Raw genomic sequence first — 65596 nt, 5'->3', positions numbered from 1 at the left:
ATTGTTTGAACCTCATAGGAGCTCTTCATTTATGTAGATGGACACTTATCTAAATTGTAATCCAATGTTTAAACAAACTATAGATTTATGCATGATTTATTCATTCTAATTAACATTTTATTTTTAAACTTTTCATTAACGCACATTACATACAACTTATATTTCATCACATGTATATCTTATTATTAGTAAATTTTGAGTTTTATTTGTTCAATACATTAATTGATAATGTATATAACATCTATGAAAGTTTTACACCAAAATTATGTGTTTCAATGCCTATATCTGTCATTTTTGTTGATTTGTTCACGATACCTAAAACGATAACGATATATCCTCCGAAATATCCGTAAATTGGAGGCCCGATATTATCTGCACGGCCAATATTTTAATCCTTGATTATCTATAGGTTTGGCTGCCCACAATCGCTAGTTACCGACAATGGCTCACAATTCATCGGTAAGCAGATCACCGCATTCTTCAAAAAGTATGGCATTAAGTAGCATTTCTCTACCCCGAGATATCCTCAGGGCAATGGCCAGGCCGAGACATCCAATAAAATAATATTGGACTGTCTAAAGAAGAGATTAGAAGGCGCCGAAGGAAAATGGGTAGATGAGCTCCCTAGAGTACTATGGGCTTATCACACCACCAAGCGAAGATCAACTGGCGAAACCTCGTTCTCCTACTTTGTGGAATGTAAGAGATCATTCCTCCTCACGCCACTGTCCCCTCTATAGACATTGAAGTAAGTATTGAGCAGAACTCCGAGCAGATGAGACTCAACCTTGACTTACTTGAAGGCGAACTCAAGAAGACCATTGTCCGAGTCGCCTCTTATCAATAGCGGTTGAAGTCTTACTACGACAAAAGAGCCAAGGTCAGACAGTTTCAACCAGGTGACCTTGTACTAAGAAAGACCTTCATCACTGCACAAAGACAAGGGTCTAAAAAGATGAAACCCAATTGGGAAGTGACAAGGCCCGTCCCGAAATTTCTCGGAATCTGGGACGGACCGCCTAATTACCGACATCAACCCGATGCCGGGCCCACTTACTAAAAGCGAGACTTTCTACCAAAATTTGGCGAGTCTCCCATAAATTGAACATTTCCAAATTTCAACCTGTTCAAAATTTCTGATTAATTACAACTAATCTGGCGAGATGCTTTACAAGCAATGAAATAATTTACAAACAAGGCCTCCAGGCCTCACAAAATTTAAACCCTCAACGGGCGATACAGAGCATATCTACTAATTCAAAATACAACCAAAGTACCATTTAATCGAAAGGAAAAGTACCAAGAGTCTCTACGAAGACTCAATTTATGATGCACCCGGTCCGGCTCAACTGCAAAGCTCGATCGGGTGGGCACAAAACAGAAAGTTGTGAGTGGACAAAAATCAATTTCAGTTTAAGTGAAAACAAAGTAGTATAACCCCCACCTTTATTAAAACATGCAATGAAACCATAACAAAACCATCAGAAACAGTATATAAACACGTACTAACGATATATATATCGGATCTCAAATCCGTAATCCGTGAATCATACTTCATGAAGCCCACCACTCAACTTAAGAGTTCCGAGAGGTTAGACTCTCATAAACATTCTCAAAGGTACGACCGGCGAGGAAGTATCCTTACCGAGAAATAGAACAAAAGAATATTCATATATATATATATATATATATATATATATATACATACTAATTATATGATATAACAGAATAATAATAATAATAATAATAATAATAATAATAATAATAATAATAATCATAGTATATAGATATAACCAATATTTAATTGTACCGGGGAAACAATCCAACCGAGGGACTGTTTGACTAGTCCACATGGCGAGCCATTCCTCAATTCACCATGTGTCTAGGGAACGAGCCGTCCAACGGGGACTAATCAAACGACTGATCCAATTTCAACTTTGGAATCCGGGTCGAAACTATTAAAACTGACACACAGTGATGTGGGTCATAAATGACCAAAATGACCAAAAGCGTTAACACAAACTCGGGCCCTAACTCGTGGCTGCGCTGTAATCGTAGGTGCCACGCACTTCTACCGAGGATCAAGCCACACGTAGTTCTCTCACCGCCGACACAGAATCTGGTTGATTCAGTAAACCTCGCTCTAGGGTGACATTCCCGGAGTAACCAGGACTCGCTTTACGATCATCAACTACCATACGATCTTGGAAATACCTGGTCAACATACCGACCTAACAACGATCCAACGGCTCAAACACGAACCCGGAACTCACATACTAGGCGAGATCCGTTCGGGTTCAAACGGTAATCAATTAGTATCCGCGCATTCCTACGCTTTCATGACGACCCAAGGATCACTCGAATCGAATGGGGTCTCGACCAATCCGCCACACGCGGCGCAGGTGTCCTAAGCGATAACGCCTCGCCAAAAAACTCAACAACTAGGCTCAAGACTCCTATCCTAGGTATAACATCCTATTTGGAGCCACTTTTGTTCTGGGACCTACCCCAAAAAGAGGTCGGAAGTGGCCGGAATAGTGCCCCGAAACTCTGTCAAAACCTAGGTTTCGAAATCGCTCTCCTACACGTGAAATCAACCAATTCCTATCCAACCACCAGCTATAGCAGGAAAAATAGCTAGAAATCCATACCTCATATGCTCGGATTGGTGGCCGCATGAGGGAGAAACCGCTCTCCAAAATTCTGTCAAAATCGGCCGGAAACCATGGTTTTTCCGACGGTTCGAGGCGGCGGCGGCGGGAGGATGATCGGGCTAGGTCGGCGGAGTGACGCCGGTGGTTCTAGGTTGGTCCGGTGGTCGGGGTGGCAGTGGGTCGGGAGGAGAGGACGGATCGGACTAAAACAGGGGAGATCGCAACGGGAGAGAGAAGCGAGGGTTTTAAAAAATCCTGATTTCCCAAAATTACCATTTTGCCCTTGAGCGTATTTTGACCGTATTTTCTTCGTTATAATTCCGATTCGAGCCTAATACGTGTCTATGGACTCGTTTCATCGCGCTCTACGCAGGTGTAAGTGAAACGGTCAAATTCTTTCTCGGTCAAAAGGTCAACCTTTTCCTCAATAAAATATTCTAAGGGCATTTTAGTCTTTTCCTCCAATAAATTAATAGTTAAATATTAATTTTAGGTTTGGGTTGTTACACTAACTCTCAGCCAGCACGTACATGACACATCAAAGCTTGTACGCTGAAATATCACCCCACGCGCAGACTACCCCAAATCCAGGGTCCACAGCAACATCCCCTCAAGGATGTTCTGAGTTCTAATAATTTCAAAAGTATTCAATATCCGTAACCAAATTCAGATCAGGGGAGGTACATGAATTAGTGCTTAACGCACTCCAATTAATAGATCAAACATTACCTTTCCATAGCTCATATTAACCACCACGTACCCCATGCATAGACACATGTAAATATAGCTTCTCAAAAGTCAAATATCATAATAAGTTTTATGAAAACCTCGAATTTCCATTCGAGCGTATATAAATCCTTGATAAACATAATAAAACTATATGTCATATTTCCACGAATGAAATCATACTGAGTTTCAAAAGAAAAGTCCACTCACAAGTAGTCTCACACAACTTGATCCTTAACAGGTCTACTGCTGCGTATGCCTTGGGTTGGAGTACTGATTGAATCTGAAAATACGATGAACGTCAAGCGCTTCAAAACATAACTTTAAAATAAAACCCTAGCTTCCCGGGAGTTCCTATAGGTTTTACGAGGTCTAGAATACGCGTCCTGTAAGTTTGGTCCGAAACGGACGGTTAGATCGCTCACGATCGCCGATTGGACGGTTACTAAAACCCTCACGCTAGGGTTGGCATTTCCAGAGTATCCGGGACTCCGTTTTACGATCTGTCGAATCCTACACGATCCTAAGGGTATCTAGAGGAACATACTTCACTTTGAAAACGATCCAACGGTCGGAACATATCAAACCCGAATAACGCACAATATGCGATAACCCGTTCGATAGTCAAACGACCTCGGAATCGAGATCCGCAAAATCCTACGCGCTCGTGACAATTTAAAGATCACATTGGAACAGTTTGCAGCTCCACCACACTTGCCCACGCGCCACCACACGAGCCGGCAGCAAGCGGGTGTGCAGTGAAATTCCGGCGACGGAAAATCTCCAAATCACAAGTCACCCTCCCGCTACAGGTCCTACTCAACTAGGGAGCACTTCATTCAATTACGGGCAAGCCCAAAACCACTGAACTGGCCGAATTTCAATTGAAAACCGGCCAAAACCTAATTCAAAATAACTTCCAAAACCTCAAAATCGTTTCCATCCTAAGCGATAGGCAGCTAGAACAGATAAAAGAAAGAGAAATCTCACCTTTAACACCGGAAAAGGACGGATCAAGCGGTGGTGCAACGATCGGAGAACCTCCGATTTGAACGATCGATGTCTGCCGACTATCCTCAAGTTTTCGGCGACGAAAACTAGTGGGTATTGACCAGACGCCAAGACGGCCAACGGAGCAGTCTGCGGCCCTTGTCGTGGCCTCGAGCCGAGAATCAGAGAGAGAGAGAGAGTCGGGTCGGGAGAGAGAAACCGAGGAAAGAGAGAGTGCGCGGGGAGAGAGAAAAGACGGGGAAAAAAATAAAAATGAACTAAAAATCTAATTTTTTAACAAATACCCTTTTTGAATTATTTACTGTTTTGCCATCGAAAGTAATTTGATCGCTAAAACTTCGTTATAATTCCGATTCAAACCTACCGCCTGTCCACGAATTCATCTCAGAACCACCTACGCAATCAAACCACTCATGGTCCCAAAATCCTTCCGGACAAGAAAACGACCAAAATATCCTACCCCAAGGGTAGTTTCGTAATTTCACAGTTAATTTAGTTTTACCCTTTTGCATTGGAAAATTAAATAGAGTCGGGGTGTTACAGGAAAGCCTTTACATAATCAGTTGGTCCGGGGGTAAAGAAAGCTATACGCTTGACACCATGGAAGGGAAGGAGATTCCACGACAATGGAATGCCTACCACCTCTAAAGATATTATCCATGACGCTTTCTCCAACCTGTTTAGTCCCCAGCAGATGATTGAGTACTGTATATTTCTGAAGAAGAGAAGCAACTACTACAAAATTCAGAATGTGCCACAACAAAAGACGATTGCCCATAAGCAGCGTCCTTTGGGAGACGCAGGGCGACAACTAGAAGTGTCCTTCGGGAGATGCAGCCCGCAAAGAAGTGTCTTAAGGAAGACGCAGGGTGCACCAGAAATTTCCTAAGGGAAGTATCCAGGTTCCTATTCGTTTCCTAAGAGGAGTAAGATAGTCATATAGTTGCCGATAAAAAGCATCCTAAGGGAGACGCAGGCGATTTACTGAAGCATCCTTCGGGAGACGCAACAAAGAAAGCAAATGTCTAAGGAAGACGCATGGTGCGCCAGAATTTCTTAAAAGGAGGTCACCATGCTTCTTGTGGGAAATATCCAGGTTCCTATCCATTTCCTAAGGAGGCAGGATAATTAAACAGATTGCCCATAAAAAGCATCCTAAAGGAGACGCAGGCAACAACGAAGCGTCCTTGGAGACGCAACCCGCAAAGGAGCATCCTAAGGAGCCGCAGGTGCGCCAGAATTTCCTAAGAGAGATATCCAGGTTTTTATCCGTTTCCTAAGGGGGTGATAATTATACATTGTCCATAAGAAGCGTCCTAAGGGAGACGCAAAGCAACGACCAAAAGCGTTTGAAGTGTTCTCTGGAAAATGCAGCTAATGCCCGGAGTCCTTCAAGGGGGACCCTGGTTTTTGCCAAAATCCTAAGGAAAATGTATAGCCAATACACTAGCCGATTACTCAAGCAGTTCACAAGACAACATGAAAATTGAAGTTGAAAAAATAACTGAAATTTCCATGGTAAAGTGACCAACCGGCCAAGTTCAACAAAAAGAAGATGGTCAAGCAAGACCAATTATTCTAAACAAATAGCAGACTACAAAAGTTGAAAAGAAATAAATGAGTCTTCATCAACTCCGAGACGCCAGCAGGAGATCCCGATCTGCGGACTCTTGACAAAGATTAGCCTAATCACCACACTCTCAGTAGCTCCACTTGCCTGATCCGCCACGTTTGCCACCACTTCTTTTTCGAAGAAGATGAAATGTTGCTTTCCCTTTGTTTTTCCTAAGAAAGACTTGAGAAAGTACCAAGATCGCCGGCCTAATGGATTTGATCAACCAACTCAACACAAGTGGATAGACTTAACATAAAGTTCATCTTGAGCATATCAGCCCTTGACATTGCAGAAGAGCCCTTCGCCGGGGCAAATGACTTTCTTGCTTTCCTAGCCTCTACCAACCTCGCTTCCAAAGGAATTGGTGACGACGAAGCCACTCCATGCTTCACTACTCGTGACTTAGTAATTGAAACATAATGGTTGGATGGATGAGCAGACCACCCAAATCAATTTCCACTCTTCGACTGATGCAGACAACTCGAACTTTGGAGATAAGCATCTGCACCTCTTTGCTTCTTAACGAGTGAGCTAGACTGCACACGGACTATTTAGCAGAGCAGATCATGATCTCCAAACTCATCAGCAAGAGGCTTAAGGGGAACATCCCTAACATTGCCCATACCGCCAATCTTCTTGCTATATACACCAACAAGATGTTTGACCCTGGCAGATGATGCGGGAATAGCTCCTACTTGGGTCTTCTCAGCCGAAGGGAGCTTTGGTTTCTTACTCAATGAAGACAAAGAAAAATTTACGTGCTCGACTTACTTTGGGATGCACGGTAACTCATCTCTTCGACAAGCAGTACAAATTCTCCAAGATCTTTCTCAAGCTAGAAAGTAGAGAAGTTAAGTTTGTGATGTGAGAAAGAGTGAAGAGAAGCCCTGTATTTATACAAGTTGGACAACCCGGGTCAAGAAGGAATCACAAGCTCATTCATACTGGGAATCCACCTCTAACAATAGTCAGAAGCCTACACCAATTGGGAATTCTATTTGCAAAAGGAGTCAAACTCACAGAATAAAGCCCAGACAAAGTTAGAGAGCTCAGAAAAAATAATTTCATCTTCTACATGCCACACAAACGCCAGTGTGGGGGCATTTATGGGAGCAAATATTTCCGTCTCCAATCACGGCACGCCACGTGGAAAAGAAGATTATCTCTTAAATTAATTAATTGAACCAGTTTATCTGGCCAATTAATTAATAGGGATAAATATATGAATTAATAGGATATTATCTTTATTTAATAAGATAATATCATAAATTCATATATTATCCTAATAAAGAGAAGATAATATCATTAATTTAGACATTATCTTCATAAAGAGAAGATAATTTCATTAAATTAGATATTATCTTCAATAAAGAGATATAATCAAGTCCGACTCGATCCCTACGAATTTGGTTAGAGAATAAACTCATCATATTCTCTACGAAACCCTAGCCTCGAGGCTCCTATAAATAGACGACTTCATTCATCATTCAAGGTACATCTAAACCTACTCCTAATACCCGAAAAAAATACCCAAAACTCTTTCCCTCTCCCTCTCCACTCTCCATATTTTTTCCACGCGGCCGGCCACCACGCACGGCTCCTGCCGCCCGGTTCACACCATACATATAACTCTGTACCCTTTGCTTAGCTATTGTTTTTCTACAAACACTTGAACTAACTTAGGCATCGGAGGGCCTTTGGCCAACACCCCCCGTGTGTGGTCTATTTACTCCAGTCTTTTTTACATGAATCGAGGAGGAGAGAGAAGGAAGATCGAAGGTTGAAGGATCTAGAAGCGAATATTCTCCCGTGAGATTATTTGCACAAACAGTGCCCTATGGGCCCAAACTAGGGCTTTCTTGGCCCAAGCTGCGGAGGTCTCGGCAAGCGAAGAGTGCAGGTTTAAGCAGCTAAGGCGTGGAGGTTGGGAGCGCTTAGGACATGATGCCATGGCCGTGCTCCCTGTCAACGACTACAAAGTCGTAGCCGAAGAGGCCGTCGATCTCGACGAGGGTTGGGGAGAAGGAGATGAGGTAGTTGTGGCGGTAGAGGTGTGGTCGAAAAAGGTGGTTGATTTGATAGGTGAGGAGGTGGCGGTGAGGTTTATGCCTGGGTACAGAGAACCCACCGCCATTGTTAGCATCCGATTGGGTCATAATGGCGGCTAGGAGGTGTTTGACAAAGAAGACACTCCACTTCTAGCCATACCTCACAAGCTCTCATCCCAATCCTTATACCTTTGGGGTTGTTTTCCATTTCAGCTGGGATTGAATTCGATTCCCACGCTGATCCATTTGGCCTCTTTGAGCATTTTCGCTGATTTGTTGATCTTGGAGCTATGGGGGTTGTGATGGTGGAGGATGTTATAATTTTACTGCAAAGTAGGCCAGCTCTACATGCTTTTGGAGGCTTCTCGATTTCTTCTGTGGTCTCGGTGTGGCTATTTTCTTCTATGGCCTAGTGTTGTGGCCTTCATTGCTTTATGGTATGGATCATTTGGAGCTCTTGGTTGCTTTGCTTTTGGTGAAAAGACCAAAGACATAATCACCTGCCAATTTTGGGCAAAGCTTGGTGAGCACTTTGGTGCAAATAGATCATTTCTAATTTTCTATGAATTTTAAACTATTTAAAAATAATAATTATTTCGTTAATTCACAAGGTGTTAATGCATTAGATATGTGGGCTCTACTTATATTCTATATCAGCAATCTAATATAATTTTTATTGAATTTTACTGCGGGACAATTTTGATGTGTGAGGTGTAACATAAAAGACTAATAATGTTATAAAAAATATAAATGACTAAAAGTGATAATTTGACAAACATAGGGATCATTTGTGATAAAAACCCACTCCTCCCACCATATTATGATATTGCCCAAATTTTAGGCTCAATCCGAATTCAATTGGTCATAGAAATTGGTCACCTCAAGTTCGTAGTTCATAATATAAATAGAGTGGTTGGAGCCTTGCATAGTTTTAGTGATTAAAATTTCACTCAAAACTCACCAAATGACTGAAATATTGAAGCAAATGTTCTCAAGGCTTATTGCTTGTATGCCGTCATACTCTTTCACTTTGACAGAATCCTGAGGTTTCTTAATAAATGTTTGCTTATTTTTATGAGATTTAAACTTGCTCCAACTATTCTTTCCTCCTCAATGCCAGCTTTTCCTATTATTTAGGCTCTAAGTTTTTCAATTTCTATTTTGCGTTTAGGTCTCTAACTTAGGTTGGGATCTGTGTGCAGGTTCTCTGTTTTATAAAATCTCGATAGACCAGCCATTTGCAAGCAAGGTGGGGATGTGATATTAGTTTTGTACTAGCTGCTGATTTCATTTAATTTTCAGTTTGACAGGTTGTGCTTTATTTCTCTTTTCAATTGGGATTGTGGGTCTGGATTTTGTATGTTGTCCGTTGGTTATTTTCTCTGATTTGGAGGTGCTCTTTGTGGTTATTTTCTCTCATACATAAACCCCTGAATTAAGGTACCTATCTGTAGTTACCAAAATCAATCGAAATTCAGTTCAATTGAATTCTGCTGTGAAACCCAGAAAGAGAGAAAGAAAGAGGGAAAGATTGCTAATCGGAATCACAATTGCAATGGCAATGTCAGTGGAAATCGGAGGAGGGACATTATCAGAGATATATCAGAGGGCCAAGAAGCTGTTGCTAAGAACAAGAGATGGCCTTGAGAAGCTGGAGAGATTGGAGAATGCAGGCGGCATCGACTCCCCGGACCTCTCCACGTCTGTCAAAAGAGACATTTCTCAGATCCAGTCCCTCTGCTCCGAGATGGACCGCCTCTGGCAATCTGTTGGCGCCAAATCTCAACGCGATCTCTGGAAAAGGTTGGTGAGTTGGTTTTTTTTTCTTCATTGATCCCTTGAACCGTTATTTGGGTTTGTCATTTTGCATTTAATTATATTTGGACTTGGTTTTTTGTTCATTAATTCCTTGAGCCTTGAATTGGTGTTGTGTCATTTTTGTATATTATAATTGTACTTGGAATAGTGTTTTTTTCCTCATCAATGCGTTGAGCATTGAGGTGGGGTTTTGTCATTTTTGTGTATTGTGGTTGTAATTGTAATTGGGTTTCTTTAACTGGATCATATTTTGCTTCTTGTAATGCAGAAAAGTAGAACAAATAGCGGAAGAGGCTCAGTCCTTGAAAGAAAGTCTGGATAAGTATAATTTGAGGAATCAGAAGAGGGCCCAAGAAGCCAGAGAGAGAGCGGAGCTGCTTGGAAGAGCTGTATGCAATTTTCAACCCATTTACTTTTTGTTTACTGCCTCATTTTGATGTATGCCTTTTGTTTTATGCCGTTGTCTAATGATGTAGAATGGGGAGGGTGCTTATGTTTTGAGAATCTTCGATGATGAGGCACAAGCAAGGGCGTCAGTTCGTAGTTCTTCTCGCATGCTTGAAGAAGCCAGTGCTACTGGGGAAAGTATTCTCAGGAAATATGCAGAACAAAGGGATTGGCTAAAGGTATCACCCATATTTGTGTTAACTGTTATGCACCTCACTCTGCACCAATTATTGAAACAAAAGGGATAGTGAAATTGCCATTTTTTGTTGAATATAGTTAAAACATTCATTAATAAGCTTACAGTTAATGGTAGCTCTTCTTTGATATTGCGCACAAGGAGTAGTTACTCAGGTTGCATACCAAATTCCAATTACTACGATAGGAGAGTTGTGGACTGTAAGAAAATTGGTTGAGTTCACGCTTGAGATTTTACTGTTTTCAATAGTCGAAAGGCAGGATATGATTCATAACTAGGGCAATCCTTTTAGATGAGTATGCGACGCAGGAAAAGAGAGAGAATAGCGAGGAAGTAGAGAGACTAGGGAACTAAAACAATGATCAAATTAGGATAACCGAAACCAATATTTTCTCTCTCTATGCATAACAGAAGTCTATCAGTCACCAACTATCATAAATACCCTGCAACTAAGTTCTACATGAAACACACACTGAAAACTACAATCTTACCACCCATCCATACAGAGAAAATACTTTGATATAATATAGCACTTCCCTGGTTGTAGGATTAAAGATATGATGTATTGTAACCAAAAGACCTCGGGTGGCTTGACCTTGAGCCCTTTGATACATTGATGATTATTGGAATCCTCAATTGCCTCAAAATAAAATTGAAAAAGAACTCTAACAATACTTTGATATACCAAGAGAATTCCAGTGGCTTAACTCACTGACCTCGGGCACTTCGCTGTATTGATGACATCTAACCTAATATTATATATTGTTTAAAGAAATGAGAAGGTTGGTCCACATCAAATCTTTAAATCCTTAATATTGTTACAATATTTGCACTTAATTTAATGAGTTTTTTTATTTTATTTTATACAATCGATTGAATTTTTAATCTTCTATCTGTCCATTTAGAATTAATTTTGTAGCAATTGGAAGTCAGGACATTGGAAATTGATTTGGGTAAAAAGAAAAAGAAATCCAAAAAGCCAATAGCTATAGAATTTGTTTGATACATAACAGTTAGTGATGCATTACATGTTTGTTGCTACTAATGCTTGTTGAAATGATGGTGAATCCTCTGTTGACTTGTTTCAGAGTGCACAACGAAAAGGACTGGATGTCCTGAACACAGTGGGTCTCTCTAACTCTGTATTGAAGCTCATTGAGAGGCGGAACCGTGTCGATCAGTCGATCAAGTATGCAGGCATGATTCTGACAGTTGTCATTGTTGTGTATCTCATATGGGGGTGGAGGTGATGATCTATGCTTGAGATGTTGCGAGCCTATTTTGTTTCTATTTTGTGGGAAGATGATGTAATTTTCTTTTGTAGTTTGGCCTCCCATTTGAACGAGGCTAACAAGCTTGGTCAAGGGCATCTTTTAGAAGACGAACTTGTGTAAATATGAATTTTACGCCCAGTGGTGGCATACCTTTTATTTCATTATTTTGTCTTGACGTGGATGGTTTAAATCTCGAGTCTGAGGCCAGCTGTTTGTTAGGACAAGTTGTTGTGTAATTTGTAGACCCACACTCTCATACACCACTGTATATATGGTCGTTCGGTTGAAGATGAAGTTGAAATATACATCTTTCGTTTCAATTGTCAAAATGATGTTCTTGCATTGTATAGATTTTATCTGTGTATGGTTGTCAAATTCAAATGGGCACTAACTTTTTATTTATTATTTTGGTAATAGTCTATGTAGCTATACTTTCATTTCATTAGATAAGGTCCTAAATTCGAATCCCTTGAATTAACAAGTTCCGAGTTGAAGCGTGGCAGCTATGTTAGATTGGATTTCTTTTATGCATTAATTCTGGTCGGGCTTTCATAGATTTGATAATAACCCAATATAAGAATGGCATAGACAGGAAGGGTTAGGTAAATTCAAATTATGTTATATAATTAAGGGAAAATTGTAGAGAGAATTGGAAAGTAGAGAAAGACAACTTCTATATCTATCCTGGTAAGACCTCTTTATTTATAGGTTTACAGTGATAAGAAGACATTAACAACTCATAAATTACTAGCCCATAACGGTGGTATTTAATGTATAGGTTGCATAGAATTACGAGTGAATGCTAAAAGGTATTGTGGTCATCCACCAACTCATGCATTTACAACACTCCCCCTTGGATGTCGGCCATACAATTGACATAGTTGCCTCATTAAAAACTTTGCTCGGAAAAACCAATGGGACAAAACCTAAGCAAAGGTAAAAAGAGTACAACATTCTTTTAGATCATTGATATGGTGTTGGACGCACTTATGTTGCCTCGTTAAAATCTTGATAGGAAAAACCTGGTGGGACAAAAACATAGTCGAAGGGAAAAGAGTACAACACGCATATTTCGTATATGTAGAAAATTGTTGAATCCTCCCCTTGATGAATTACTAGCTCTGATGATGACAAACTTAAATTATTTGCAGATACAACACAAATGATATTGGTATCTCATTTTCCTCATGCAGAGCAATTTTGGTAATGCTTTATATAAAAATTTCTTCAATATTGGAGGATGTATGTTTGTCATTCTTTTGAATCCTTGTTAAGGTTAGAGTAATACCAAAAATATCTAGACTATTTTTAAAAATTCTTTCACATTAACAATTCTTAAAATAACATCATATTCTATAGTATCATCAAAATAATAATATAAGCAAACTCATACGTTACCTTTATGAGGATAAGAGTATAAAATTGCATGATGTAATAAGTTATTCATATAAATTTTTGTATACTATGCTAGCATGTCATAGGCTCTTCAAGAGACTTAAATATTCTAATAACCTTTTTAAAAATTTGAATATGTTGCAACAATATTGAACTTGAATTCGAATTCATAACTCAATCAATACACTCACTTTAGGCAATTAGATCATTTTCATTTCATGAAAATTGAGTATAGACATTGAGCTTCAGGCTCCTTAACGTCTTAGAGATTTTCTTTCAATAATTTATACAATGTAGGACATTTTGCATCTCTCAAAATTTATTCCTATTTATTCTTCAAAAGATCGCTTCTGGCGATATGCTTAACTTCATAATATTTTTAGATTTTCATATAAATGAAAGTCTCCATAAATATACAGTGAACATGCTTCGTAAGAAGAAACATGGCTGGATCTACATAATATATTAAGAGAATATCATAAAAATTTCATGTCTTTACATGGATACATTTTGAAATATCAAGTGATTTTATTTCACTTCATCACAAACACCAATTTGTAAACTATATAATTTCATATCTTTTTGTGTTTGAAACCTAGGTCCATTTCTTCCACGTTTTCCAAAAATATTCAATTTTATTGGACTACCTCTTCCAGTTGGCTAATCTTTCTTTATATTGTCGACAATCATAATAAAACGTGGATCAATATCATCATAGCCCTTTATAACTTTAGTACGTACTATATATAAATAGTATAATTGATGATCATCAATTTATAAACCCACATTTCTCTTTATGCATGCATAAGATATAGACATTTTTATAGTCACTAGGTACCCATGCCTCTTCAAGGGCTTTCATTGTTTTCTAATGGACTTATGTCTTCTTATAAGACTGTATCTCTTCCGAGATCAAATATATAGGAAATGTGGATATTTCATGTAGTATTATATTATTTGGGCTGCATGAAACTTTTAATATAGTCTCATCTTCAACAAAACTAATTGTGGACTACTTAGGCACAAAACTAGATAAATCATTTGCCACCACTTTAGATTGCCTAATTAGGAAATCAATATTTTGATGTGATTTGTCACTTGTACTGTGTTTTTAAATGCTTCTAGCACTTGACTTGCAATCTTCTAGATTGCGGTTTCTTTTCTACCTTACTATTAGGTGACACAAAATTTTGATGAAACAATAATGAATGCATTTCATAGCAATTCACGTCGTTCTTGAGGAACAATCTTTTCTCCCCCTAACAACGGAAAATTGATCTCATCAAAATAATGCTATTTGATTGGAGTGGTAAGTGTTGTCCTTCAGGGACCAAATATAAATAATATAAAGATGATAACGTGAAGCAAAATCTCCAGGTTTGCTTAATATATAGTAGTAACATATATACCATGGTCTCCAAAACTATTCAATCAAAAAATAAAATTTTTACATCATAAAGTACAACAGATCAAAGAACTTCTTGTTCTTATCATAAAATGAGTTCATAAGAAGCAAATTATGATTAATATGCTTTTTGCACGAGACTATAAATATCAGTCATGTTTGTTCATAATTTCAACATTAACTCCATTGTGTGTATGTATGAAGCTATGTAAGTTTCTTCTGGAACTAAGTAATATCAAACATTGTAAGTATATAATTTGACCTGTCAATAGCTTTTGGTCAGGTTTGCAGAACCTAATATGACATTTACCAAAATGAGTCGTAATTAAACTCAAAAATAATTTTCAACTCAAATAGTTGTGTGTGTTATTTCACTAACAATAAATATCATAATTCTGAAGGCTTTGTCATACAACAGCCTCCCTTTATACTATTTAACTTCAAAAACATTTTACTTTTGGGATAATGTGTAAGTGACATTTTTTTCTGAAAATGATATAGAGCTTACATTCACTTCAGGAAATTATGTAATGCTTATATTTCTTCAGAAAATAATACATCCAATCATATGAAATTCGTGGATGCATAATAAAGACTTTTTATTTACCAACAATTGAAACACATCATATTTTCCATATTGCTACTGCTTGAAAGGATAAATTTATTCCTTTATGCTCTTCCACATTACAATCCTACTTGGATCTCTATTTTCTTTCTTATTTATATATATAAGGCAAGGACATTTTAAAAAATATCCACTTTTAGGATCCATGAAAAATAGAACCAAAAAAACCAAAAAACCAAAAAAAATTCATTGAACTTCTGGTTCATATAATATACTTAAAACATTCTTTGTGGACTTAAAATTTCAAAATCCATAACTTCTAGTTTGGAGATAACTTTTGGTTTAGAATACAAATTAAATACCCAAAACTTCAGGTTTTGATTAAAATGTATAATCAAAACTGCAGGTTTTGAATTAAGTGTGTCATTGCAAATAGTTCAGATTTATATAATCTCAAATTAAATTTTGTATTTCAAATATATATAATGAAACTTCTAATTTCAACTAATTACATAACATTGAACTTTTGGTCCAAATAAGATATAAATAAATAATTCACAAAGACAATAAAATAGTACTTCAAAAAAAACTTACAATAATAATAACACCGAGTTTTAAAAATAAAAATAAAAATGATTAAATATGAAACATAAAATAGAAGATAAAAACATGATATGCCAGATTGAGCATGATAAAGATAAAAGAAAAAACATCGTTTGATTCTGAACTTCAGGTTCAATTACCATTGTATATATGTTATGCCAGATTGAATAATATATATATTTCTTTTCAATCAATAAAAATAAATTTAAATCAGAGATCCAGATAATGAGCTTCAGGTTTAGATCTTTGTGTGGATTCAAAGCCCCCAATTCATTTATTCTTCAATTGAAGCATTGAATGTGTTTTTTTTTTCTTCATAGATTTAGAGAAATTTATGGAAAATAAGAAAGATGTAAGGGTCATGCTTTGGTCATCATCTTTGCCTCTCTTAACATTCTTTTTGATGTAATTAATTGCATAAGTTATTTTTGAACTATAATAAAACAAGTATGTACAGTATTGTGTATGTCAAATTCTCAAAGTTGGAATTGACAAATTCATTATTCTTAATTTGGGTTGGATTTCGATTTCTTGTTCTTTGCTTTCCTTATTTTAATTTTAGCATTTAAAATAGATGACATGGCATGTGACTTGAAAAGCCAAGATATCAGCCACATCAATTTGTGAACAAAAGTTGGTATATAAGTTGGTATCTATGACATTATTGTCTTGTAATCGCTAATTCAATAATAATGAGCAACTTTAATGGTCATCTGTCATATCCCCACTTTCTATCATAGCATTGCACCATACTCTCTTACCAAACTATGTTCTAAAGAGAGTCTGTTCTCTGGCAACATAGTCTGTTTTGAGCGCCCATAGATGTCGAACCTCTTGAACAATTTCCAATTAATAATTTAGAGGTCACTCGGGCTAGCCCGGATCCGTCTCAGACGCTTACAAAGAAGGAAAAGTCCCCGCTCACTCTACGGCTAAACCCGAAGCAAGCCTGAAACAGTGTAGCAAGACCTTCTATCCTTCCATTGAGGTCAAACCTCTCCATTTACCCGTTATTTGTCAGACTTGATTTTGTAGACAAGTGTCTGTCTACCATTTAACAAAGGAACTCAGCCTTCTCGTCACGCTTCCCGACAACCTGCTTTCTATCCCCCCACCATTCAGTGGAAGAAGAGGGATCAAGTCATGTAGTCTCCAATCCAATCCTTGCTCCCGCAGTAAGTCTTTGGTTGATCCCCATGTTTTGGTTTTACCTCATCTGATAATAGAAATACCTCTGCAAGGACTCCATCTCAACATCAATTCGCATTTGATGGCTATTTTACCTTAAAATTTTCATTAACGCCTTCCGCTTGTAGAGAAACAGAAAGCAGAAAGAGAGACCAAGGTGCTGACCCATAGCGGGGCAGGCTCGTCTATCCCGATTGGGATGATAAAGACTTGTCCTTACTTGAATTAACACTTGAATGAAGGAATTATTATCGCTTAGCGCTTGTGCTAAGGAGGGAAATGTCAATAAAAAGAGTACCGGTGCACTCTTCTTGCCCGGGCTTGGTTTTCAGACTTGAACCCTTCTTGTCGGAGTGAACGGGGTTGCCTCGTTTCATGGTTATCTTGTTGAATGTCCGTTGAATCGTATATAACATATTGTCTAACTAAAGAGGTTGGGAAAGAGCTCCATACCTACCGATCTTAGCACATAAATGCTTGTGTAAGAAAATGGGTCATTCTTGTATATGTCCACTAATTATGCATCCCCAAGGAACTCTTATTAGAAGGTCATATCCAAGTCCATAACTTATTTTTTTAATAGAGTATCCCTTTGACCACAAAGAAAGAAGTTTCCTCTTCTGTTTATTAGGAGGGCTTTAGCCCACCTATGTTAGCAGGACATTTCGTGCAAGAATTGGGTTTGAGTTAGTGCACTAACTAGGTCATTTTTTCTCCCCTAATGGCTATATCTTTGAGGCAACCCGGACTAATAGCAACCGATTCTAGTAAATAAGATATTATTTCATAAAATTGGTTGTTCTTTCTCTCTCTTTTATTCTAGAGGAATTGAGTCGTTCATTTCTGTCTAACTTCACATCGTCTCACTACGACAGCGTACTATCCTAGACCTTCGTCTATCCCGAATTGATATAAATTCATAGTTAGGTTAGCCAGCGTGGTAACCTCAACAAGTGGGAGGTTCTGCACTTTCCCTATCATATGATTCTGCCAGGCAATTCTATTTTATTCATTCTTCATTCAAAACCATCTACTCCGAGGACCCATAATCTGACGATTCTTTCATATGATTTTTTTTTTTCATGAAATTCGACATCAGTGATCTATGACCATCCTTTCTTCTTTCCATTCCAAAAAGGAATGGTTGGTATGCGGCCCGTCCTTAGAAATCCCAAGCGCGGTCCATCCTTAGAAATACCCCGGGAATCCCCCTTTTGCGATTGTTCCAAAGCGTGCTTCCGTTTCTTGTTCTTCGAGCTCAACCGGTCATGCTTCTTTCTCAGTTGCGCGATTCCTAGCTACTAGATCTGGATGTAGGTGAGTCTGATTGTTCTGACTTCTACTGTTATAAGTTGCCTTAAGGCGCCTTCCAGTTCTAGCCTAATAGGGGAACTTTCCGGTGAGGAGGATCTTCATTTAGAAGAAGAAAGAAAAACCTACGTATCTTTTCGCCTGGAGCTAGGGTCAAAGATCAATCCAAGCTAGGATAAGCTCTTGGAAATCAAACCTCTCCTTTGCAGCTAGGTCTGTTCGGGCTACGACCCTTCGAGTAGGGCAATTCATGAGCTGCTACCTCAGTCCAATATTGGGATGCATGTTATGTTTAGATCCAAGTTCACCGGAAATTGCTTTAAAGGGTAGATGTAAAGGGGATGAGAGTATGCATATTGGCCTGGAAGTTTAAAAAAAGAAGCACAATTGCATCTGATTTTGCATCCTAACTTGTGGGCCCTGCTTAGTAGTGCAAGAGGAGAGAAGGGAGAGGAAAGAGAAGTTAATAAAATCTGAGCATTTGCACAACACGCAAAGCTAGTATTCATCTAGGTGTACACAAAGCTAGACACGTGAGACCCAATGGCGGATCTATAGAGGCGTAAGGAGGTGCAGTTGCACCTCCCCTTGCTGGAAAAAGCCATGGTGGTGGCTAGGTTTGCTCCTTTGATTTGTGTTGATGGTGCCATTTAAAAAAAAATGACTAAAATGACATCGTTTTGGATCAGGCCTTAAAATAATAATAATAATACTAATAATAAGCCTAGTCTTTACTCCACGCCAAGCCACAAAACCTACAATCAAATTAATCCGTATACGAATACAATAGCATTCAAAGTTCAGCGGCTCAGAGTATTTAATCCTTGAGTTGAATTGCTTTTTTTGAAACTAGAAGATTTCTCTTTGTTTGTTGTAGATCCACAAGATGAACTCAAGCCACTTTGCTTCTTTTTAAAAAAATAATAAAAAATTCTTTTCTTATGGTTTTGTTTTCTTCTAGGTTTTTTTTTTAATCTTCGGTTAGTTTGTTCTTTTCTTTTTTGTAGTACAGTTTATGATTAATTTTTTTGCTGATTTGGCTCTCTATATATTCGTTTAATCAGTAGCAGACTCGAAAAGGCTGCACAACGTACAGCTTGAGGTATGCATTTTGATTTGTTTATTGAATTAATACTTTGATATGCATTTCGATTAGATTAAGTGATATTGATTTAAATAAAATTAATTGATGATTCAATATGAATTTTGGTATACTAATTATGTAATTGATATGCTGTATAGACTATAGTCAATTAGAAACAGAGCTAAGATCCTTATTTGTTTTAATTATACAATTATGGAACGGTACTTTAAGAGAAAGTATCTAAATCTTTATTTGAATAATTATGATAGTTCTAATCCTCCTTCAAATAATCCGGATAGCCTTTTAAAATTGTCCCTCTTGCAAAAATCCTGAATCTGCCATTGGTGAGACCATTGGAGGTTGAGTGGGCCTTTGATGTTAGGCCATTAAGTGAAATTTTTTTATATTTTTTTTTATATACAATTGATAATCTACTTTTATTAATCTGAACTACGATGAGAATTAACTCTGCAGTAGAGAAAGACATCAACTCTAAAGAAACTTGGTTAAGCTATATATGTCAATAATTTATATTAGATGAAATCATATCTTATCGGAATTTAAATTTTTTTACATCCATTTGTTTGGTTATAATAAAAATTTTAAAAAAAATTAAAAAAAATTATAAAAAAAAAAGCTAACACACACAAAAATAATTTAAAAAAATTAACACAAAAACAAATTAATACCTAAAATTGAATTTACATCTCCGATTGAATGTAAAACCACATTTACATCCCGTACATCCCCAAGTTTACATTCCCCGTTAAAGTTGCTTTGAGCCATCCATAAGTCAGTCAATTTAAGTCAAACACAAACAAAGGAGAACAAAGAAATCTCCCAAAGGAGAGTCGTTTTCCAGTGAAACGGAACCACACAGACAGTCCTATCCCATGTGGCATTATCACAACTAATCACGTAAACAAGACAAGGGTGAAAACCAGATGCCACGTGTCACATGTCCATTTAAACTCATAGATTTCATTGGATGAGATTATATCCGGTGTGAACCAATTGTAACTCCCACGCATCTTATCCGTCCACCCCTTTGTGGTGTCTCTAAAATCCTAGTATACAGAGACGGAGAGAGAGAGAGAGAGCTCACTTCCATTGCCAACATTCTGCTAAAACTTCAAACTTTGCTCCAAAAATGGCAGCAGAGATGGCTCTTGTAAAACCCAAGTTTACTCCAAAAATGGCAGTAGAGATGGCTCTTGTAAAACCCATCACCAATTTCAACAATGTGAGCCCAAAATTTGGAAGCAGCAGAGCTTGCTCATACAACAAGTTGAGCAGCACAATAAGAATGTCTGCAACTGCACAGCCCACAGCCAAAAAGTCCCCAAAGAAAGCCATCAAGGAGACCCTTTTGGCACCAAGGTTCTACACCACTGACTTTGATGAGATGGAGACCCTCTTCAACACTGAGATCAACAAGAACCTCAACCAGGCTGAGTTTGAGGCTCTGCTTCAGGAGTTCAAGACTGACTACAACCAGACCCACTTTGTGAGGAACAAGGAGTTCAAGGAGGCTGCTGATAAGCTCCAAGGCCCCCTCAGACAGATTTTTGTGGAGTTCTTGGAGAGGTCTTGCACTGCTGAGTTCTCTGGCTTCCTTCTTTACAAAGAGCTTGGAAGAAGGCTCAAGGTGAAATTCTGATTCAATTATCATCTCAATTTGCAGAGTCAGATGGGGTTTTCGGTTAATTTGCAAGTTGGGTTACTGTTTTTTTGTTTGTGGTAGTTAAATTTTAAGAGGATTTATGTTGCAGAAAACCAATCCAGTGGTGGCTGAGATATTCTCTCTCATGTCCAGGGACGAAGCCAGGCATGCTGGGTATGCAAGCATTTTGATTTTGTTACTCTTTAATCAATATTTATTAGAATGAATGACCATAGTTTCGTACTACTGCTGCAGGTTTTTGAACAAGGGCTTGTCTGATTTTAATTTGGCATTGGACTTGGGGTTTCTGACAAAGGCCAGGAAATACACATTTTTCAAGCCAAAGTTCATCTTCTATGCCACTTATTTATCTGAGAAGATTGGATACTGGAGATACATTACCATATACAGGCATCTCAAGGAGAACCCTGAGTACCAGTGCTATCCCATTTTCAAGTATTTTGAGAACTGGTGTCAGGATGAGAACAGGCATGGTGACTTCTTTTCTGCACTGATGAAGGCACAACCCCAATTCCTTAATGACTGGAAGGCAAAGTTGTGGTCTCGATTCTTCTGCTTATCGGTAACTTCTTGCTCTCAAGATAACAATTATTTCTTTAGCCATGTAATGTCACAGCTGCACATGTAAGAATACACTTTCTTGTTTGCAACCAAAACCAATATGTGTTCAGAACAAAATATTTTATGGGAAGTTGCCTACCCAAACAACTGAAATGGTTTAGCATCAAGTTACATAAGGTTGCTCAGCTATCCTTCAACTTCTGTTCCTTCATACTTGACAAATTTATGGTGCAGGTATATGTGACAATGTACCTAAATGATTGCCAACGCACAGCTTTCTATGAAGGCATTGGGCTCAACACAAAAGAATTTGATATGCATGTTATCATTGAGGTGAGCCTGTGGTTCCATAGTTCAAGATTACCAAACCTTGAGAGCAATTTTTTTATTGTAGTTCAAGATATTAATGTTTCTAATATGCCAGAAGCATCCTTCTTTCTCACAGCTATAATTTTCAAACTTTTTTTGAAGAAAGGTAAATCCTCTTAATTCCCTTCTTGGTTGCCAAGATGATGAGGTAGAAAGAGAAAAATCAGAATTTCCTTGTATACCTGAGTAGTTGCAATATCAAAGTTTGCACTCTTTTTCATTTACACTCTTGGCAACCAATATGGAGGTAAGAGGTGATATTTATCGTTTGTTAAACATCCAATCTCTTGTTAGAAGCATGCTAACATCTAGTCTTCGTTCTGGAAGATCATAAGACTGCCTTTACTTCCCTTAGCTAGTTGGACATGACAACTTTTGTGCCAAGGGTTCAATAGTGTATTTTCTGTTTACGCAGACAAATCGCACTACAGCCCGAATTTTCCCAGCTGTGCTTGATGTTGAGAACCCAGAATTCAAAAGGAAACTGGACCGCATGGTGGAGATTAACCAGAAGCTGATTGCTGTCGGGGAGAGCGAAGACATTCCCTTGGTGAAGAACTTAAAGAGGATACCTATGGTTGCTGCATTGGCCTCTGAGCTTCTGGCTGCATACCTTATGCCACCCATTGAGTCCGGATCGGTTGATTTTGCTGAGTTTGAAACCCAACTGGTGTACTGATTTTTTTGTAAGACTTCCCTCTTATCCCATATGATGTTAGCGCATAATTAGTATGCCTACAAAACCGAGAAGATGTTGTCAAGTTATCAACACTTGTTAACATACCCTTTGCTTCATAACATTTATTTTTTTAATGTAAAAATGGTTTCCCTTTGGCAATATTCTTGGTCATATGCTTCAAATTTCTAAGCCTAAACCCTAAAACATAACTTCCATTAATCCACGGTGATTTATTTTTTATGAAAATAATTTTGTCTATACAAAAAGGAAAATGCTAGAGGCACCAACTTTGGGCACCAAATCTCTAATAGAGCGTGGGTCCGGTGTATTGGCGGGCTCCACCTCTATTAAAGAGTTTGCCCAATGCCCAAAGTTGATGCTCTAGCACCACCCATACAAAAATACTTCGACCCGTTTAATTCATGGCTTAGACGTAATAAGTATGAGATTTCATTCCCATGTTCAGTAAAAAGATTCTTGGGAATGTGATACATGAGTACCCCCTTAAATCTAGCCAGGCATTTTAGTGCAATTTTTTTTATATAAATGATTAATGACTTTTTGTATTTATAAATGCATTTTAGTAAAATAAAAAATAAAAACTTATTGGGAATGTGATACATAAGTTACAAATACATTTTTTGTATTTTTTTTTTTTTTGGGTTCCTTTGTGTATTTCTCATTGTTCAGTGGAGAATTGAACAAATTTGATTCATATTATTACTACATAAAGCTAGGGGTGGTTGCGGTTCGGTAACCGCAATTTTACTCAAACCGCAAACCGACCGATTATTTTGCGGTTTGGTGATTTTGAAACCGCAAACCAACGCGTTTTGCGGTTTATCATGAAACCGCAAAATTCGTCGATTTAAATTAGCGGTTTAAAACCGCAAGTTCTCAAGCATTCACAAAAATATAAATTCACAACCTAAATAAATAAATACACAACCTCAATTTCTCAAACATATATAAATTCACAATCTTCTCAACTTCTCAAGCATTCACAACCTAAGAAAATTAAAGTTACAATTTCAAGCATTCCAATTAAAGTTAAACTTCTCAAGCATTCCAATTTCAAATTCTTTAAAGTTACAAACCAAAAGGAAAATGCAAAGCAAAATGAATTAAAGTTACAATCAAGAAGAAAAATCCAATTCAAAGTTAATTAAAGTTACAAATTAAAAGGAAAATGCAATGCACCAATGTTACAAACTAAAGTTACAAACTCAAGTGTTGGTGGTGAGTGGATTTGAAGAACCCCGTTGTGTTGTTTGAGCACCAATGTTATTTACAAATAAAACAACATAGTTTAGTACATTTTATTATAAGAAGAAGCATAAATAACATTAGCATAAATAAACCTAATTACTTACAAGTTGTCATATGTTCCATTTCCTTGTAGAATTCAACCTCATCATCCGTGCGGCTATACTTTGCGGTTTGCAGTAATCGCAAGTTTTGAAAATCAAATATCAGAACCAAGAATCGCAAATGCGGTTTGGTTTATCGCGATTGCGGTTTCATTCAGATAAATTATCGGTTGGTTTTTGCGGTTTTTCGATTTTTCGGTTTAAAATGCCACCCCTACATAAAGCAAATATGGGAATGAGATTACTATGTATTTCTCATTGTTTTTTTAGCGTGAGAATTGAACAAACTCGTACTTTTGGACCACCTATCATTAACAGAAGACGCTTTGTCAATCATTATAGAGCAAATGTCAATTTCAGCCCTAATACTTTAAACGATTGAGATCATATATCTTAAACTAAGGGATAAAATTGTAATTTCAATTAATATCTCTCATCTAATATTATTTCCCAGTAATTTATCTTCATAACATCCATCATGTTTCAACACACATTGTGTCAACCATCTGGTAAGTTCTAAATAATTGTCTTGAAAATGAAATTAATCTAATCTTTGCTTCCATGCAGCTCTCATAGCAGTATTGTTAAACAAATCAAACCCCAAATGAAAAGTTTACATTTAACTTAGCAAGTCTCAGCACCCCATCCAAAAACAAAACAGAAAAACAAAAAGCCTAAGTGCATATGAGATAAGTCGAAACACATGGTCGTAGCAGATGTTTTTTTTATTTAAATTTTTTTCTTTTGTCAAAGTTTGGAAGGGGGAGGCGAGATGTACCATTAGGGTTCAAACCTGAGATCTCTAATCTGCATGCAAATGCTCTTACCACTAAGCTATGGACCCATTCCCGGATGTAGCATAGGTTATATATACATTATTAAATATCATATAGCAAACCAGAAAGAATATTATCCAATGAAACTTGAAGCAAGTCAATCCAGATTTTCTTAAAACTATGGAAAAACCAGCAGTATGTAAGTCATCAAAAAGGCAAAATAAAATAAACACTACTGAACATTAAACCACTATTGAACACCATTCCTTGCAGATTTCTGCATTATTGTAAACACAGGAAGACATTTTACAACAATCATGAGTCAGAATTTTATCAAGGGACGCTGTAACTGTATGAACTCTCCTTTGCTTTCCAGCATCAAAGTGACCAACTACTGTAACTGTATTAAGAAAAACGTAACTGCTTACCTAGTTTCTGACTACCATAACTACTGAAACAAAAGATCCTTTGGAAACCGAAAAGAAAGATGCTTCATGAGCAAAAGCCCTAGAAGAGATCAGTTGCAGCCAAACCTGTCATTAAGGGACGAAGGTCAAGTAGAATACAGAATAAGAAGGATAATTCAGAAACGGGACAAGTAACACCAAAAATTATACTAAACATGACATGTACACAAAGCTGAGGGATGTTGAGGAATATCATAGGATTTCTTTTCCAATATGTTTTCTGTGGCATTTAAAAGAGTATTTCATATCACACTGCACTTAAAACTAGTATCAACAAGAACAAATTTTAAATTATCAAGGGTGATGAGTGTAAAACAGTTAAGACATGTTGTTTCCTATGCCAGTTGATTAAACCAAACAAGCAAACTAATAAAGATATAGTTTAGTATTTGTCCGCATTGCATTACTCTTCCATTAGATAATCATGTTTTCTCTCTTTCTTTTTGCTTGTTCTTTATGTTCAGAAAAGATGGAGCATATGATTAGAAAGCTCAAAAAATCTCTATTTTCGCTGCATATTTTTTTGTTATGTTATAGAAGAACCAGTTAACTGAAGATGCAAGTCAAAAACTCAAAATAACCATTTTTGACGCTGACATAACCCACTTAAGTGACTTACTAATATAAGGAACTAAAGTTTGAGGTCTGAAAGTATAAGAAACCTACATTTAAAAAATAGACAAAAAAAAAAAAACTCAAATGAAAATATGGAAATAAAATAAAGTTGAGAAACCTTTATGCTTAGAAAACAGGTGATGTGGTTTTAGGATGGTTATTTCCACAATCAGCTTCCTCATTTGCTCCATCCAAGGAAATGGTGCTCTGTACAGATGCTCTCAATTCATCTCTCGGATGTGAGCTTCCCACAGAATCTCTCACTGCATCCCTTGTAGTAACACTTTGCACAGATTCTGTAATTTTATCTCCATCTATTGAGTATTTCACAGATTCTTTTGCTTCTGTCTGAATGGGAAAGAAAGTGTCAAAAGCAGGTCCTCGTTGTTCCCCTGCATTCTTCAAATCATCCTCCAAATCATCATAGTCAAAATTCAGCAAAAGGTTGGGAATTGGAAAACCATTGTCCTCCGCAATGCCAGTTCCCATTTCAATATCAATTTTCTCCTTTGAGCCCATAATACCTTCATCAAGATTTGGAGTCACAGATCCTGCGATCATCTGTTCATCCATTTCAATGAATGATCGGAATCTATTCATTGAAGGAGGGATCTTAGAGAAAAAAACTTCTTTGATGTTCCACATCACTCCTTTGTTATATGGGTTCTCCTTCTTATCATATCGGTACCGGAAGTTTTCATATGTTGTCTGTAACAGAACAAGAATCAGAGAAATAATATTAGATGAGAATGTACATATCGTCTCTGTGTGTGTAGTAGGTGTTATATTCAAGACTATAATGCCCTACTTATTTAAACTGTCATTTATTTATTACAATAATATTATTTTAAGGATTAAGTATCTCTTCCTTTTTTTCACACTCTAGCTCCCTCTTTCATGTTCCTGTTATTTGTTTCTTCTATTGTTATAATCTCCATAAATAAAGCCTACTTCTGATTGGAACATATGATTCTTGTTCTGAAGAGAAAGCCTATCTTTAATAGCCCATCAGGAAAGCATTTTAACCAAATCTTTAATACTTTAATCAATACTATAAGCGAACGTTCTCCATTTCCTTAATCAATACGTTATCTGAAAGAAAATTATTATCACTTGATCAAATCAAGTAATTCTCAAAGATATATATAAAATATTCTTCTTAGTAATAAAATCACAATCTCTCAATATTCTTAACCACGCATAACTAATAACGATAATATTTCCTTGATGTATGTTTTAATTAGGTTTATGCATTATATACTTTATATTCTAAACAAGAGAATGATTTACTAACTAGCTCTTGGTCTAGTTGTATTCCTCTTCCCAATGGAGGAGGCCCCAAGTTCGAATCCCCTCCCTTCTTGATTTAAAAAACTATTAAATTATTTTATCATTTAAACCAAATGCAAGAATATGTCAATGTGCTAGTACAATAGATACAGGCTAGAAAATTAAGCTAAATGCATATCGTACTAGATTAACTACAACACTGCAGCTTCACCCATTCATTTTTTTGGGAGGCGAAGCCATTTGGCCCAAATGTCATCAGCTAAGATCTCCATAGACAAGATTCTTAGAGGGAGAGAAAACCAATCAGATTATATTATTTGCGTATTTAGTTTCAGTATATCATTGAGCAAGGTCACCTGGTTTGTGCATATCAAGTAGGAATGGAAGATTGTAAGGCCACCAACAAACCAGATAGCGATGAAGCAGTACACTAAAAGGAAATCTGAGAGGATATCTTTCGACACAGCTTTTGGAATACCGCCTTCTTTAACTACATTTATCCAAGAGAAGACAAAAACATATATGCACAGGATGGTTGAGGTTGATATGAACATGAAGAAGAACCTATAGTTACGCTGCAACCAAGCATATAAGAGGACAGTTAGTTTATGAGTAGACTGTACAATGAACAATTATGCAAAGATTTGGACACCAAATAAATTGCAACCATATACTTGATATTCAAAACAAGTTGATTCAATTATAGTTGTCTGACAACAAAACTACATGCGGTTCACGTGTGTGCAGTTTCCAGCTAAACTTTAGATGACTTAGTTACAGAGCCCAAAAGGGTGTCAAGAGAAATGGGGTAGTACTGTATAGCTGGTGAGATTACATGGAAATAAATCAGGACTATCAATGTAGACTCTCCTTTCAAACTAGTGTGAAAAAGTTTAAACACGCTACCGAAAAAGTAACTTCGAGAATTTTAGTATCTAACAAATAAATCTGTGTCAAAGTTTCAAACGATTTTGTGCTGTCAAAGTAAACCTTTGCAAGGATCCCAAGATATATTGGATTAAGTGCTAATAATAAGACTGAAGATATACTTAGACAGCTCCAACTACACAGGTATAACATTCCAGCAGTCATACAAATTTTTAGTTTGTTCCTACTGCAATTCTTGACCGACAATTCCTTTGGTCTTTGATAAATATCACTACAGTCAGCCACCATGTTCAAAAGAGCTAATGATGTCCAGGAAGGAAACCCACGTAAAGTTATCAGTTCACTTAGTTGTACCCTATTCCAATTTCTCATCACAGGTGGCATAAACATAGAAGATACTCTTTTACACTAATAACTTACCATTCCAATGCATTGGCCAACCCATGGACAATGATGATCGAATCTCTGAACGCAATTGTTGCAGATAGAACAGTGAGATACACGAGGAGGGCGATAAAGCAAACAAGTATCACAGTACTTCACTTTTACTGTGTGACCATTTACAATGACATCTTTGGTTCGTGGCAGTTTCAAATGAGGAGTTCTTTCATTAACCCACTCCATTGATGGGGTAGCTAGATCAAATGCTTCATCTGATTCTGGAGGCCTTGAATTTCGAGGGACTATTCCAGGATCCCTACTAGAAGTCAAGAACAGAAATGTTAAATCCTGCACAGAAATGAGCTAAATGTCAGATTTCTATTTAAATACCAGAGCAATCAACAATTGTAAGAACAGAATGTTCAATCATATTTAATTTATATCAAGTGATTGAAATCATATAGTCATCATCTTAGTCTTCGAGAGTGATAAGGCTGCCATTGGGATGCAATCCAAGTGTCTGATGGCTTAGATCCACAACCACAAGAAAAGGGAAACAGAAGTCACATACAGAACATTTTGACAAGTTAACATCCCTGTGATATGTACAACGAAAAACGTGATCTGGTACATGAAATAAAAAAGAATCCATATTGCAGAAAGAACAGACTCATTCCAAAGACTGATTGGAGAAACGGAGATCCCTTAACATTTGAGGTCTAGACACCCTTATTGATGAGGACATCTTTGTCAAACCCATTAGGGTTTACAAACGAAAGAGATGGAAGAGGGAATTATTAATTAGTTTCCTAATTTATTTATTAGTTCCTAGGTTCTCTAAGTTTTCCAGATTTCATTAGGATTTTTAGTTTTTCCAGATTTCAGTAGGATTTTTAAGTTTCCTATTTTATTTGGATTAGGATTTCTTTCCTAGAATAAGTTTAATTTTCCTTTTCACTCTAGGGTTAGATTATTATAAATACCCTGTCTATGTAATTCATTATGGAGTTGAGTTGTTGAGATATAAAGAAAAGTTTATTTTCCAGAGATTGGAGACCACTTGGTGTGAAGCCAAACCACTGGAGTAATTCCAGACCTATCCCTTTTGTTCTATTTTCTGTTTTCCATTGTTTTTGCTTCCGCTAAACTACCTAAATACTCAATTCACCCGTATCCTACATCACTTATACTCCTTCAGTTTGTCATTTAAACATTAGTACATTATCCAAGGCCAAATCTTGCTGATGTAATGCATCATTATCCATCTGAAAGTTGCCTCACATTCAAAAGCTTTGAGCTTATAACCATGTCCATCGTAACAGCTTTAGCGCTATCTTCCTTCGAAAAGGTATTGGATCTAATCCACGGGGAATGGCTGCCCCATTATGTGTGACGTACTTTTCAATTATAGTAGAGAAGTTTATATTCACTCAGAATGGCTTATTACGTAGCATTAAATCTGAAGACAGAAAGAACAATGGTAAAAGTACTAAGGCATCATCAGTGGGCAGGTGTAATTTTTTTGATTGCCACTTAAAGCAAAATCCACATTCATATTTCCTTCCCAAGACCGATGTTTTCCAGGACAGCCACAAGTAGTGGCATTTCTGGTGAAATAGAGGCTTATGTAAATAGCCATACAGTATTTATTTGTTTTAATGATCCTCATGGCCTAATAGATGTTTTCCTCTACTTTTAAGATGGGAATTATCCTATGGATGCTGCTATTAATTCCAAGGCAAGGATTCAAGTTTTGAGTTTCAATAATAACTTAACCAAAACTAAGTTGGTAGACTACTGAGATCTAACTCTTAGCTATCTCATAAGAAATGGTGAAATAGAGGTTATGCAAATAGCCACATACAGAATAGGCCTCTGACTACAAACAACTGTGTATAGAAAGAAAAAGAAATAGAAAAAATAATAAAGAAGACTTACCAAAACAGTAAGGACTGAGCCAACAATTAATACAGGATACCAAAGACTGTAATCTGTAACATTCCCCTTTTTGATTTTAAAATAAACCTTTATACAAAAGGCAACTGCTGGGCCGGCAACAAGGAGTGTGGACAGAAGAAGAGATGCCACATCAGGACCAAAAATTAATCTCCCGCCACAGAAAAAGTGCTGAAAATATCAATCAAAAGCCCCATCAGTAAAAGTACACCAAACAGGATTTGGGTTTTAACAATATTCAAACTGGATTTGGACATTTAACAATATTCAATAAGTATACATGTATGTCAACTCCTGGCCTATCTTCAGCCAAAAGAATAGTTCATAAAGCTTTCATTAATATATGAAAGATATAGCCAATACAATTACAGAGAAAGGGGAAACATAAACTTAGGAACAGATGAATGAAAGAAACAAATATATGACCTTACTGGCAAGAATTTGAAATCAAGTATTTAACCTGGACTGCGACCCAGAAAGATATGTCTTTTGTTTCTAGTCATAAATATAATCAGGAAATAAGTAAGGCCTTCTCGTGCCGCAAGAGAGGAGGGGGTAATTAAGTAAAGCCAGTCCAGCTAGAGTGCATCTTAAAAACAACTGCCTCACCATGAATTTAAAGACAAAAAGACATACAAGAGAGAGGAAAAAAGATGATATATAAAGAGATTAGTCAAATTCATAATATCATCCTCTTCTCTCAGTAACAAAAGCAATACACGCAGAGAAACCAATACAATTCAGGCTGATTAAAAAACAGTCGCAAGTCAAGAACAGTAAACCCAATTAGAGAGAGAGAGAGAGAGAGAGAGAGAGAGAGAGAGAGAACTCACATTGCTTCCTTTCCAGACTTGGTATAGCCTCTTGGGTTTATTCTGTGCCATACCATCAATGGATAATATGAACCCAGATGCCCAAACTCTTCTATTCTCAACTCCCAAACCCTATGTTCATCACAATTCCACTTCCTCCACTACAAAACCCACAACACCTTAAGAAAACCAATTCAAAGCAAATAAATGGGGTTTGTAAGTTTTACATGATGTACCTGTAAATGAGCAATTGAACACTGAGAGAGAGAGAGAGAGAGAGAGAGGTTTTTGGGTTTGGGATCAAAACCAGCTGCCTCTCTGCCCACCACTTTTTCTTGAGACGGATTATACCAAGGCAACAGAGACAAACAAGATTTCTCTCTCTGTCTGTGTCTTTCTCTCTCTGACTCTCTCTCCCTCTCTCTCTCTAACACGCTGCCAACGATGACATCCGGGCGGATGTTCCAATTTCTCGCGGCTTTTCCGCGCCCAACCAACATTTTTTGTTTTTTTTCTTTCAAACAATTATTTATTTTCGTAATTATTATTTGTTGATTATACATCAACTATTCAATTGTATCAATAACAAATTAATCAACTTTGGCAACAAAAAGACAAACAAAATTAATCAGTATTTCTTTTGCTCTCTTTTTCGCATCAATATTGCTCTGCCACTGCCAGTACACCAGTCTAACCAACGTGCTGTCACAACTTTTTTTTTTTTTTTTTGGGGTATGACTCGTTACAACTATTTTTTCTTTCTCGTCGTGCATTACAATATTCTTGTTCATAAATTACATACGCGTGTTCTTTTTTGTTCTTTTTTTTTTTTGTTCTACATTTTATTTTATTTTTTTAGTGTTAAGTTTTTCTTATTAGCAGACGATTTTTTAGAAGAAAAAATCATTACTAAGAGCATCTACAATCATGTTCCTTATTTTTTAGTTAAAATCTGACTAAAACCACATAGAAGTTATATTATGAGCTCTCTGTAAAATTCGAACTCCAATCATACTCCCTAGTTTAGAGTCATGTGGACCCACCCCAAATTTCGGAATCATAGCAATTCATAATATTTACAACATCAAACTGATGTCGGGCTCACTTACTAAAAAAGAATGAGACTTTGTACCAAAATTTTAGCAAAGTCTCTCCTAAAAATGAACTTTCCCAAATAAATTTAACTTGTTTAAACACAATTATAACTCAACCAACAGCATGCACAAGATAATAACGTGCAATTTACATAATAGGCATTTGGCCTTACAATCAACCATAACATGGGCGATAATAGAGCATATCTACGAAATTCAATTACAAACGAAAATGAAGTTCAACGGAATAGAAATAAGTAGAAGTTTGCCCTACACAAGCTTGGGCTCGGAAGTTCACAACTTGGTACGCCCGCTCGGTTCAAGACTATTTACTGCCTTGGGAGGGGGGCGCAAAACAAAAAACGTGTGAGTGGACAAAAACAGAATTTCATTATATTTGAAAACAACATATAATAATTCCACCGTTTGGAAAATGATATAGAAAACATGCATTCAAAACCAACATAGATTTATATATAGCTAAGTCAAAACCAAGGCAAAATCCATATCTCATAAAGATATACTAATATTCATCCCACTCAAAACCTTTCTCATTTTCCTCATACTACTCTCTCAAAACGCGTGCCTATTGGTACGACGAGCGAGGAAATATCCTCACTAATAAACAAGAATGAAAATATAGGTAGATATATAATATATATCAATCTATATAAGTATGACCACTACCAAACTTGTATCGGGGAAACAATCCAACTGGGGGATTGTTTGATCAGACCACATGGAAGAGGCTAGGAAATGAGCCGTCCAATAGGGGGATTGGGCTCACCAGCACGTATAGCAGAATCCTCAATACTCATAGGTCTATGACAAGTCCTACGAGCGCAAGACTAAACCCACTTAAGTTCTACGAAACACCCCGTTGCCTGGGTTCCGACATATCCAAGTATCCAATTCCAGTATTCCAAATCTGGGGAGGTACATAAGGTAGTGCTTATAGCACTCAAAACTAACATAAATCACAACTCACTCACAATCCATAACCTCTTTCCAACAATCTCATGTACCCAAATCACATTCCCAAGTATAGATAATCACTCTCAAAAATAGCATACATCCATACAAAATAATCACAATCCGCAAATATTTGAATATACTTCTACTTCATAACCATATTATATTCAACATTTGTAAATAAATAATAACTCAATAATCCAAGAAATCATTATGCATATTTTCCCATCCTTGAAAATAATGAATATTATTTAAAACAAAGCCCACTCACAGATAGTCTCACGTTGCTTAACCCTAAGAGGGTCCCGCTTGTTGCGTACAAGGAGCTGGAGTACCTATTTAAGAACACGAGGACTACATCAATTAAAATACTCCGGACGAGAACTTTAAAATAAATTCTTAATTTTCTCAGGATTCAAAGTGTATGAATGACGAACAAGAAGTTCCTAAGGTTCAACTACGGGTTTTCGAATGGTGGAATGCCTTGGGAGACGCTCGATCAACCTAGTGGTCAAACTTCCCAAATTTGGTCAACCAGGCTTGCAGGGCCCACGACCTTCGATTTTCTATCTGAAAGTTCCTATGGGTTCCACAAAGCTTACTAAACACGTCCTACAAGTTTGGTCCATATCGAACGGTCGGAACGGATAACACAATCGGACGGTCACCGTTTTTCTTAATCTTTGAATCATGAATCAGAGCATCCAGGATTCCGATTCTTGATCCGTGAATTCCTACACGATCCTAAAGATACCTAGATCAACATATATGGAAATGGAGTCGATCTAATGGTCCGAACATATCGAACCCGGATAACGCCTAATATTTGTATATCCGATCAACAGTCGAACGATAACTAAATTTAAATATGAGCATACCATCATGCTTGGGACGACAGGAGGAACATTTTAGGACCAAATGGGCCACACAAACATGGCCCACGCATTGGCAGCTAGTGGGTGGCTTGAGAAAATTTCGGTGACCGGAAAATTATCAAATCACCCAACAATACCTATACCTACGTGATCAGGACAACAAGTGGAGCAAATTTTGTTCTTGGACCATGGTCAAAAAGTGGCCGAAACCAGAATTTCAAGCGGCCAAATCTTTGATTTGAAAAACGAGTTTCAAAACTTCAAAATCGATCCTAACCAACCAAACCATTAGCTAGAACTCGTTGAAAGGATGAGAAAGCATACCTAGATTGACAAAAATGGTGGCCAAAATTGTCAAAACGAATGCCGGAAGTTTTGGGTCAAAACTGGTAGCTTTTCTTCTTTTTCCAACAGCGGGGATGGGGTGAGGTGGGAAGAGGGAAGTGAGCTAGGGCTGGCAATGGGTCGGGTCGTGTCGGGTTCGTGTCGTGTCGGGATATTAAACGTGTTAAGAATGATCAACCCGAACCCAACCCATTTAATAAACGTGTCGTGTCGGGTTCGAGTCGTCTTTTATCGTGCGGGTTTCGAGTTGTGTAACGGGTTGATAAATAATAACATGCATGTTACAAAAGTCACAACTGAAAAAATTTAAATAAAAAAAAGAGAGGAGAGAAAATATAAGGAAAAGAAAGAAAAAAAAGGATAGAGAGAGGAGAGAAGAGAGAAGGAAAACAAAAAAATAGAGAGAGAGAGAGAGAGAGAGAGGAAAGAAATAAAAATAAAAAAGAGAGGAGAGAAAACTAAAGAGAAGGAAAAGAAAGAAAAAAAGAGAGGAGAGAAAACTAAAGAGAAGTAAAAAAAGAGAGGAGAAAAGAGAGAAGGAAAAGAAATTAAAAAAGAGAGAGGAGAAGATAGACGGAAAAGAAAGAAAAAAAAAAAGAAAAAGAAACATTATAAATATCAAAAGACATAGTATATAATCACAAAGTTGTATCTAGCATGGTGGATAAGATGTTGGAGAGTAATGAGGATGGAGGGGGTTCGAAACCCCATATGTGTGTTTTGAAGTCTCTATTTCCCTATATTTTTTCGCAAGTTGGCGTGTCTTACACGGGTTGACAAGACCCGTTTAATAAACGGGTTACACATGTATTTTAACGGGTTGGCGGGTTGACCCGAAACTCACCCGTTTAACGGGTTGACCAAAATTATCCAATTATTAATCGTGCGGGTTCGAGTTTTTTTCGTGTGGGTTTCGAGTCGTAACGGGTCGTGTAAGAAATTGCCACCCCTAAAATGAGCCAATCACTTTGGTACTAGTCTCGCGAAAATTGGTGGCGAAGTGGTGGCAGCAGGCCAAAGCGTGGCGGCTATGCAAGGGAGGGGTTTGTTCATGTGAGAGAGAGAGAGAAGAATCATATTTATATTTTTTTAAACCCAACTTCAAAATATTTACAATTGTGCCATGACATACATTGATCGTAACTTTTTCGTTACAACTTCGATTTGAGCACACTTCGCGTCTACGAACTCATATCTACGAGATCTACGTCATGTTGCCATTCAATTCCCCAAAATCCTACCATATTAAAAAGTAACCAAAATGACCCTACCCTTGAGGGTAAAGTTGTAATTTCATAATTAAATTAATTAATTAATTAATTAATTTAAAAGAATAATTAAAATTGGGTCGGGATGTTACAAGTCATAAACACATAGAAGTTATTTTAAGTTTTTCTTATTAGCAGAGGTTTTTTTTCAAAGGAAAAATCATTACTAAGGAAAGATTACAATAGAGCAGTTACATAAAGTAAGCTCAAAATACTTGGGTTAGAGAGATCTAGGCATAGTACACCTTTTTTTTTTTTTTTGGTCATTTGTTAGGTAGAGGGAGGGGGGAGTATTATATTGGGTTTCCCAAAGATTATCTCCTATGAATTGAACTTGAGTAAGAATGTCCAAAGAAATACATGATCGAGTTCCTCCATTCGAGCAAGATGAGCCCAACAAATGCACCATAAAAAGGGAAAAAGCTCAAACAAAGCCATCAAAAGGCCACATTAGACATAAAGCCCAATATAGATATAAGGTCAACCAAAGCCCACAACAAAAACTTGGTTTTTTGCAACCCTAGTTCAAAGTCAATAGAGTTGTCCTGCCATGAAGACTTGGACAACACTATCGTGGCGAAGGTTGAAGGGAGAACCTGCCACCACACAAAAACATAGGAACAAAAACAATACCCATAAATTTGCCAGAACCAAACTCGTTGTTGCACCAAAATGAACACAACAGCCAAGGGAAAACACCACCCCAAACCAATGGAGGAGTAAGAAGAAACAAGAAGGAGGTGGTGCATGCACCAAACCTAAAAGTCTACACATCTTTTTAGAGGTACGCAAGAAATCACGTTAAGGGTTGGTAGCTACATCCAAAGGGTAAGGCCAGATCGAATAGGGAGAGAGACATTCTGACTGAAGGATGGAGAACATGGGGTTTCAATAAAGAGAGGGGTGAAATAAGGACTTGTTAACGGAAAGACTGATGGTAGGTATGAAAGTGGTAAGAAAATCAACTTATGAATGCAGCTGAGATGAAAAAAAAATTTGATCTATCAAACTCTAAAAGTCAATAAACTTTACCATAATAAAGTGAAAATTACACTAAGTTTTTTTTAGGGACACCTTGTTGGACTCATTCCCTATAGTAATTTCAATGATCCAAACCATTTGTCTTGCAAGACTCCATTCATATACCATCCTTCAAAAAGATTAAACAAAATGAAAAATTAGAACATTTAGGTAGTGATGAAATAAATAGATAGTGTTTTAAAAAGGCACACAAATAAATAACTTCCAATTATTCCAACAATTAAATTTTTTCCAATTTGGATTTTTTTATTTTATTTTATTATTTTATTATTTATTTTGGTGGTAAAGAAGACCTAAAAAATTGGCAGTTTGAATCACTAAAAGTACAATATATTTGAACCCTTACATGATGTCCCCACAAATAAACGTACATGAGGGACTTCACAATTGAAGTGCCCTCTCTACATAATATCACAGATTATGTTTTGAAACCTAATTTAACCCCAACAAAGACTACATTATATGGGAAAAGGACATCACAATAAAAAGGGTTAATTACAATTTTGGTCACTCGAGTTTGGCTCGAAATCAATTTTAGTCACCGTGATTTCAATTTTCCCAATTTTGTCACTATACTTGCAGTAGTTAACAAATCAGGTCTGTTAATAGGTCAAATAGTCGAGCCTATTAGGAGACACCACATAGACAAGGTCGGGGTGCTAGTGTACCGACCTGACTAGATTGACCGCCCCAAGTACTGTTAATAGGTCTTAGAGCCAAGCTTATTAGAGGACCCCACGTGGCCAAGGTTGGGGTGCTTATGCACCGACCTAACCAGGCTGACCACCCTAGATCTACTGTGACGTCATGAGAACGAAAGGTAGAAGCACTAGTATACTTACCCAACCAGATCCCTGTTAGACCAAGTCACTTCACACACCTAAAACCAACATTGTGGCTGAGAAAGGGCGCCCGCTCGACCTGTCTGTGAGCCACGAGCCGATCCATTGGATTGACCTTTCTTGGTGAGCTTCATCAACTGAGCCTGCATAGCAACATCACTCCGACTGGCCTCATCACTGCAAAATCACGAAAAAGTTAATTGTGGTCAAATGCATCGATAGGACTCATCATTTGAACGATAAGACTCACATGCCAAGTCGATCAAACTTTCCCTAGCAAGCAGTACGTTCGCTGCTCTCTCTGTAGTAGGCAAGGAAAGCACCTGGTTGACTTCGTTCTGCTTGGTTACTGAGAGTTCCACCTACTCCAATTCTATTGCACAAGTAATGGAAAGATTAAATCTTAATGAAAAACATTGTTGCAAAAAAAATAATAATAATAAAAAATTCTCAACACGTAAGAGAATTGAGTAGATAAAGTAGGGAAAGCATATCTGAAACTACTACATGTCAATCACACCTAGTATCCTAAAATGCCTCGCTATCCTAGGCAATGTCGACTCATCTCCTTCAGCAATTCCCACACACCCGATGCATAGAACCACTGCGGTTTCCACTTTTCTGGGATTAAGGATTACTTTCAATCATCTTCCCACGACACTTTAAAGGTAGCAGAAGCTGACCTAGTATGAAATTTTCTTTAGCAAAAAACAGTGCAGCATTTGGTTCACAGTCGGCTCTGAATTATGCATCCTTTGCCACAACGCATGGACACTCACCATAGTTCTGTATACATTTGGATTCATTTGGTCAGGGCCTACACCGAGCCTTCTAATCCATCCTTGAAGGGAGATAAGGGCAACCGAACCGCCTTGCTTAAACGTATCCGCACATAAGGTTACCCACCTAGGGGGGGAGCACTCGACTTCTCATTACCCAAGAGCGCCCTAAACCTAATATTGCTCATAATGGCATATTCTTCCCTCAAACACTCTAGCTTCTGCTACGTCATTGTGCTCAGGTATTCATCAGTTGACCACTTTTCCTCTACCTCAGCTAAGCCCCTACCAAAGCTCGATTCCTCCGCCCTACCTAACCCCACCTCTGCTATCATGACTTCATCTCTAGCTTTAAACCTTCCACCCCTTTCAACCTAATCAACATCCACTACATCCTAGCCTCCCACCTCTCTTCCTGCCCCTCGATACTCAAAATTTCCATCGAGACTGATGGCATGTCCTCACCCATTTGCTCGACTGCGTCATACATCTCATTTACCAATGTCTAGATCATCCACATCATCTTGAAAGTTAGATCCGTTGCTCGCAGTATTTTGTGAATCAAACATATATGACCAACTCGACATGCTTAGACTGACCACGACACTTTAAACACAACCAAAAGGGGGAGGAGAGATCTAAAGATTAAAATGCACACCAAGCAAAGAAATGAGATGAATTGAAACTAAATCAAGAATAACAAACTAGAACTTGACTCTGATCTTCTGAAAACGAAAGCAAAATGCCACTCCACTCATTCTCCTCTGCAACGACACTGCACCCAGAAATCCCTTGGAAAACTCTCTCGACTGGAGCTTCAAAACTGAGACAATGGCGAAAAATGGCAAAATGGGAGCTTCCCTCTCTTTTATATATTGACAACTGAGCATCCGCACTGTCCTCGCATGTCGCTGATGTCAGGTGCATTTAACATGCTAATTGTTCAGCTAATCAATCACTGCCATGTCACACCTCCTCAACCACCCCAAAATTCAAATCTGATGCCACAAATGTTTTTCAAACGAGTCTTCCTCGGCTGGGAACTTAGGGCTACTTTACCCAACCCCTTTTGTGGTTGGCTTTATATGAAACAGGCTCGGCTCATCTAAAAATAAAACTCGAACAACTCCCCACCCAAGATCGGCTCCTTCAGTTGAGAGTTAGGGGACTACTGTTAACAGTCGAATAGTCGAGCCTATCGAAGACGACACATGGCCAAGGTCGGGTGCTAATGTACCGACGACTATATTGATTGCCCAGTGCATTAATAGGTCTTAGAGCCGAGCGTATCGAGGAAGCCACATGGACAAGGTTGGGGTGCTTATGCACTGACCAGACCAGGCTGACCGCCCTAGGTCCACTGCGACGTCATGAGAAAGAAAGCGAAGCACTAGTACACGACCGACCAGATCCATATAAGACCAAGTCACTTCACACACATAATACCAGCATGGTGGTTGAGAAATGGAATTTAATGCATTTCACATCCAAGTCAGGTGTCGTCTTGTTACTTGGTCCCGATAATCAACATAGTGTGATGCCCGTAACCACTCTCTCGATCGGCATGGGAAATGGTGAAGATCTCGCTTTTGCTAGATTTAAGGAGATATGATATCCGCTTCTCCTTTTATAAATACTATTCATCTGCATTGAGACAAAGGTAATAACTATTCTCACTCAAAAACTCTGTATCCTTCTCCTCACTCCAAACCAACCACTAACTTAGCCATCGAGGGGTTCTGGTATCACGCCAACTCCCCTTGTTTGATGATCTAGCGCTTGAAGTGTGCAGGTTGTCTAGAAAGATTGAGTCAACCCAACAACCCAAGGTACGTTCTGCCCTGGCTCGAATCAAACCCTTGTCAACAAAACCAGTCTCCCCTATCAACAAGATCACATCTCTCAATTCCGTCAGTTTAATTGTACGTGCTAAATGCGTGCAAGGGCAAAATTGTATTTTCACTTTTTAAACAATTAATAAATAAAATGAAAAAAAAAAAAACAACCACCCAGTTATTTCTCCCAACCTCATCCACCATCCCTATCCCCAAATCCTTTCTCATTTCTCCTTTATTTGCGACCAACCACCCCACCATCATCCATAACCACCCAAACCCACCACCAGCCATATCCACCCACCCAATCCACCATCCAAATATGAAGCTCGACTTGAGAGAGGATATCAGAGGAGTGTTGGGGCAGAAGGGAGAGGAGGGTGGAGAAAGCCGTCTCGGTGTGCTTGGGAGGCATTCTCCGCATTAATCCCATCGCTGCTTCCATTTTTGTTCCTTGGTTTTCTTTGTTTTCGTTTCTCAGGTGCGGGCTGGATGGCTCTAAAACTATCTCTGATAATTTTTATTTATTTTGTATTTTTGACCCAAGCACTATTTAAACATATAAACACACCCAAAACTCATCATTACACACTCAAAACCCATTTATAAACACACCCAAAAAATTGACTTTGGGGTTGATTTTGGGTGTGTTTATATGTTTAAATAGTGCTTGGGTTTTTTTATAAATACATGTCTAGGATTGGGTTTATTTATAAATTTGTATTCTTTTTATAGGCCATGAACGCAGCAACCAAGTTGGCTCGATATGCTCGTCTTCACTTTCTTTCTCCGTCTACCCACTTGCAAAATAAGTTTTGCTCTCATACAGTCTTATTGTAAAAACCAAAGTCCCTTTTTGGCCCGAAAAAGTTTATGCTACTTTCCAAGTTTCGCAAAGATTAACAGACCCACGAACTCAAAGCTCCAATCTTGAAAACCAAGATCCAGTTTAGAAAAGAAAAGGAATAAATGCTGTCGAAAATCCCAGTTACCCACTTGAAAGCATCACCATCTGCATCCACTTCTGGATTTATTAATTTTTTAAAGGGTGGAAAAATAATTTTGCCTCTGCACGCATTTAGCACGGGCAATTAAACTGACAGAATTGAGATATGTGACCTGATTTGTTAACGAATGCAAGTACAGTGACGAAATTGAGAAAATTGAAATCACGTTGACTAAAATTGCTTTCAGGCCAAACTCCAGCAAAAGAAAAGTGAACTCACAAAAGTGAAATAACAGAATTACCATTTGCAGTAAAAGGACAACGTGCATAATGTAAGTGAAACTCTGTTTCTCAAACATCCTACAAATACAGTTTGCACCGCAATGTTGGTAAATTGAACAGCATAAGGTACAAGACTACTACAGCAGTCAAATTGGCTAATGAAAATCCATCAATCTTATCCCATTAGCCCTTTTTTTTCTCTAGATATACTTGTTTGAGTAGGCACAAGGACTCACTGAAATAGAACCATCAGAACATTAACATACTATCATTAGCTTTCTAATCTGCATCCATTTCTTCCAATGCTGCTCTAGCTGCTGCCTTTGCTTCCTCTAGAAGCTCATCTGGAACCTGAAAATTGAAAAATAAAATTATAAATATGCAAGACAGGCTTTCACATGGAACTACCCTACAAGGTAACAAAAACAAAACACAGATGAAGATGAAAACATTATAATACCATGCAGTAGCGATAATGGAAAACGGAGGGGTAATGGAAAAGTATTGGTTCAAAAGAATCATAATCTCTCTCCCATGTTAAATGATCAATTTGAATGTGGGGCTTAAAATGCAGAAGTTCAAAAAGATATTAAGCACAGTGGAACATGAATAATAGATATCATTAAAGTTGGCACTTGTAGCTAGGAACCACGCACAACTGAACACTATGGCACATCAAAGAACACAATCTCTAAATCCTACACCAGTCTAGATTACTTGGTTTTCAGGGGGAAAGCGACTGAAACAGCTAAGCCTTCCGAAAGATACGAATATTTTGTACCACATTTACTGACCACCTACCTCTATGGGAGAGGTGGTCAGCAAATGTAGCACAAATAGCAGCCGTTGAAAGAGGATTGTATTCAAATTAACAGTCTTAAAACACGATGACAAGGTTTTTCACAAATGAATTAAGATGGAAAATTAATCATACAGGTCAGGAACCATTGCTACAAATAAAGAGTTTCTGCTCAGGCTCCGGAAATATTCTCAATTTTTTGTTGAATACATTTGTAAGCCTACTATAGAAATGTACATTCTACATCTCCAAGTGAGATATAGGTTCTAGGTCATGTACCATTCACCACTAGGTCCCTCCCTAAGAAAATAAGAAAAGCTATGGAATGTGGCTTAACAGCCAATTAAAAAGGAAATAGTAAAGGAAAGGAAAGATATTTTTTTTAAAATTCTGATCAACTTTACTTATTAATGACATGTTACTTTTAATCACAAAATGATGGTATGAGAAACAAATGAGGCAATTGGTAAAAATAAAAGCAGTATCTGAACTGAAATTAGTTTGAATTTTGCAAGTTCCTTGAACTCAAAAGCAAACTTTAGATACCTTCTGATGCTGACGGTTTGATTCATCACAGACCCAGCTCATTTCTAATTCAAAGTCCTTGTCCTTTGCCTCATCATGTATTCCATAAATGCTGTTTGGCATAATTGAATATTACAGTCAGTAGAAATTTCAGATTGAGCATCATGAGACATCCATAAATACATAAATGCTTTGATGTCTTCTACCAGTACAATATTCTTCAGGAATGGGGAGCGAAAGTAGCATGAAAAATATTATTATTGAGATCACTCTTTAGAACAAGCACATTATGCCATGATAATTATGGCAAACTCATGAAGCATATGAAACAATCTAGTGTCTGAGAAAAAGAACTACATACTCAAAGACACACAAGCTAATAATTATAACAATCTCAAGCAACATGCCACAGCTTCTTCTTTTTTTTATAAGAAACAAATTTCATTGCAGAAAACAATAAAATTAAAAATGGAGTGGGTAAGATGGCCACAACATCAAAAGTTCCATTTCAAAATATTGACGACTTGATGCAACTGTGAGTGAAGTGAGTGAGACGCATCTGGCTAATAAAAAAATTATTTTTGTTCTGGAAGATAAAATAAATTTCTAAGGGATAAAAGGATTACTTGAGGTTTGTTCTGGCAAATAAAAGGAATTTCTGAGGGATAAAAAGGATTATTTGAGGTTTGTTCTGGAAGATAAAATGAGGGATTAAAGGATTACTTGAGGAGTTGAGACAAGCGCATACCCCAGAAGAACATGGCTAAGCCAAAAACAAAAACAAGAGCCACAACAAAACCCACAATCAAGAATTGCAAAAACAAGGGCTACAAAACCCCTAAACCCAACTAAGAAAGAGGCCTAAAGGTTACAGAATTATTAACTTTTACAATAGACTTGTATGATTTACCTCTTACCCAACAATTACCTGCCGTACATTTTTTATGATGTATCTCTTACCCAACATTATCTGCCATATGGGTAGCAAAATAAACTTATCCAAAAGCTTCATGGTACAGTGCAGGGAGACCAAGGGAAATTCGGCCCTTGCCCAGTTCTCATTTCTGCAAATCTATCTTTTTCTTACATGAACACAAAAATGCACAAAGGCAACTGCCTAGATTTCTGCCAGTTCACACTTTAGTACTCTTTCGTTTTCCCTTGTCTATTATAGTTTATACAGTAATTATTCCTCTACTAAGGCACAGTTCGATTTATCTCCCATACCCACTCTCATTTTCCACAAAGAACTATAAACAGAAAAAGAAATGGGCCAATAACGGCTTAGACCTGTCAGTAGATAAAACAGTGCACCCAGTGAAAAAAAAAAGGCTTTCGACCCTCTATCTTGTTCATAATGATATGACAACCACAACCAATATTATCAAATATAAAGCATCCTTGTTAGGAACACTGAATTTTGAAGAAAAAAATGGTCAAAAGAAAAAGCTGTTTGTCTTGAAAAGATTACATTGAATTTTTAGGAAAAGTAAAAAGAAAAGAGTTATTTATATCGAAAAACAAAGGTCACATGTTTGATGTAGATATACATGCATACCTACATGCACACATATACACTAATAAGGTCCTTAAATAAGGGCCTGCTCAATGCATCTTACCCAATGTACACCTCTTTGCATATTTATGGGCCACATCTCATGTAATAGTTGAGAAACAAACCCTTATTTAAGGACCTTGTTACAAAATAACACTATACATATATCAAAAATCTGTACCTAGATGCCACCATCATCAAATTACAACAAGCCAACAAAGGATTCATAGAGGATGCCACTTACATCTTGGCTACTTCAATAACACCTTGCCGACAAGTCAATTCCGAAAGCTTCAACTTTTCAATCTCACTGCCATTACATGATATAGATATACCAGTATCATCTTTCAAATTTCTCAGCACAATAAAAAAGAAAAGAATTTCAAGTAAGAACAAATTTAACATTAATGCTCTTATCGAATTGTAAAAGACATATGTTCAAGCATCCTTGTTAGCATAGGCTGTGTACAGCCTGGTAGACTGATTTTGATTTAATGTTTGACTGATTGGTACACAAGCTTTCAGAGGGACCAAGATGAACCAAATTGATACGAAGTTTTTGTGGATACATTTGAGTGGATTTCCCTAATGGCAGTATTTGGTACACAAGCTTTCAGTGGGACCAAGATGGGCCATATTGCAAATTCTACTACTCAAGTAAACATTAATAAATCAGGAATTTCTCAACAAGATAATTCTGCAATATCTTGTCACAAAAATTTAGAAAACAAACTCTCAACTTACGTCTTAGCAGCCTGCCTGCCCTTTCCAATTGCAGCACCAAAATACCTCTAGAAGAAATGCCAAGAGTAGTATTAATACAAAACAAGTCAACCAAAAAAAAAAAAGATACTATGCTAAATAAAATAATAAATAAATAAATACAATTCTTACAGCAGAAAAATAACAAGCTACAAAAATAAACTCACATAAGAAATGCCGGAAGGTTCAACCATGTACAGTTGTGGCCCATCTCTGTCATAACCTCCAAGGATTATCCCACATCCAAAAGGTCTGCATAACAACTTTCATAGATAATAAGAGGGTGTAAACAGAACCTTTAAAATGACAACAAGGAATTGCGAGTTCTCATCAAACCTGAGCCACCAATATAGTGTACACAAATGCACATAACTAGCAACACGTTCGGCAAGTTCCTTAACAGGAATCTGTTCACCATACACACTGCAGAAAAATCATAAAAATTAGATAAACATGCAAAAACATAAACAGATAAAAGATACGCAAACCATTTGAATTTCAGGTGGACTCCAGAGGTCAATTTCAAGGGTCAATCTATGTACAATGAAGAGTCAATCATCACATAGCAATGGTAATCATTCCAAGACAGGGGAGGGAAAAAGAATAAAAGAATAGTCACAATTATGCATGCATACAATTACTATAGAGGGTTTCAAAACTTGTTCACCAACCAGATTGTCTAGATAATTCAAAAGGATATTAACAAAAAGACTTGTCCATGTCCATTATTATTAACAGGCATCAAGCAAACATTAAGCAAGTCCCGACTCCTGAAAACACAAGCATAATGTGAAATAGATAGTAGCCACAAAGTGAGGAGACCAGCAACATATTTGGATTTTTCAAAAGGTATCAGCAGTGTTAAATTATTACAACATGTGGTGAGGGCGAGAGAGACAGAGAGAATTCTCCAGAACAGGGAAATACTTCAGATATTATCATGAAAAATGTTCAATGGCAATGGTTGACAATTTACAACTGCATGTTTACACATCCATAACATGCATGTGTAATCTGAACAAGGGATTTGAGCCTGTCTATTGACTAATATAACTAAATGAAAAGCCAAAGTATGGGTATACCAACCAAAACAAATTTTTTATTTACCCATTGATTAGACCAATCACAAGTTAATATTTAAATACAGGATTCCAGCCAAACAAACCTGTCCATTCAAATTATACTAGAGCAAAAAATTGATAAAGAAAAGGAAAAGGAAAGTGAGGGGAGGATGTATTAACACAAATCCAAGAGAGAGAGAGAGAGAGAGAGAATGTTTAAATGTTCCAAAGAACAAGAAACACTCTCTTCTTTTTTTTTCTTCTTTTTTTATAGGCAAAACTCAAAGAGAAAGGCACACCTTTCATAGTTGTTAGCTTCAGACTTGGTCCTGGCAACAATTTGCCTTCCATCTGCTGCTAATCCAGCAACTGCCTGTAATTGGATAGCATCATAAAATGCATCAAAAACTAAATTTAAAAGTCAGCTCTCTTGCTAAGATTGATAGGTTATAATTGAACCGCCAAAATTATCAGACAAATCTCATGAGATATCAAAAAATCTAAAGCTGGCACAAAATATCATACATTCTATGAATATCTTAATATCTTTCTATGATGTATCAAACTACAGTGAGCAATGGTTTATACAAATCCACATGCTGCTTAGAATATCATATCACCAGTTTGACCATAACCTATGAAAGAAATCATAAAGGAAGCACCCAGGGATATAAGAATCAGGCTAGCCCAGTCTTGCAGATTCCAACCATATCTAGTGACTTTTAAATTCCAGGCGGCATTTAAAATAAGCAGCAGTCTGTATGCTGCTTTCTTTTATTTCAGAATCCTAGTGATAAGCATAGGAGTACAGACTTAAGATATGGAGGCTACATCAAAGACATTCACAATGTTAGTAGCTCTTCTTTAGGGCTGAAAAAAAAAAAAGAGTCTATCGATATGTGAAAAGTAGTCAGACTCTCTGAGCACCAGGACTGCTATAAGTTTAAGATTTCATCTTATACTTCTAAGCAGCAAGAGAAACACCTATTTTCTTCTCAAAAAGCAGCTGGAGGCCAGAGCAACAAAACTTTCAGATAACCCAACAGCAAAAGTGAACTCCTTTCTCACCTAGTACAAGCAATAGTGTAATTTCTATATAAAAAACTTCGCTTCTAAGTAATATTGTTGATGCCTAAAGTGTATTTTTCAATGAGGAATATGGATTTCCCCGCATTATAAGTGACCATCGAACATATTATCTATCTAAGCATGCCCACAACATAATCTTGGCATCTTTGATTAACAATGGTAGATAAATTAAGATCCTAAAAAAAAATGAACCATTACTGAGCTCAGTTAGTAGGACCGGGTAGAGCCCACTTTTCACAGTAAAACTGTAAGAGAATCCAAGTAACTACCATGCCGGAGTGGCGATGAACAGAATGAATCCTTCTATTGGAACCTGGCAACATCATCTTCGACGCTATAAGCTTTTCAACACCCTGAAATTCAAAATAAATAAATAAAAATTAACCCATGTTTACCAGAGAGGATGAGAGCTAAAATTTTGAAAAACATTTATTTATTAAACTACAAAGAAAGAAAAGACAAAAGAAGTTTACCATAACAACGCCGTCCTTACATTTGATCCCAATAACAGTCCTGCAACAATTAATGGACAATTAAAAAAACCTCCAAAGTCTCAAATCAGATAGCGAAAATCATGTGGATTGAAAATTTGGACAAGTATTGCATTTTTCGGGGAACCAAAGTAGGGTTTCAGAGGGAAAAGGTACCCGGAGTTGTCAACGGCTTTGGCGGCGTACTCGATCTGGAAGACGCGGCCATCGGGAGAAAATGTGGTGACGGAGAGATCGTAACCTGTTCCAATGCTGCTCATCTTTCTTCTTTCGGGTTGAGTGTTGTTGAGAGCTCGACTGAAAAAGCTACAAATAGGGAGACACTGGCTTTTCTCTCAAGAAATAAATAGACTAAAACAAACAGAGGAGGAGGAAAGGGAATGTTGATGACTATTTTTCGATTTGGGTTTCGGATTGGGTTTGGGCCCCTCTTCAAATAATAAGAATTGTAAAACCCACTTTGCCATTCTTAGAGGTGTCGAACAGACCATGTTGGTCCATTTAGAGTTTGACCATTTAATAAATGGGCTGTACTGGGCTCGTCTCTTTATGAAAATTATCAATCCCAGTCCATATAGGCTCATGCCGTGCTTGTGGCAGACTATTAAACAGGCCGAGATGTGCCCACACCAAATTTAACTTATGTATTGCTTTTATTTTGGTAATATTTTTTTTTACAACTTCATTTAAATCTTTTTTATAATTATGTATACACAAAAAAATATATTATTATTTGTTGAAAAAATAGACTAATAACTTTATTAAAATATATTTAAATAGAAAATGACTAGATTATTGCTTAGATTTTAAAAATTGAAATTTGAAAAGTAAAATTGTTATAAAATAAAACATTAAGTTTTAATATATATTATTAGCGAAAAGAAATAGACTTGAAGTTAAGATATACATGTAATAATATTATGTATTTTTTTTCTATAAAATAAATATAATTTAATAAATGGACTTTAAACGGGCAAGGATGTTGGGTTTCAGGTTGGCCCTATCCATTTGGCACATCTAATAATGATGGCTACTATCTAAGGTCTTCAAGAGATGACCTACTTGTTAGCCATTGGATCAAAAGAGTTGGGCATGGTACGGTACGGCATTGAGCTCGTGCTACCGATACTAGAAATTAGAACCGTATGGTACTGTATGAGATTATCATTTGTCAAAGTTGGTACCGTACCATACCATGCTGAATCGATATCGGTGTGAAACAGTACCATTTCGATACCAAAATGACATTATTTTGCAGCTTTACAAAGTAACTCTCTCTCTCTCTCTCTCTCTCTCTCTCTCTCTCTTCAACTCATTCGGCTTGCAACTGCTTCAACTATTCTTCATTAATTGTTCATTTTCGTTGTTTTAGGGTTTTGAGTTTCCTGAATCAGGATTCCCCTGCTCCTTTTTGCTGGGAGAATTAAAATCCTTAACTTTTATGATGAGTTTAATTCAAAGTTCGAAGCTTTTGTTGTCATTTAGGTAGTTATTGTTATATCTCATCTTTAGGGCATCTGGGTTATCTATTTAGATTTGCTTCTTTATTATTTGTCTTGTTTTCTATTTTGATTTTCCTTTCCACCCCAATCCCTTTTTTTGTCTCTTTCGATTTATGTTAATTTTCAACCAAATTTTCATGCAGGTTCAACTATTTCACATGGGTTTTATCTGAATTTGATTTTTGTTTTTTAGTATCTACTTAAAATAATGATTTGCTGCCAAATTCTACTTTCACTAATCAAGTTTCCATCTTCATCTGCTATCCTCTCCCTCTATTTCAATTATTATCATAACTAGATGAGATAATGCTTTTTCTGCCAAATTATTATTTTACTAATCAAGTTCTTCTTCAGCTATTGAGAGAGAGACAGAGAGCTTGAATCGAGTGAGATTGAGAGAGAGACAGAGAACTGGGCATGGAGGAGAGAAGTTCTTTGAATGGGCTGAGAGAGTCTAAGAGTGAGAGAACGTGTCTGAGAGATCGAGGTTGAGTCAAGAGAATGGAAAAAATTATACAACTAAAGGTATTCGGTATGGTAGTGCAGTCTTGATCGGTACCAAATACCTGTACCGCTACCGTGTCATACTCCCATGATATGGTACGATATCGTACCGAATACTTCCTAATCCCAAACGAAATAGTACGAAACCAGTTTGGTACGGTATGGTTAGTGTTAGGTTTTGGTATTTCAGCTTTAGATGCCCAACCCAAGATCAAATTTGGTAGTCCAATGTTCCCGTGAACTTAAGTAGCAAGAGTTTTCTCAAATGTAAGAAGCCCCAATGAATAGGATATGGACCAATCACTATGGCTAGCAAGCCATTCAGAAAGAAGTGTCTGGCCACTCAACCATGATGTGACGGCGAATCCAATCCAAATAAATGATCGGATACGCTCCAACCATCAAGCTCATTCCAAAAATACCGAAGAAGCATCAATAATGATTAGAAGATTTGTCAATCATAAAAGCCCATTAATCTCAAATCCTACAAATCATAAAAGCCCCTCAATCTAGATGCAACCGCTACCAAATTCAACCCAAACAAAAACCATGGTTTCTTAACCAAATTCGCCCCAAACACAATTCCAAATAGAATCCTAGGTTTATTCAACTAAATTCACTCAAACTTTTTTCAATCAAATCCAATTCAAATTCCCTTCACAACGAGTCATGTATTCATTGTGATTTTCAGAACCACGAGTGCATTAATTCCTGCAAGGGATATGTAGTCTGCCTAAGGTTCGATTTAGGAGCAGTCGCAAAACAAAACACATAATTTCTGGGAACATTTAGGTGTGAGTTACAGGAAAAGGTCTTTCCGCATCTAACCTCTTTAGATCACTTTCCTTAGCTCAAAGACCATGGACTCATCAATAAGTGAACAATTACGGTTTAGACTGCTACTGAATTTATGTACTTGCCCTTATATGTTAACCTAAATGATTTGCTAAACGAAATATCCATAAAAGGTTTCATCTAATGATTGACTTTTAGGGCTTATTTCTAACAAGATATTGCATGTTTTCTTATGTTCTGTTGAATTTAAAATATAGGGCTTATATACTTATGTTGAGGAATGCATGATTTGAATTAAGTTTAAAATACAAATAGAAATATATCATTACAATGAATATCTTATGGAGGATGTAGATTGTAGTTGATGGCTAAAATAATGATAATGAATCTCCTTATCTTGAATTAGATGAAAATGGTGTTGCATTTCTGGATCAAACTCTACAATCATTTCAAGTAGGCCTAAAAAGTTACCATCACTATCTTCATAATTTTTTTCATTTGTTCCACGAAATGCCAAATTATGTATAGCAAGACATTTCACAACGGTAATGATTCTGAGTATAACATTTTTCTAGTGTAGTGTATCTTTCTTAATAAGCTCTTATAATTCTTTCTCAATTGTTTGATTTTTTTTTTTTCAATCTGATTTGCAATTTAACACAAGACCTCAATTTAGTGAGGTGTTCAACACTTCTTTCATGTTGTTTAAGCTTCTCACCAAGATGTTTCCAATCTCAAATTCTTTCATTTGCTAATTGACTTCTAGAATACATTGTTTTAAACAATTTACAACAGAAGCAAAACACCTTATCCAATTCCTTTGAGTACACTAGCCATTTTCGATCATGAGTTTCCCCATTTGGTAATGTTTAAAGATAATAATCTGAAGAAAAATGTCTTCTGTATTCATCAATAGGGAATTTGAGGTTAATTTCTCTTAAGGGACCCTTTTCTACAAGTAAATCTCTCATTTTTGTATCAAGGTTATCCCAAACTCTTGGATCATAAATGTTATAAAAAAAATTCTTATTTCTGGACATTCAGGTTCATTGACTGTATGTTCATCATGGCAAGGTTCATCAATATTTTCATTTTCATCTAGATCACCAACTTCTTCATTCACATCATTCTCATTTTCTGCTATTTCTTCCAACTGAATTGGTTGTTCAGATTCATCGAGTAAATTTTCAAGTGAAGCATTGTTTTTTTAGCAAAATATTTATTCAATGACTCTCTTAGACTTTGAGCAATTTCTTCTTTTTTCTTCTTTTTTTGTCTTTTGAGATTTCCAGAAAGTTGTTTCTTAGGAAACATTTTTTAAGTTTTATAATAAACACAAGACAAAAGATAACAATAAAACTAATGAACATAGAACAATAAAACCTGGATTTTGAGCATTTTTTCTTGAACTTGGAGCTTGCAATTTCCAATTGTAAAGAACAATAATCTCTACTGAGTTTTCTACTAATAAAAAATAAAAAGAAGTTAATAAAGATGTCTATTATAAAAATCATATTATGTATGCATCTATTTATAAATAAAAAAATTGATTAAAAGAAAGAACTTTCAAATTGTTGTTGTTGGTTTCGACGTGTGTTACTACTTAATTTAGAACTATGAATTTCTTGCTAAGGACTCTTTATTTTTTCATATTCAGTTTAGTTTCCTTTACATCTTTTCTTATCGGACATTGCTTCAACTCCTTGAATTCAACATCCATTTGGTTAACAACCTCGTATTGCATCTTCTCATATTAATTTTTTCTTTCTTTATCCATTAGATCAAATTTTTTTGGAGGGATGCAAAATATGCTAAAGTAATGAGTACCTTCGGGAGGAGTATGATGTTATACAACAGTTCAGAAACTTGGATTTCAAGATAAATTTTGTAAAGGTAGTTTTTCCCTTGTAATCATTACAAGTCTTCCGCCCAGAGCATCCAGGTTAAATCCAAGCTGAAGTTGACACGTTGATCATCACATGATTTATTAGGGAGGTAAAATACCCAACGTGGATCATGACCATTGTTCCTGTGAAGAAGAAGACAACTAGACAAATTCGTACTTGTGTTGACTTCTGAGATTTAAATAAGGCTTGCTCGAAGGATGACTTTTTGGTGCCCATAATTGAGCTCATAGTAGATGCAACTACAAGTAATGAAGCTTTATCTTTCATGGATGGTTCATCCGGATACAATCAAATAATAATGTTGCAAGAGGATGACGAGCTCATAGCTTTCCACACTTCGAAAGGAATTTATTGTTACAAGGTAATACCATTTGATCTTAAGAATGCATGTGCGACCTATCATCATATATTGCATAGGATCTTTGGTGACATGCTTCACAAGAATGTCGAGTGCTATGTTGATGAATTGGTGCTTCAACAGACTGCAGAAGTCGCAACTTAAGATGAACCTTTTGAAGTGTGCTTTTGGACGAGTCTAAGATTATAAGTATCCAAGACATTCACGAGCAAAGAATTTTACGTAAGTTGAGTTAATAAGGACATTTTGCTTGTATTCGACGATTCATCTCAAACATAGCAAGACAGTGTTAACCGTTAGTCGTCTTATGAAGAAGGATGTCTCGTTCATTTGGGATGATGCGTGTCATAATGTCTTCGAGAGTATAAATAAGTATTTATTGCGTACACCACTATTATGAGCTCTTATTCCCAGCAAGCCATTCTACTATTTACGTTGAATCCTTACTGGTCTCGAACTAAACTGCACACCCATAGAAAAGACGTGTCTTGCACTTGTTTTTAATATTCAAAAGTTAAGGCACTACATGCAAGCATACACAATCCATCTAAGTGCACGAGCTAACCCAGTCAGGTATGTTATTTCAAAACCAATTTTGACAGGGTGCTTCGCCAAATGGTGACTCCAAATTAGTGACCAACCAACTCTCGACGCATTACTAGGTTAGGAAAATGTGAGAGCAAATATGGCATGAACACCCAACTAGAAGAATTTGCTATACACAACCTTAGACTCGTAACACAATGAGAATGAGGAAATGTCTTTCCAAATTTGTCCCGAATTGGACCTTCATTATGATTATTAGAAAATAACACTACAAGAAAACAGGCCTTCTATGAAGACTAGTAGTCCTCACTTAAACATGTAAATTCATCACAGTTGACAATATGTGACGCATTTTCGGCATCACAAGGTTCGTCACCTATACCCGTCACAAATTGTTTGACGTGACAAATTTACGATTCGTCACATACTGGTTCTATATGTGACGAATGTTTCATCACATATAGTATCTTTGCACAAGGCATCTGTCATCACTTATTGTATCTATCGGTGACAAGTCGCATTAGTCACATTTCACAAGCATTAGTGGATTTGTGAAAATTGTGGGGAGTTGTTCCTCATATATTTATGAAAATTGTGAGAGTGTAAATCTCACATATAATCTGATCAGCATTCAATTCAATTAAATTCAACTCGATTACTACCATTCCCCATTATATCATTTTCTTGTATAATATAACAAAACAATACATTTAAGATCCCAAAGTTTCACAAGTAAATTGAACTCAAATTTCATTCCATTACATCAAAATAATTACATTGTTTGATATACAATAGTCTCAACTAGATGTTTTTTTCTTCTCATAACTACAATGTATTTTTCTACAACTGAAAGTAATGTTGTCCCAAGATGAAAAAGAGTTGAACCAAATTGCAAACGATTCTCAACGACAACCAAAAAGAATGGATATTTTTGGTTCAACTGTCATAAAAAAGAAAAATGGTCATAAAAATGGATATAGAAGATATAAAAGGGCAAATTACCATTGGGGAAGAACATCAAGCTGTTTAACAGAGAGATAAAAGGCCAAATTACCACTGGCGAAGAATATCCTTATTTATGGCTGGGAAGCTACACACTGCCAGAAAACATAAAACATAATACAACATTGTTAACATTAAAGTGAGAAGACAAACAGAATTAATGTTTGATGTCTAAGAAGTGACCATGGTGAGGAAAATAAAAAGATGAAAAACAGAATCCATCAAAGGATTAAATGTCAAGAAGCAAGAAAAAAAAATAAAAATTACACTCCTAAAAATGAAGGTATACATACAAAGCATAAAATGCTACAAAAGAATCTTTCATGTGGTTATAGGCAGAAAATATGGCATCCATATAACAAAAAGATGTGCTTACACAACAAATCCATTTTTCTTTCATTTACACAGAAAAAATCATGCACAAACCATCTAGACAAATAATTCAAATACATCTTAAACCATCTAAAAAGTTAACTCACTACAAGAAAAAAGCCTTTTAACAAGGTCTTTATGTACTGTCAATTAGTGGTCTACTTGTTCTTCCAAGGATATTGACTGTGGCTAGACACAGAAATAAACAAAAGAAGAATTAATAGAAAATCAGTAAAACTATCAACCTATTATTAACCAACTAATAAGAATTCCAATGTTTTAGATAGTTCTAAACACACAAGGACTTGAAATGGTAAAACACAAGTGGAGCCCACACTACTACAAAAAGTGAAAAAGACGACCAGAAAAACACGATGGTCTAAGTGAAAACCGTCGTTGTTTTTTAAAAGACGACGGTTTTATAAAACCGCCGTGTAATAACACATTAGACAACTAAAAAATGGAGTTTCAAATGGCTGTTCATAAAATACGACGTACTTAATTTAAAAACCGACGTCTTATTGAAATAGGATTTTCAAGAGGTAAAATCATAGCCAACAAATAACGGCGGAAGTTATGAACCGACCGACGTAGAAAGTAAAGACGACGGTTTCAAAAAGCCGTCGTTTTTACCCGAAATTAACACGACCAAGTTTTCGTATAAGGCGCCGTATAATTACAAATAAATCCACGGCGGTAAAATACAAAATACCGCCGTATTAAATTAATGTACAACTACGGCAAAGGTAAATATAACGACGTCTTTCTCGTATTTCTACGACGACATCTTTAAATCTTACCAAGTTGGGGTTTTCATATAACGACGTATTATAGAATTTAACGTCGTATTTGTCCACTTTATACGTCATACATTATATTTAAACCGTCGTCTGAATAAGAATTTTTTAACAATTTATTTCTTGGATTTTGTTATCCTACGTCGGTAGATCTACTTAACGACAAGAATTGAAATAACCACGACGGTTTATATAGAAAACCGCCGACATAATCAGATTATTCTGAGATCACAAGGGTTAGGAAATCTTACAAGATGGAACTCTGTTGCTCATCATAATCTTACCAGAAAGACAATATTTTAGAGGTTAATGATGTATGTGTATTTGTGTCTTTGAGATACACAAACGCACATACACATTAACATCCAAAAATTGCTTCGAAATTTGACGACGGCACCTCATTTGCAATCGGAGAGACAATTTTTGGAAGTTGATGATATGTGTGCGTTTGTGTATCTACACAAACGCACGCACACATCAACATCCAAACAATTGCCTCCTAAAACTTCACGACGGCAGCCACAGATTTGCAATCAGAGAGACAATTTATTGAAAATTGGTGATTTGCAATCAGATTTGCAATCAGCCACAGATAACCAACATTCAAACAATTGCCTCCCAAGAGATGAGGTGAGACAGAGAAAGGGGCAAGAAGAAGTTGAAACCCTAATCGAATACTAAAACTGAAAGAACCCGTGGAAAAAAACCCTATTTATAATTAAAAAACCAAATTCACGTCGGTTATATTACACATAACGACGTTTAACAAAAATAATCCTCGTCGGTAACAAATACATTACGTCGTTTTATTCTTACTTAAGACGACAAGAAACAACGACGGTATAACAAAAACAGTCGTTGTTTTATATTTTTATTTGATTTAAATCAGTCACCTAGAAAAGAAACTTTACAAATTCTAGAACATTAATTTCTATAAGGCACTGTTTTTGAAAAATAAACTATAAGAAAAAGGGGAAAAAATTATATTTATAATAAAAAAATAAAATCCACGTCGGTTATATTACACATAACGACGTTTAAAAACGAATCCACGTCGTGAAAAAATAATACGTCGTTTTAGTTTAGTGTTATCCACGTCGGTATATTACAATAAAACGACGTATATTATAAAAATAAACGTCGTAAATTTAAAACAACCGTCGTGTTAAATATTTCTACCATGACGCGAGATATTGAGTTATCGACTTTTATTTAGGAGTTTACTACGGCGGTACCTACAACACTACTGTCGTATTTATGTACCACGTCATAAGTTCAAATTAACGTCGTAGTTTGTCTATTAATACGTCGTCGTTCTATGTAAACCGCCGTCTTATTACTATGAAACGGTTTGTATACTTATACAACTTTTCGTCTACGACTTACACATGCAATGTTTCCAAACCCGAGAAAAATTTCAATCTCTCGAGAAAACTTTTCGTCTTTTTCCTTGTCGAGCACCTTTGTCGAGTATCTCATCGTCTTCCTCTTGTCTTCGTCGTCGCCTCTGAACTTAAACACCAAAATCCGAGAGAAAGCTTTCATTGCACGCAAAAGGTAAGCTTTCATTTCTCACTATTTTTGTTGCTATTTTGCATGCTCATACTGTTTTTGTTTTGAAAATCTTTTTACCTTTTTTCTGGCGAAAATCATTTTTATTCTTTCCAAGTTTGATAAAATACACAGAAAGAGAGGGAAAGTTTCAACTTTGAACACAACTAATTCAACTAAATAAGACGACGGTAGCTTTGTATTTACGTGGTTAAATATGTAGACCACGACGGTTCGTCAGTCGTCCTAGCGTCGTCTTAAAATTGATCTAAGTTGTTTTTAAAATGACGGTCAATTTTTATTTGCTTGTTTAGTTGCAGGTTTGATTTCTCTGAACCATGGTTTTCGTTTTTCCTAATTTGATAAAATACAGAGAGAAAGAAAGTAGGGTTTGGTATCTTATATAGACGACGGTATCTTATTATTGACGCCGTGTGAATGTTCATACCACGACGTTATACTAAGATACCGTCGTCTATAAAAAGATGCCAAAGCTTTTTTTCTTTGTATTTTATCAAATTAGGAAAAACAAAAACCATGTTTCAGAGAAATTAAACCTGCAATCAAACATTCACAGAGAAAGAAAAATGTTTTTGGTTTCTTATAAATACGACGGTAGCTTATTATTCACGTCGTGTGAATATCCATAACACGACGTTATATTAATATTTACGTCGTGTTAATATGAATATCACGACGTCGTGTAAATATCGCCGTAATAAGTTCTTATTACGTCTTATTTAATATTATTTCGTCGTTGTTTAAACATTTATATTGTTTCTTCTTTAAACATTTATTACGTCTGATGTTATGTTATTACGTCGTGTAAAATCTTATCATACGTCGTAGTTTATAAATAACCGTCGTTTGTGTTCTAATTTTTTCCCGAAATATTTTCACTTGCAGGTTTGTTTATTCTGTAACCATGGTTTCTCAAGACCAAAGTAAGTACTCTGGCTCCAAAAAAAATGGAGGTAAGGAGCTTGGAATGGTAACTCTTCAAGACAAGCCCTTGAAGAAGATGAAGTTTGTTTCATCTCTGAGACATAACCAAGCAGCACGACAACAATTTCTGAGGATTCAAAGTCAGGTCGAGGTATGAGCACAATGCCTCGTGTTGTGAAGAGAAAATTGCAAAAATCAAGCCAGTTGTTGAGTACAATAAAGGGGGAAAGGATGTGGCCTGCACATACCGAGATGCATCCTACATTGGTGTATTGGCACGCTCGAGTCCCACTTGTGGACAAGAAATGGGCTGAAATCTCCAATGATATAAAGGAGCAGATTTGGGAAGCCGTTGACATGGCTTTTGTGGTAGGTCAAGGGGGTAAGACCTCGGTGTTATCTTCTGCTGCCAAGAAATGGAAGGATTTCAAGTCTACACTGACAAGGCATTATATCCTTCCATACATCAAGGAGAGGGAGAAATTAAGCCAACCCCAAGTATATAAATTCAAGAGAAAGCGAGAATGGGATGCCTTTGTAGCTTCAAGGTTATCCAAAGAATTTGAGTCTGTGCATTCTCAACATTCACAGATTAGGGAGAAACTTGAGTACAATCATCGATTGTCTCGAAAAGGATATGCTGGTTTGGAGGATCAATTGGAGGAAACCATGCCTGGGGTAGAAATTGATCGATCTACCTTATGGAAGAAAGCTAGACAGGACAAACATGGTAACATCCCGGATCCAAAGGTGGCAGAGAAAGCAAAATTAATTGTAAGCCTACACACTCTGTTTTAAATTTTTATTAAACTGTGTATAATTCTTATTACGTCTTATGTTATATTTTTCCGTCGTGTGAATGATTTTACTACGTCGAAATATTTTAAAAAATGTCGTGAAAGATCTAAAACTGGAATCACAACTCTGTTTTCTGTAATTATAGCATAAGACGTCGGTGGTTAATTTTTTTCGTCGTGTTAATGTTATTACTACGTCGAAATGTTTTCAAAAACGTCGTGAAAGATCTAAATCTGGAATCACAACTCTGTTTTATTGCGTCGTTTTAAACAACTAACCACGTCGGTTTTAATTAACGTCATTATAAATATATTATAACGTCGATTTCTATATTGGTGCGTCGTGTGAAATTATATAATGCGTCGTTTGTTTATAAATAACCGTCGTGTGTTTTATTGTGATGACTTTTTTGTATGTCTTTATTTTAGGATGAATTGCAAAAACAAGTGGCTGAAGGCAGTCTGAGTTTAACTAGCAGTAATGATGTGTTGACCTTGGCTTTGGGTCCCGAGCATCCAGGGAGAGTAAGAGGGGTAGGTGCTGGGATTTCCCCTAGGCAATTCTTCAATTTACCTAGACCACAAAGGGTAAAGTTTGTTGATCAATTGAAGGAAAGTGTAAGAATTGTCCTCAAGAAGAGACTAAGAAGATGGAAGCTAGAACCAAACAATTAGTAGAGGCTGAGAGGGAACATTTACTAAGTTAGCTTTCCCACCTCATCCCCAATTTTGATCCAAGCATGCTTAAACCGAAAACTAGCCCCTCTCAAAACCAAGGTCTACAGCAAAGTCCCAAAAATCCAATGTCGATAAAGCAAGCTATTCTGGGGCTGAAGGGAGATCCCTACATTTAGAGGATGATCTTGCCGAAATGGGGAACAGCGAGGAAGAAACGGTAACATAACTGAACTTTGAATTCTCTGTTTTTTTTAACATTAGACGTCGTTATTATGAATAAACCCGTCGTTTTAAAAACATACCACGACGATTTTATAAATAACCCGTCGTGTTTATTTAAATATCACGTCGTATTTAGTTTACTTGTTTTACACGCCATTAGACGTCGTACTTTGTGGTTTTTAGACGACGGTTTTAGTCCTTAACGACGTAATATACAATTACCACGACGTTTATTATTTACCATCGTTTAATAATTTTAAGACGTCCATAATTCTTACATACCGTCTTAGGTTATGCCTTACCACGATTTTGGTTTAATTTTTTTACTCTCTGTACAATCTGTCTTATATATATATTTCTTTATTATTTAAAACAAAAATCTGGGGCTTTAGATAATCAAGATGAAGAGAAGAAAGAAGAAAATAAAGATGAACAGAAGATGGGAGAAAAAAAGATGAAGGCAAGAAGGAAGAAAAAAAAGAGAAAAAGATGAAGGCAAAAAGGAAAACACAAATGATGAAGAGAAGAAAGAAGAAAAACAAGATGAAGAAAAGCATGACGACGAGGTATATTCTCATAACTTTGCCTTTTTAATTTGTTTTTCACATTTCAGACGTCGATATTTTTCTTAAAACCGTCGTTTGTTTTCACATTAGACGTTGGAATTTATTTTCTATGACGTAATAAATTATCTAAAACAACGGTATTTAATTACCGTCGTTTAAATTATAATCAGACGACGTTTTTTAATTTAAACCGTCGTTTTTAATGAATTACCACGTCATTTTATTTTGCTTTATTTCTTTAAACAGGGTAATGAAGTAGTTGATTATTCAAATGTGGAGGCGCCATCTTCCTTACAATCCCTTTGTGGTTATGTGGAAACTACACTAAAGCCACAGGGGAAGATCATGACCTTCAACATTGAGAAGGAGGTGTTTGGTGCAGATCGAAGTACCTTTGTCTTGCATGAAGATATTACACAGTTTGCAGGCATGGAAGAAATTGGGGCTACTGTGGTTGCAGTATATATGAGGTTTGTCCTAATCAAATATCAAACATTATATCATAAGACGTCGGTTGTTTAATTATTGCGTCGTTTTAAACCACTAACCACGTCGTTCTTTTTTTACCGTCGTGATAAATTAGTTATCACGTCTGTTTCTATTTCAGTTCGTCGTGTGAAATTGTATAATACGTCGTTTGTGTATAAATAACCGTCGTTTGTTTTATATATTTAGGTGCTTATATGATCTTTTGAGAGAAGCAAATATGTGCAGCATGGTTGGCTTTATTGACCTGCTCAAGTTAGTGCCAACGCTGGGTCACTAATCGCAGATCACGAATTGTAGATCGACTTCGAAAACAGATGGTGAACAGATTTTCATGATGCCTTACAATCCAGGGTTAGTCTCCTTAAAAGGATTTTGTTTGTATGATTTTCACTAATTAACCACTTATAAAACTGTTTAACTAATTCTGTGTCGTTTGAAACATCTACCACGTCGGTTATTTATTTATTGAGTCGTTTGAAACAACTAACCACGTCGGTAGTTAATTATCGTCGTGATAAATTTATAATGACGTCGATGATTAAGTTATTACGTCGTGTGAAACTATATAATACGTCGGTTTTTATAAATAAACGTCGTTTTCCCTCTGGTCTTGACTTTTTATATTAAAGTCGTTTTTATTTTATTTTTGTGCAGCCGTCATTGGGTCTTGCTTGATTGTGAGGGCAAAGAGGGAAACCGTCTATTTTGGATCCTCTGCTGGAAATCGTGTGGTTGATGAGGAGGCAAAACATCGTGAAAGCGTGCTTTAAAATTTATAATTCCCACATAGGCGACCGGGCCGTAAAGCACCAATTTGAAAACTCGCAGCACACCAAAGCAACCCGATGTCGAATGCGGGTATTATGTGATGCGCTTCATGAGGGACATCATCATGGATCCTTCCTTGAGTTTGAGAAGAAGGTAAGAATAAAATTTTCAGAAACATTTTTGTGGTTTTTTGTATTATCAACGACGGTCATTTAAAATTACCGTCGTTGAATCGATAGACTACGTCGGTTATGAAAAAAACGTCGTCTGTGTCTGAATTTCTTTTTATTTTGTAAAGCTTAATAATCATTGTTTATGGATTGCAGTTTGCCAAGGGAAAAGATCAAGCGCCATACCCCCAAGCAGCCATTGATGAAGTCAGGAAAGAATGGGCAGAGTTTGTTTGCCTTCATATGGATTAGAGGATTTTTGGAACACTTGATATTTTTATATGTACTAATTTTGTCTATAATATATAATGTACAAATTTTGTCTATAATATACATCCTTTTTTTCCCTGAAAATTTGCTGAGGTTTTCATAATATAAAAGAAAAAACAAATTGCGTAACCGACGTGTAATAACTTTCCAACGACATAATTATGTAAAAAACCGACGTAAAATGATATTTAGACGTGATGGGACGTACATAAGACGTCGTTTTGATGACAATTTCACCATGGTTTCGCTTTTAAACGACGTCCTTTTGAACAAGTAAGTCGTTTATTAGGGTTTAGGTTAATACCTTATAACGACGGTGATTAGGTCGTGGAATATGTATTTTACGTCAGATGGTGAAACATCCGCCATGGTTTCTCTTTTAAACGACGTCCTTTTTACATGTGAGTCGTTTATTATTATTTACAATGTCGTGGTTTGTTGTTGATATAAGAATATTTTATTATTTTTAATTCAAAATTTTAAAAATAAATTTAAAATAAATTCAAAAAATTCAACTTCAACTCCTATGAAGTCATTGATATATTTTCTTCCCCCTAAAACCCAAAAAAATGCAGTTTGTGTAATAAAAGATTAAAATGACCAACCTAAATAAAATTTTTTGATGAGTCATAGCATCACTTATATAGTTTGATGGTTTAGGGTTTAGGGTTTGGGGATTAGGGTTGTTATTTATTAGGGTTTATGGTTAAAGTATAATTTTTGGGGTTTAGGGTTTATGTTTGTTATTTATTAGTATGTAAAACCATAAAAATTTTATAAAATTAAATTTTACAAATATATAATTTATGGTTTTAAAGTTTAGGGTATTACTTTTAACGACGGTGATTGAGTCGTGGAATATTGAGTTTACGTCGTATGGTGAAAAATCCGACGTCGTTTCTCTTTTAAACGACGTTTTGTTTACACGTAAGTCGTTTATTATTATTTACAACGTCGTTAGTTACTTAACCCCGCCGTGGTTTGTTGTTGATATAAGAATATTTTATTATTTTTAATTCAAAATTTTAAAAATAAATTTAAAATAAATTCAAAAAATTCAACTTCAACTCCTATGAAGTCATTGATATATTTTCTTCCCCCTAAAATCCAAAAAAATGCAGTTTGTGTAATAAAAGTTTAAAATGACCAACCTAAATAAAATTGTTTTGATGAGTCATAGCATCACTTATATAGTTTGATGGTTTAGGGTTTAGGGTTTGGGGATTAGGGTTGTTATTTATTAGGGTTTATGGTTAAAGTATAATTTTTGGGGTTTAGGGTTTATGTTTGTTATTTATTAGTATGTAAAACCATAAAAAAATTTATAAAATTAAATTTTACAAATATATAATTTATGGTTTTAAAGTTTAGGGTATTACTTTTAACGATGGTGATTGAGTCGTGGAATATTGAGTTTACGTCGTATGGTGAAAAATCCGACGTGGTTTCTCTTTTAAACGACATTTTGTTTACACGTGAGTCATTTATTATTATTTACAACGTCGTTAGTTACTTAACCCCGCTGTGGTTTTTCATAGTTTTAACGCCTTTTTTAATTTTGCGTGGTACATAGTTTTACCACGACGTCCTTAATGTAATAAGCGTCATGTTTAATGTTAAATTTTAACGACGCGTGTTTTTTCGGTCGATGTTTTAAAAAGCGCGCTTTCTTAAAATATTCGCGGGACCTAAAATTTTCAGATTTGACTCTTATTTTTATACTTCTAACCCTGAACCCTAAAATTTTCAGATTTCGCGCAACATAACATTTCGCTCTCTCACTTCATCTCTAATTCAAAGTTGGGCCAGGCTGTGTCAAATCCAATTTGGTCATAATCTGTGAGCTCTGCCAACCTGTAAGTACAAACCCTCTCTTCCCCTTGTAAATTCATTGAATGATATATTACGTTGTTTTGTTAAAGGGTTTTAGGTATATGTTTTGCGATCTGTTAATAATGTTGTTAGAGGTATGGGTTCATGGATTTTCTGTTTAATGTTTTCTTGATCACTCTCTGTTATGTTGAATTGGGAATGGATTTCATTTTGTCGGATCTTTTAATCACTCTCTGTTATGTTGAATTGGGAATGGATTTATTGTTTTCATGCTTAGTATATGTTGGTTTCATGTATATGTTGGTTTCTTTCTTGGTTTCATGTCTATGTTGTGTTCTTAATAAGGTTTTGGGATCTTGAAAATAAACTGGATATCGACGCGTTTTCAGGCATACGACGCGGTTTTTACTTTAAATCGTCGTTTTTATTATTTATACACGACGGTGTTATTTAACTACCGTCGTGGTTATAATTAGACGACGTAAAATCCGTCGTCTATATATGTCAAATACGTCTGCATTTTTTGTTTAAAAACCGTCGTCTCGTTGTATATTACTTGCTATTAGACTTTATATAATCTGCTATAGTGATGGTCATTGCTTGTCTTTTCACTTTATTATATATAATAGGGTATAGTGTCGGAGATGGATAAGTCATGGATGCACTCGGATAGAAGATCGAAGGCATATGAGTTAGGGGTGGAAGCATTTTTGAACTTTTATGTAGAAAATCTTCTAACTACCACACATATCCGTTGTCCATGTGTTAAATGTGTTAATTTGAAATTGTTTGGGGTTGGAATTATAAGGGATCACTTATACTTTAATGGAGTTGACCAAAGCTATAAGAATTGGACATTTCACGGAGAACCTTGGGAAGCGACTACTAATGCTAGTAGAAATGTTGAAGAAGATGATGACCATAGTAGGTACAGTTTTGTGTCCGAAGAAATAGAGATGGATGATAATGATTTTGGTGATTTTGGATCTGATCCTTATGAGTTTGCCAATGTGATTGGGGATGGAGATCAACCATTGTACTGGTTGTAGAAAGTACACGAAGTTATCGGCATTAGTGAAGTTGTATAATTTGAAGGCAAAATATGGGATGAGTGATGTACATTTCTGAATTATTGATACTTCAAGGCGATTTGCTTCCAGAAGGAAATACAATACCGGCCTCTATGTATGAGGCAAAAAGACTTTGTGTGCATTGGGGCTGAGTTATGAGAAAATGCACGCATGCCCCAATGATTGCATCTTGTATAGGAAGGAGTATGAGGATTTAACTCATTGTCCTAATTGTGGTATCTCAAGGTGGAAGGAAGGCAAAGATTCAATCTTGAAAGAGGGTGTGCAGTGAAGGTGGTGTGGTATTTTCCTCCAATTCCAAGGTTTAAAAGGATGTTTCGATCACATGAGACCGCTAAGAGTTTGACTTGGCATGCTGCTAGAAAATCAATTGACGGTTATATGTCTTATCCAGTGATTCCCGTCTTGAAACTTCTTGATGATAAATGGCGAGTTTGGTAATGTAGAAACTTGAGATTGGCTCTTTCATCTGATGGATTCAATCCCCACAGTTCTCTAAGTAGCAGATATAGTTCTTTGGCGATTATCTTAGTTACATATAATCTCCCTCCATGGCTGTGCATGAAGCGAAAGTTCATGATGTTGACCTTATTGATTTCGGTCCTAAACAACCCGAAATGATATAGACGTCTACTTGGAGCCTTTGATTGATGATTTAAAATCTTTGTGGGATGGGATTGGAGG

The 65596-nt window shown here is 36.5% G+C and overlaps 4 protein-coding genes across 13 annotated transcripts; 2 read left to right on the top strand and 2 right to left on the bottom strand.

Moving 5' to 3' along the window:
- The first annotated feature begins 8984 nt into the window (after positions 1–8984).
- LOC148914994 (membrin-11-like) lies at positions 8985–12118 on the top strand. Of its 8 annotated transcripts, none has more exons than XM_089043616.1 (6): positions 8985–9100; positions 9257–9364; positions 9509–9857; positions 10141–10261; positions 10349–10498; positions 11604–12118. In XM_089043616.1, exons 3-6 carry the CDS (start codon positions 9610–9612, stop codon positions 11763–11765), a joined length of 681 nt encoding a protein of 226 aa, XP_088899742.1. In that variant the 5' UTR covers positions 8985–9100; positions 9257–9364; positions 9509–9609; the 3' UTR covers positions 11766–12118. The 8 variants fall into 8 exon arrangements, with proteins under 8 accessions (XP_088899742.1, XP_088899740.1, XP_088899744.1 ...); XM_089043614.1 differs by having other exon boundaries at positions 8996–9100; positions 9257–9303; XM_089043618.1 differs by having other exon boundaries at positions 9001–9100; positions 9257–9303; positions 9561–9857.
- Positions 12119–20387: 8269 nt separating this feature from the next.
- CRD1 (dicarboxylate diiron protein, putative (Crd1)) lies at positions 20388–22792 on the top strand. The gene is made up of 5 exons (XM_008242384.2): positions 20388–20988; positions 21113–21177; positions 21259–21586; positions 21820–21918; positions 22370–22792. Exons 1-5 carry the CDS (start codon positions 20491–20493, stop codon positions 22631–22633), a joined length of 1254 nt encoding a protein of 417 aa, XP_008240606.2. The 5' UTR covers positions 20388–20490; the 3' UTR covers positions 22634–22792.
- A 1346-nt stretch (positions 22793–24138) lies between these two features.
- On the bottom strand, positions 24139–31696 carry LOC103339104 (putative protein S-acyltransferase 4). Of its 3 annotated transcripts, XR_016122814.1 has the most exons (8): positions 31425–31694; positions 31210–31349; positions 30359–30547; positions 28460–28768; positions 27508–27726; positions 25980–26569; positions 25208–25312; positions 24139–24217 (listed from the first exon to the last, which is right to left on the bottom strand). XR_016122814.1 is itself a non-coding variant. In XM_089043067.1 (7 exons), the coding sequence occupies exons 2-6, from the start codon at positions 31258–31260 to the stop codon at positions 25988–25990; spliced, it is 1263 nt and encodes a 420-aa protein (XP_088899193.1). In that variant the 5' UTR covers positions 31261–31349; positions 31425–31696; the 3' UTR covers positions 25001–25312; positions 25980–25987. The 3 variants fall into 3 exon arrangements, 2 of the variants coding, with proteins under 2 accessions (XP_088899193.1, XP_008240604.2); XM_089043067.1 differs by lacking the exon at positions 24139–24217 and having other exon boundaries at positions 25001–25312; positions 30446–30547; positions 31425–31696; XM_008242382.2 differs by lacking the exon at positions 24139–24217 and having other exon boundaries at positions 25001–25312.
- A 9774-nt stretch (positions 31697–41470) lies between these two features.
- On the bottom strand, positions 41471–48074 carry PAG1 (20S proteasome alpha subunit G1). The gene is made up of 10 exons (XM_008242381.2): positions 47906–48074; positions 47732–47771; positions 47528–47611; positions 46469–46542; positions 45445–45531; positions 45276–45360; positions 45091–45137; positions 44591–44656; positions 42813–42903; positions 41471–41818 (listed from the first exon to the last, which is right to left on the bottom strand). The coding sequence occupies exons 1-10, from the start codon at positions 48007–48009 to the stop codon at positions 41747–41749; spliced, it is 750 nt and encodes a 249-aa protein (XP_008240603.1). The 5' UTR covers positions 48010–48074; the 3' UTR covers positions 41471–41746.
- Positions 48075–65596: the final 17522 nt, after the last annotated feature.

Source organism: Prunus mume, linkage group LG8, assembly GCF_029339155.1.
Source record: "Prunus mume cultivar Tortuosa linkage group LG8, ASM2933915v1, whole genome shotgun sequence".
NCBI lineage: Eukaryota > Viridiplantae > Streptophyta > Magnoliopsida > Rosales > Rosaceae > Prunus > Prunus mume.
This window is presented reverse-complemented; position numbering and strand designations above follow the sequence as displayed.

Excerpts from the sequence above, each read along its gene's own strand:
- CRD1 (XM_008242384.2), top strand. The coding sequence starts at position 20,491 with ATGGCAGCAGAGATGGCTCTTGTAAAACCCAAGTTTACTCCAAAAATG. Across the intron at positions 21,178-21,258 it reads GACGAAGCCAGGCATGCTGG|GTTTTTGAACAAGGGCTTGT; the intron begins GTATGCAAGCAT and ends CTACTGCTGCAG. Across the intron at positions 21,919-22,369 it reads ATATGCATGTTATCATTGAG|ACAAATCGCACTACAGCCCG; the intron begins GTGAGCCTGTGG and ends CTGTTTACGCAG.
- PAG1 (XM_008242381.2), bottom strand. The coding sequence starts at position 48,009 with ATGAGCAGCATTGGAACAGGTTACGATCTCTCCGTCACCACATTTTCT. Across the intron at positions 46,543-47,527 it reads TTCATCGCCACTCCGGCATG|GCAGTTGCTGGATTAGCAGC; the intron begins GTAGTTACTTGG and ends ATCCAATTACAG. Across the intron at positions 44,657-45,090 it reads GGCAGGCAGGCTGCTAAGAC|TGAGATTGAAAAGTTGAAGC; the intron begins GTAAGTTGAGAG and ends ATGTAATGGCAG.
- LOC148914994 (XM_089043616.1), top strand. The coding sequence starts at position 9,610 with ATGGCAATGTCAGTGGAAATCGGAGGAGGGACATTATCAGAGATATAT. Across the intron at positions 9,858-10,140 it reads CAACGCGATCTCTGGAAAAG|AAAAGTAGAACAAATAGCGG; the intron begins GTTGGTGAGTTG and ends CTTGTAATGCAG. Across the intron at positions 10,262-10,348 it reads CGGAGCTGCTTGGAAGAGCT|AATGGGGAGGGTGCTTATGT; the intron begins GTATGCAATTTT and ends CTAATGATGTAG.
- LOC103339104 (XM_008242382.2), bottom strand. The coding sequence starts at position 31,260 with ATGGCACAGAATAAACCCAAGAGGCTATACCAAGTCTGGAAAGGAAGC. Across the intron at positions 30,548-31,209 it reads AAGTCTGGAAAGGAAGCAAT|CACTTTTTCTGTGGCGGGAG; the intron begins GTGAGTTCTCTC and ends TGATATTTTCAG. Across the intron at positions 27,727-28,459 it reads TTGGCCAATGCATTGGAATG|CGTAACTATAGGTTCTTCTT; the intron begins GTAAGTTATTAG and ends GCTTGGTTGCAG.